Source organism: Pelobates fuscus, chromosome 13 (assembly GCF_036172605.1).
Source record: "Pelobates fuscus isolate aPelFus1 chromosome 13, aPelFus1.pri, whole genome shotgun sequence".
Classification (NCBI taxonomy): Eukaryota; Metazoa; Chordata; class Amphibia; order Anura; family Pelobatidae; genus Pelobates; species Pelobates fuscus.
This window is the reverse complement of record NC_086329.1, coordinates 103040614-103112702: the sequence shown is the minus strand read 5'-3', so window position 1 is coordinate 103112702 and position 72089 is coordinate 103040614. Positions and strand designations below refer to the sequence as shown.

At 40.3% G+C, this 72089-nt stretch overlaps 1 protein-coding gene across 1 annotated transcript; it reads right to left on the bottom strand.

Moving 5' to 3' along the window:
- Window positions 1-33477: 33477 nt before the first annotated feature.
- LOC134582867 (phospholipase A2 inhibitor and Ly6/PLAUR domain-containing protein-like) lies at window positions 33478-42730 on the bottom strand. The gene is made up of 5 exons (XM_063439540.1): window positions 42646-42730; window positions 41125-41238; window positions 39439-39573; window positions 37545-37679; window positions 33478-33803 (listed from the first exon to the last, which is right to left on the bottom strand). The coding sequence occupies exons 1-5, from the start codon at window positions 42695-42697 to the stop codon at window positions 33598-33600; spliced, it is 642 nt and encodes a 213-aa protein (XP_063295610.1). The 5' UTR covers window positions 42698-42730; the 3' UTR covers window positions 33478-33597.
- Between the last annotated feature and the right edge of the window lie 29359 nt (window positions 42731-72089).

Sequence of the window (72089 nt, the reverse complement as noted above, 5' to 3'; positions counted from 1 at the left end):
GGGGTGTGGAAGGCTAGGGTCACCCCTAGAGCAGTCCAAATTTCTTTAGTCACTGTTGCTGTGAAGGCTGGGCCTTGATCACTTTCAATGACTTCTGGGAGTCCGAACCTACATACTATCTCTGTAAGTAGGCGTCTTGCGGTTGTTTTTGCAGTGATATTGGCCACTGGGTAGGCCTCTGGCCATCCTGAGAACATGTCCACTATGACTAGTGCATATTCATGGGGCCCACTCTTGGGCATTTGGATGTGGTCAATTTGAATTCGCTGGAAGGGGTACATGGGCTTTGCCAGGTGTTTTGCAGGCACCTTGATTGGTCTTCCTGGATTGCATTTTGCACAAATGACACAGGCCTTACAGAAGCTGCTGATCAATGTTGTGATTCCGGGTGCTTCATAATACTTCTGTATGAGGGCGGCCATCAATTCCTTTGACAGGTGTGCAGGCCCATGTGCCCACTGGACAACTGCTGGATATAATTTTTTTGGAAGACAAAATTTGAAGTTGTTGTAATATACTCCGTCCTTTTTGACGGCTCCTTTCTTTTTCCATTTCTGGATTTCTTCAGGAGTGACTGCAGCTTGCTGTTCTCGCAAAATTCGCAAATCAGTAGGAAGAGTTTGCAGAGCAAAAATAGGGACTTCTTCTTCTTCTTCTTCTTGTCCGGACACTTCTTCATCCACTTCCTGCAGATCCCTGGCTGCTAGCTTAGCAGCCTGATCAGCCAAATGGTTGCCCTTTGCTTCATCTGTATCCAATTTCCCATGGGCCTTTACCTTCAGAACGGCCACTTCTTCAGGGAGTAGGAGGGCATCCATTAGCTCCTTGATTGCAGTACTATGTTTGACTGGTGTACCGGCGGTGGTAAGAAATCCTCTTGTCTTCCAAATTAGGCCGAAGTCATGTGCCACACCCAGAGCATATCTTGAATCTGTATAGATGTTGGCACGTTTTCCTTCGGAAATTTTGCATGCTGAAGTCAGAGCCTGTAATTCAGCTTCTTGCGCAGACATTGCTGGCGGTAAGGATGATGATTTGATAACTTCGTCTGTTGTGGTTACGGCATATCCTGTATGATATCTTCCTTCTTCATCAGCATATCTTGAGCCGTCCACAAACAGGGTAAAATCTGGATCTTGTAATGGATTCTCATGCACAGTTGGTAGGTGCACTGTCTCCATTTTCATCTGTTCAAAACAGTCATGAGGTGTTTCGGGGTCATAATCATTCACTATGACCAGATCTTGAAATTCTTTTTCTAGGAAGTGGCGTGGCCATGCTTCCAGAAGGTCAGTTGTTGGGTATTTGGCAATACCATTTTCCTGTAGCTGTTCTTCATCCATGGTGGCCCATAACTTTGCCATGGGCCCAAGATCATTCCATGACCTTGTCTTCAATTTGGTAACAGGAATATGTGGGATAGCAGTATCCCAATGGCGGTAGAGGTAGTTAAGTTGTTGAGGTAGTTGGACCAAGACTATGCTATTGCCTTCAGAGTCACAATAGAAATCTTGAGCAGTGAGCTTCACATCAGTCCAGTGGTAAAGCTCATCTTCATAGCAAGGTTCGGGAGTAATGTTTGGTTTGTACCACATGGTACAGAAGGCGTAATCTGGGCCTTCACAGAGAGGCTTCTCATCTTCATAAAATGTCAAATGTGGATGCATGACTTTCTTGATACATCCACAAAGCAGGTAAATGTAGGTTTCATCTGTGATAAATCCATAATAGATACCCCCCTCAGGGAGTGGAAGAAGAGTGGATGGGTTAAGAACTTGACATCTTTGGATGGAAATGTTGTCAGGTAGAAGAAGATGGCACTGGAGGCGCAGGTGTCTGGCTGGAGACACGTGCTTGAGCTGGACTTGGTTGATGATGGCAGAAATGTCATGAGGGGCCAAAACAACCAGAGGGTGGCCAAGGACCAGGTCTGAGGTTCTTTCTATGAGCTCTCTTGCAGCAAAAACAGCCCTGAGACAGGAAGGAGTCCCTCTGGCCACAATGTCCAGTTGACATGAGAAATATCCAATAGGCCTCTGGCGGCCTCTTAAGTCATTAGTTTGGGTGAGAACTCCTGTTGCGTGGCCTTGTCTTTCAGAGACAAATAATTTGAAAGGTTTGGAGTAGTCAGGTAGGCCCAAGGCAGGAGCAGAAGCAATGGCACGTTTGAGAGCATTGAAATTGTCCAGAGCTTCATTAGTCAAACAGAAAGGGTCAGACTTAAGTGCGTCATAGAGAGGTTGCATGAGCAGGGAGGCTTCTGGGATCCATGCTCTGCAGTAGGAAATGAGGCCTAGGAAGGCATGGAGAGATTTTGAAGTCCTTGGAGTTGGAATATCCAGTACAGCTCTCACCCGGTCCCGGGTAAGATGTCTGGTACCTTGAGATAGGCAATGTCCAAGGAAAATTACTGAGGGTTGGCAGAACTGTAGCTTAATGAGCGAAGCTTTGCATCCTTGTTCTGCCAAATAACAAAGCAGACTAATTGAGCACTTTTCAGTAGTGGGTATATCATCTCCACAGAGCAGCAAATCATCCACATACTGGAGTAGAACAACTTCTGGGTGCTCAGCTTGCCATGGGTCAAGGATGGTGGCCATGGCCTTTGCAAATTGACTCGGTGAATTTTGTGCCCCTTGGGGCATGACAGTCCAGGTATACTGTTGCATCTCATGGGTGAAGGCAAACAGGAATTGGCAGGATGGGTCCAGTGGGACACTGAAAAACGCATTTGCTAGGTCAATGACTGTGAAAAATTTTGCAGATGGTGGGACTCCAGAGAGCAGAGTATGGGGATTTGGTACAAGAGGGGTGTCCAGGACGGTAGCTTCATTGACAGCACGGAGATCCTGAACCATCCTGTACTTCTCTGGCTCACCTTTTGGAGTTTTCTTCTTCACAGGGAATAGTGGGGTGTTGCATTCAGATTTACATTTCACCAGGGCACCCTTCTCCAAGAGTGCCTTGATGTGGGTAGAAATGGCAGCGGCCTGTGCTGGTTTTAATGGATATTGTGGTTTTCTTGGTAATTTAGCTCCTGGAATAAGCTTTACCACCACAGGGGGAACATTTAGGTGACCTATGTCCTCTGGGCCTGAGGACCATAACTTGGCGGGCACCTGTGTTTTTAATGCCTCTGGGAAATTGGACCTTAATTCTGCTGCTTTCTCACGGGGCTTTTCTAAATGCAGCATTAGAGGCAAGGAGCACAAGGCTGAGGTGTCCGATTCAGATAGAGGTGTGGACATTTCTACCTGCCCATCCGGGGTGAAGGTAATGGATGCTTGCAGGCGTGAGAGAACATCAGCACCTAACAGGTTAATTGGGCATGTGGAGGATACCACAAAGCGAGCAAGCAGGCTAGAGCCAACTCGTAATGGAGTTGTTAAAGGGCTATGTCTTGGCTGGCCATCTACCCCAACACAAGAGACATCAATATTTGACAGAAAGGATGGGTCTGGCAGGTCTTGTTCTCGCAGAACACTACGGGCTGCACCTGTGTCAACTAGAAATGTGGTAGGGTGGCCTTCAATGGGCAAAGTCACTGTGGCAAGTGGCCCCCCCTTATCCCCTGTAGACACTGCCATTACAGGGGTTACAGACACAGGCTTGCCAATTTCCTAATCATCCGGTTCCTCAATTATCGGAACCTGTTTGGTGGCTTTGGGAGCCGGGGCAGGTTTGGAGGGCTTTCTGGGCTCCCGTGGCTCCTTCTTAGGTTCTGGACAGTCACTTCTAAAGTGCCCCTTGGCTCCACAATTAAAACAATGTCCCCCCTCCTCCGGTCTAGTACCTTTTGGGACTGGGGTGGAGCGGGATACCATGAGAGGAGCTGAAGTGGGTCTTCTTGGGGTCTGAGCAGATTCCAAACCTCTAGCAACTAAAAGTAGGGTGTCCAGGGGAACAACCTTATATTCAGGGCGTGCAGCAATGATTCCCTTGCGTATAGAGTCTTTAACACCTTGGACAAACGCACCTGACAGCATTTGTGAATGAATCTTGTCAGTAAGATCAAAACCTAAATCTGTAAACATTTGATACAGTCTTGCATGAAACCTTTCCACTGATTCTCCTTTATCTTGAATAACATCAGTAAGGCCAGCAGCCTGATCTGCAAGTTTGTCCTTAGCCCATTCTCTTAATTGGGTGCAAAAAGTTACTCCAGAGGGGTAGTCAACATCACTGTGGAGCAGATCTGTACTGAGGTGTCGGGCCATGCTTGGCCAATATGCATCCCCTGCTTTAATAGCACAAATGCTCAGTAGATCACGCCATGCGGCTGAATAAGTCTTTTGAATTTGAACTATCCCTCGGTAGAAGGGCATAGGCTGTTTTTCTGGGTCAGGGAGTGATTTCATCAGAGCACTAGCTTGAGTAGGGTTAAAAGCAACATACTTAGGAGGGGCCCGTTCTCCCCGACCCTTGTGGCCGAAGGGATCATCGATAGAACGATGAGATGGGGCTCCCGCAGCAAGCTCCGATGAGACATGGGACACCCTGTCCACCTCGTCATCATCGAATTCTATGATATTGACTCTTCTACGCGGTGCAGAGCCCGCGTGAGGTGAAAGGATCGGTGGTTGGGAATGAGCCCCAGATGCAGGGGTGGCTAGCGAGTCATAACCTGGGGATAGGTAGTCACCGGGGATTACCGGCATCAGGGCTGAACTGGGGGCCGCCATATTGGAGGCGGGGAAAGGAGTTGCTTCAGGATTAAGGGAAGAAGCGGCGGCCATATTTGATATGGGCACTTCCGGGGCAGACTGGGCCGGATTGGGCATGACCGGAACCTGGGGAGTGGTTTGGGGAAAGGGAGGGTAACCGGGGTAGGGCAGGGCCATGGGATATGGGAAGGGGTAGGGCCAGGCAGTGGAGGGCAGAAGAGTAGGGTGGGCAGGTACGGTTAAGGAGGTAGGATATTGGACTGGGGTGGAGCTGGTTATGGGAGGAGACAGGACGGGATTAGTAGGGATGGATGCGGAAAGAGGTATCGTAGCAAGGGAGGGAGGGGAAGTTAGTTGAGCAGGTGCTGATGGAAGGGGATTAACCATAGAGAGGGATTGCAGGGAGGAGGTGGCAGATGAGATGTTAGGATTAGGCATGGAAGGGAGCGTGGGGATGGCTGAGGATGATGGGACTGTTAGAGAAGGGGAAGGGGTAAAGAAAGATCCGTCCGAATTCAGGACCGGGCAGACAGGGGAGGTGGTGGGATAGGATTTGGGAGGGTCGAGAGTGGGGAACATAGTCAGCTGGCTATCACCTATTGCTGACTGAACCTTGGGGATAGACATCCCCTGGGCGCCATTTTGGGGCGCTGGCTGAGGGTAAACCCCAGCAACACAATTTTTATGATACACAAAAATTTCACACCTTTGTGATTTACTTCTTCCTCAACCCAACCTTCTAACTGAATAGCCTTCGCTACTCTGTACCATGCTTCAGCAGTCTTTAATAAATCATTATCTGTAAGCTTGCCTTTCATTTCTGCCAGTAACTTGCGCCAGCTTTCTGGTTGCAATCTTCCACAAGTCGGTACAGCAATTTTACATACTTTTGCAATCTTTTCAACACCTTTAACCATCTCTTCACCCTCTCTGTTCTCTACTAAATCACATGCTAACCAGCCCTTGCTGGGCTTATCTAAATCCTGTCCCATAGTCCCCTTACCCCTATACCAGCGTCCTAGATATAGAGAGAGAGAGAGAAGGAAAATTGAACAGGAACGTCTACAATGCTCGACTGCCACCCGAGAATCGTGGGACTTTCTCAGGTGCGTCTTCCCAAAACGTAGACTAGTCACTGAATCCGCCTACCCGGGGTGGTAGACACGGATTGGAGCGAGGTGAGAAGTGTGTGACCAATCACTTCTCTTTTAAGAGGAATGGGAGTGGATAGTATAATAATATAGAAAGTGTAGAAAAGATGAAAGGCAAGGAAAAAATCCTTAGAGACAGACACAGGAGTACATGAGACTCCTCATTAAACAAACAAGACAACAATACAGTTGAAATACAGTGCATGCATCACAGTTCAGATAAAATCAACAGTAATTCCTTTCCTTTACTCGTGTGCTTACTCCAAAGTCACCTCCCTCAACCCCGTAGTGTCTCCGCTCGGAGAATGACTTTCATAAGTCTCACTACCACGTGATGCGGAAAACAAGCAATGCCTACTTGAATCCCCCCAGGAAACAGAGTCCCCTGCCACAAGACTAAGTCCCCTACCACAAATAAACAGAAAACTGGAATTCCACCAGCCCCAGCGCTCAGGGTTGTGGTTACCAAAAGAAAACTGGAATCCCCCCAGCCGAAGCTGAGGTTTACCAAAACTGGAATCCCCCCAGCCTCAGCACTCGGGACAGTGGTTACCAAACTTGGAATTCCACTAGCCCCAGTACTCGAAACTGTGGGTTACCACGTGCACAATGAGGCTAGCTGGGCTCTCAAAGTGTCACCAGAAGGATCACAGGAGATTATGAGTCTACACAAAATCCACAGTTCCAACAATCCTCTTTTTCCTTACAGCCACAGCCACGAGGCTCCTAAAAGAGGTAAACAGGCAAAGATGACCCCCAGGAACACATCCACAGGCCAACCCCCCTTTTTCCCTACAACCACAGCACCGTGGTTCCTAAAAGGAGTAAAACAGGCAACAGAAGACCTAGGCAAGTCCCCTCAGGTCCACCCCCCTTTATCCCAAAAGGGGCAAAATACAAACAGATAGACAGATATACTGAAGACCCAGGCAAGTCCCCTCAGGTCCACCCCCCTTTATCCCAAAAAGGGGAAAACAAGCAAGACAGAACCCCAGGCAAATCCCCTGCAGGTCCACCCCCCCTTTATCTCAAAATGGGGAAACAGGCAAACAATCCAAACACACCCAGGCAACAGATAGACTAAAAATGCAGGTAAACAAGTGAGTAACGAGGCACCGGGCAAGATATTACCTGTCTTTGATGTCCTCCCGGGAAGCAGTCACAGACACGTGGACGGGTCAATCAAAGGGGCCGGAACATACCGGTGGCTCTGCAGAAGTCTCTACCGTGTACCTGGAGGTGATCAGTCTCCTTTCCTTCCCCCTGGATTCCTCCGTCCACCCTCGTCTTCCTTAGGACGGCTCACCGGCCGGACATAGCCCGATGCCCCACGTTGGGCGCCAAGTTGTTATGGTACTTTTTAGCAGTAAACCAAAATGTTTAAATGTCTATCTGTTCCTGTCCAAATCAATAAAATAAATTGCGTATATACGCTGAAGTAATTAAGTCTGACACACAAGGTTCAGGTTAAAATAACTTCGAGAAAATTTATTGGCAAGTGATTAAAAAGCGGACGCGCAGGTCCTTTTAAGAGACATTTTACGTCATCATTGATTATTAGAATATCAGCAAATAAACATCATTAATTGGATTAATTGTTAAGTGTCGGGATTAGTGTCCTCCTATCAATATTATTAATTGGTTCAAAACCTTAAGTGGTTAGTCCCGTGTCCACCCACCAAGAGGTGGGATTGTTCTGGACACGGGTGGGGGACAAGGGGTCTTGAGCGTCATTTTACACGGTCGGTGATCTCAGGCCTCGTGGCCAGGTGCAAGGTCTCTTATGAATAGAACATTTCATTACTACTGTATTCTCATGGCCTTCAAACTATACTATGTTGCAAATCTAAGGAAAAGTCAGCAATTCCTGTGTTAATCATGTCTTTATAGAAAATACAGTCTTTGTCTATTGTATTAGATGTGCTGGGAAATTCTGTCATGTAAGGTAGTTTTAAAATGAACAAGTTAGGTTATGAGGACAAAATGGAGGATTGAAGAAGTCAGATTAGGAGGACAAAATGGAGGATTGTCACAGTATAAAGTTAAAATGGAGTTAGTGCAATAATTGAATAATTGAATACACATACAATAAGGATTTTTAAATAATCCCACATCAACTGTATAATAAACACAGGTTACTGGCTATGGGGGGATAATGTATAATAAACACAGGTTACTGGCTATGGGGGAGGATAATGTATAATAAACACAGGTTACTGGCTATGGGGGAGGATAATGTATAATAAACACAGGTTACTGGCTATGGGGGGATAATGTATAATAAACACAGGTTACTGGCTATGGGGGGATAATGTATAATAAACACAGGTTACTGGCTATGGGGGATAATGTATAATAAACACAGGTTAATGGCTATGGGGGATAATGTATAATAAACACAGGTTAATGGCTATGGGGGATAATGTATAATAAACACAGGTTACTGGCTATGGGGGATAATGTATAATAAACACAGGTTACTGGCTATGGGGGGATAATGTATAATAAACACAGGTTACTGGCTATGGGAGGGATACTGTATAATAAACACAGGTTACTGGCTATGGGGGGATAATGTATAATAAACACAGGTTACTGGCTATGGGAGGATAATGTATAATAAACACAGGTTACTGGCTATGGGGGGATAATGTATAATAAACACAGGTTACTGGCTATGGGGGGATAATGTATAATAAACACAGGTTACTGGCTATGGAGGGATAATGTATAATAAACACAGGTTACTGGCTATGGGGGAGGATAATGTATAATAAACACAGGTTACTGGCTATAGGGGAGGATAATGTATAATAAACACAGGTTACTGGCTATGGGGGGATAATGTATAATAAACACAGGTTACTGGCTATGGGGGGATAATGTATAATAAACACAGGTTACTGGCTATGGGAGGGATAATGTATAATAAACACAGGTTACTGGCTATGGGAGGGATAATGTATAATAAACACAGGTTACTGGCTATGGGAGGATAATGTATAATAAACACAGGTTACTGGCTATGGGGGATAATGTATAATAAACACAGGTTACTGGCTATGGGAGGATAATGTATAATAAACACAGGTTACTGGCTATGGGGAGGATAATGTATAATAAACACAGGTTACTGGCTATGGAGGGATAATGTATAATTAACACAGGTTACTGGCTATGGGGGGATAATGTATAATAAACACAGGTTACTGGCTATGGGAGGGATAATGTATAATAAACACAGGTTACTGGCTATGGGGGATAATGTATATTAAACACAGGTTACTGGCTATGGGAGGATAATGTATAATAAACACAGGTTACTTGCTATGGGAGGATAATGTATAATAAACACAGGTTACTGGATATGGGAGGATAATGTATAATAAACACAGGTTACTGGCTATGGGGGGGATAATGTATAATAAACACAGGTTACTGGCTATGGGGGGATAATGTATATTAAACACAGGTTACTGGCTATGGGAGGGATAATGTATAATAAACACAGGTTACTGGCTATGGGGGGATAATGTATAATAAACACAGGTTACTGGCTATGGGAGGATAATGTATAATAAACACAGGTTACTGGCTATGGGGGATAAACTATATTAAACACAGGTTACTGGCTATGGGAGGATAATGTATAATAAACACAGGTTACTGGCTATGGGGGATAATGTATAATAAACACAGGTTACTGGCTATGGGAGGGATAATGTATAATAAACACAGGTTACTGGCTATGGGGGGATAATGTATATTAAACACAGGTTACTGGCTATGGGGGATAATGTATATTAAACACAGGTTACTGGCTATGGGGGGATAATGTATAATAAACACAGGTTACTGGCTATGGGGGATAATGTATAATAAACACAGGTTACTGGCTATGGGAGGGATAATGTATAATAAACACAGGTTACTGGCTATGGGGGGATAATGTATAATAAACACAGGTTACTGGCTATGGGAGGATAATGTATAATAAACACAGGTTACTGGCTATGGGGGATAATGTATATTAAACACAGGTTACTGGCTATGGGAGGATAATGTATAATAAACACAGGTTACTGGCTATGGGGGGATAATGTATATTAAACACAGGTTACTGGCTATGGGAGCATAATGTATAATAAACACAGGTTACTGGCTATGGGAGAATAATGTATATTAAACACAGGTTACTGGCTATGGGGGATAATGTATAATAAACACAGGTTACTGGCTATGGGAGGATAATGTATATTAAACACCGGTTACTGGATATGGGAGGATAATGTATAATAAACACAGGTTACTGGCTATGGGAGGATAATGTATAATAAACACAGGTTACTGGCTATGGGGGGATAATGTATAATAAACACAGGTTACTGGCTATGGGAGGATACTGTATAATAAACACAGGTTACTGGCTATGGGGGGATAATGTATATTAAACACAGGGTACTGGCTATGGGGGGATAATGTATAATAAACACAGGTTACTGGCTATGGGGGGATAATGTATAATAAACACAGGTTACTGGCTATGGGAGGGATAATGTATAATAAACACAGGTTACTGGCTATGGGAGGGATAATGTATAATAAACACAGGTTACTGGCTATGGGAGGATAATGTATAATAAACACAGGTTACTGGCTATGGGGGATAATGTATATTAAACACAGGGTACTGGCTATGGGAGGATAATGTATAATAAACACAGGTTACTGGCTATGGGAGGGATAATGTATAATAAACACAGGGTACTGGCTATGGGGGGATAATGTATAATAAACACAGGTTACTGGCTATGGGAGGATAATGTATATTAAACACAGGTTACTGGCTATGGGGGATAATGTATATTAAACACAGGTTACTGGCTATGGGGGGATAATGTATAATAAACACAGGTTACTGGCTATGGGGGATAATGTATAATAAACACAGGTTACTGGCTATGGAGGATAATGTATAATAAACACAGGTTACTGGCTATGGGGGGATAATGTATGATAAACACAGGTTACTGGCTATGAGGGATAATGTATAATAAACACAGGTTACTGGCTATGGGGGGATAATGTATAATAAACACAGGTTACTGGCTATGGGGGGATAATGTATATTAAACACAGGTTACTGGCTATGGGAGGGATAATGTATAATAAACACAGGTTACTGGCTATGGGGGGATAATGTATAATAAACACAGGTTACTGGCTATGGGGGATAATGTATATTAAACACAGGGTACTGGCTATGGGAGGATAATGTATAATAAACACAGGTTACTGGCTATGGGAGGGATAATGTATAATAAACACAGGGTACTGGCTATGGGGGGATAATGTATAATAAACACAGGTTACTGGCTATGGGAGGATAATGTATATTAAACACAGGTTACTGGCTATGGGGGATAATGTATATTAAACACAGGTTACTGGCTATGGGGGGATAATGTATAATAAACACAGGTTACTGGCTATGGGGGATAATGTATAATAAACACAGGTTACTGGCTATGGAGGATAATGTATAATAAACACAGGTTACTGGCTATGGGGGGATAATGTATGATAAACACAGGTTACTGGCTATGAGGGATAATGTATAATAAACACAGGTTACTGGCTATGGGGTGGATAATGTATAATAAACACAGGTTACTGGCTATGGGGGGATAATGTATATTAAACACCGGTTACTGGATATGGGAGGATAATGTATAATAAACACAGGTTACTGGCTATGGGGGGATAATGTATAATAAACACAGGTTACTGGCTATGGGGGGATAATGTATATTAAACACAGGTTACTGGCTATGGGAGGGATAATGTATAATAAACACAGGTTACTGGCTATGGGGGGATAATGTATAATAAACACAGGTTACTGGCTATGGGAGGATAATGTATAATAAACACAGGTTACTGGCTATGGGAGGGATAATGTATAATAAACACAGGGTACTGGCTATGGGGCGATAATGTATAATAAACACAGGTTACTGGCTATGGGAGGATAATGTATATTAAACACAGGTTACTGGCTATGGGGGATAATGTATATTAAACACAGGTTACTGGCTATGGGGGGATAATGTATAATAAACACAGGTTACTGGCTATGGGGGATAATGTATAATAAACACAGGTTACTGGCTATGGGAGGGATCATGTATAATAAACACAGGTTACTGGCTATGGGGGGATAATGTATAATAAACACAGGTTACTGGCTATGGGAGGATAATGTATAATAAACACAGGTTACTGGCTATGGGGGATAATGTATATTAAACACAGGTTACTGGCTATGGGAGGATAATGTATAATAAACACAGGTTACTGGCTATGGGGGGATAATGTATATTAAACACAGGTTACTGGCTATGGGAGGATAATGTATAATAAACACAGGTTACTGGCTATGGGAGGATAATGTATATTAAACACAGGTTACTGGCTATGGGGGATAATGTATAATAAACACAGGTTACTGGCTATGGGAGGATAATGTATATTAAACACCGGTTACTGGATATGGGAGGATAATGTATAATAAACACAGGTTACTGGCTATGGGAGGATAATGTATAATAAACACAGGTTATTGGCTATGGGGGGATAATGTATAATAAACACAGGTTACTGGCTATGGGAGGATAATGTATAATAAACACAGGTTACTGGCTATGGGGGATAATGTATAATAAACACAGGTTACTGGCTATGGAGGATAATGTATAATAAACACAGGTTACTGGCTATGGGGGGATAATGTATGATAAACACAGGTTACTGGCTATGGGGGATAATGTATAATAAACACAGGTTACTGGCTATGGGGTGGATAATGTATAATAAACACAGGTTACTGGCTATGGGAGGATAATGTATAATAAACACAGGTTACTGGCTATGGGGGATAATGTATATTAAACACAGGATACTGACTATGGGAGGATAATGTATAATAAACACAGGTTACTGGCTATGGGAGGGATAATGTATAATAAACACATGTTACTGGCTATGAGGGATAATGTATAATAAACACAGGTTACTGGCTATGGGGGGATAATGTATATTAAACACAGGTTACTGGCTATGGGAGGGATAATGTATAATAAACACAGGTTACTGGCTATGGGGGATAATGTATAATAAACACAGGTTACTGGCTATGGGAGGGATAATGTATAATAAACACAGGTTACTGGCTATGGGGGGATAATGTATAATAAACACAGGTTACTGGCTATGGGAGGATAATGTATAATAAACACAGGTTACTGGCTATGGGGGATAATGTATATTAAACACAGGTTACTGGCTATGGAGGGATAATGTATAATAAACACAGGTTACTGGCTATGGGGGAGATAATGTATAATAAACACAGGTTACTGGCTATGGGGGATAATGTATAATAAACACAGGTTACTGGCTATGGGGGGATAATGTGTAATAAACACAGGTTACTGGCTATGGGGGGGGGATAATGTATAATAAACACAGGTTACTGGCTATGGGGGATAATGTATAATAAACACAGGTTACTGGCTATTGGGGATAATGTATAATAAACACAGGTTACTGGCTATGGAGGATAATGTATAATAAACACAGGTTACTGGCTATGGGAGGGATAATGTATAATAAACACAGGTTACTGGCTATTGGAGGATAATGTATAATAAACACAGGTTACTGGCTATGGGGGGATAATGTATAATAAACACAGGTTACTGGCTATGGGGGGATAATGTATAATAAGCACAGGTTACTGGCTATGGGAGGGATAATGCATAATAAACACAGGTTACTGGCTATGGGGTGGATAATGTATAATAAACACAGGTTACTGGCTATGGGAGGGATAATGTATAATAAACACAGGTTACTGGCTATGGGGGGGATAATGTATAATAAACACAGGTTACTGGCTATGGGGGATAATGTATAATAAACACAGGTTACTGGCTATGGAGGATAATGTATAATAAACACAAACAAATAAAAAATAATAATAAAAAAAAAGAATGCAGCTTCAGAATTAATCTAAATTGTATGCTGTCTAGGAGGTGGGAGGGTCTGGGAGGGAAAGGCTGCTGCTGATTGGCTGGAATGTGTCTGCTGACTGCGAGGTACAGGGTCAAAGTTTACTCAATGATGATGAATAGGGGGCGGACCGAACATCGCATATGTTCGCCATCCGTGGCGAACGCGAACACGCTATGTTCGCCAGGAACTATTCGCCAGCGAACCGTTTGGGACATCACTAGTCACATTATATGATCATACATTGCATAAGCCTGCCAACAACGCCAACGTACCCCATATCTGGCAGGTCCTACACTGCCTAATGTATGCTAAAACAACCAAAGAAGACATATATAGCACTTACCTGCAAGAAAGGGCAGAAGGCTTGAGCAGCTGCCAGCAGGACACTGAAACAAACAGGAATGAAGGAAAACAAACGGGTGTGGCAAATAAAACAAACATTTAAAGGAAACCTGGGAATTCCAGGGACGGAATAAAAGGAATGAACCCAGAAAAACCCAGCAGAAAGAAAACCAGACATAGAATAGAAAACCAAAAAAACAAGAAAAACTAAACAAGAATTGTAAAAAGGAGTACTGGATACCAGAAGCTAAGGCCAGACATCTCCACAGAACAGAGAAGATGTGACACCAATGCAGTCATTGGAAAAAATACTAAACTTGCAGTCGATGAGATAATAAGAACAGTTCTGGTATTTCTGTGAAGATGCTAAGAAAACAAATATATGGAAAACACACATAGTGTAATATTGTTTGGGAAACATCATTTTTAATGATAAATATAGGAATTAGTCACATTATTGATGAAGTGAACCAATGTTAAAATTAAATGAAGAACAGAATCACTCAATGTAGTTGGGATGAAATATTTATTGGATACCAAACATAACAAAAATACAGAAAAGCAGGTAATACAAAGTCCAAAGTGCAAGAGTAATATTGCAAGACGCGTTTCGCCCAATGTCTTTTCTTTATGAAACTCGTATCCATGTATGAGGTGGAATGCAATGGTCACCAGTATATATTAGAATTTATTTAATTACATCATTATTTGTGTACTTTTAATATTGTATCAAAAACAGTGCACTGTAGTTATAAGTGATTTAGGTATATAATACTTTATGGATGTTTCATGTCTATATCACTCTGCATGCCTTAATGATGCACTATCCAATAGGTGGAACGCAAGGAGCATTCCAAACATTAATAGGAAGATTTCCTCATTTTCAGATGCCCCAAGGTGGTCACAAGATGCGTTCCAAAGACCAACCAAATGCTGGAACGCAGAGATGAAGTGAGATGGATTGGTGCGTCCATGCAGGAAGTGACAAACTGGAATTCAGAAGCCGGAAGAATCTCTTTTTTATTTCCTTTTGGAGATCGTTTATTTTTAACGTGTTATATACTGTTACCTTCTGTTTGTTCTCTTTTTCTAACAGTGCTAGGGAAATGTATAAATCCTGTAGTGATTTACCCAGCTTTCTCTTTTGTTGAATCCCTATTTCGATTAAAACTCCTCTTATATAACATTTAAATGTGCACCATAAAATACCTGTATTTACTTCTCCATTATCATTATATTTAATAAATTCATCTATTTTGGTTTGCAAAAATTTAAGATTCTCTTCTGATTTCAAAATAGTTTCGTCTAGTCTCCATTGAGATGTATTTCCTCTTTTGTTTTCCTCTTTTATCTCAAGGGTTAATGGAGCGTGATCTGACCATGTGATCACTTCTATTTTATAATTTTAAAACTTTCCTAAGTTATAGGCATCTGTGATAAAAAAAAGTAAATTCTTGAATATACCTTATGAACCTTAGAAAAAAAAAAAGAATAATCTCTTTCTCTGGGATGTTGAACCCTCCATATGTCATAATAATTAAATTCCGACAAAAGAACTTGACATTTTTTTCTTTCCTCCTTTCCCCTTGATTATTCTTATTTATTATCTGATTTTTGGTTCTATCAATTTTATCATCTGGGGCCACGTTCATATCTCCCGCTATTAATAGTCTCCCTTTTTGTATTTTGAGAATATTTGAGAAAACCTTCCTACATTTTTTTTTGAGGATATACATTTGGGGCATAGATGTTAACTAGTGTATACAAAATATCATTGATCTTACAAATAATTATGCTGTATCTACCTTCGGTATCCTTTTGTTCTAGTATCAAATCAAATTTTAATCGTGCGGATATCAAAATGGCAACCCCTCTCTTCTTTTTATTACCTTCTCTGGATTCGAATATCAATGGAAATTTTGCATATCTCCATCTTTGTTTATCACTCTCCTTCCAATGTGTCTCTTGTGTAAAACAAATATCTATATTTCTATTTATTAAAGAATTATACAGGCAGCCCCTTTTCTGACATGAGCTTAAACCCTGGGAGTTTATTGAAAACATCTTAATCGTCATAATTGACGATAAGTGCTATATTATTATCAGAAGGTGACCCGATTCACCTCCCCTCCCAAACCGACAGTGCTCTTCCTTCATCCCAAACATACATCCAAAAACTTTCAATCCTATTGAATCTGTGCCTAGTCTAAGCTAAGCGTTTCCCTAGCAGAAAAAAGGATTAAAAAAAAAAAATTTAATAAAAATTGCTCAGCTAGGTTGCAGTTGCTGGCACAAGCCGGAGCTAAGGTGCGAGTGGGAGACCTTAATATAGCCACAAAATGTCCAAACCAAAAGGGATTCCTTACGTCTGATATATCTTAATATATGCCGAAATTTTCTTTTAAGATATCTTTATCTCTTCCTTTCTCTTTTCCTTTCCATTTTTTTTTCTTCTTCTTCTTCTTGGGATTCTATTCACCGAGTCAAATTTGTCTCTGTCTCTGTACTTGATTATTATTTAACTTTCCATTCTTCTCTATTTCTCTCTCCTTCTTTTGTTCTTCATCAATTACTTGTCAACTTCTCCATAATCTGATCCTCCTTTATAAAATTAATCAGGATTCCGTATATTTGTATTCCTTATTGTTCTTTCTTAAATCTAGAGTTATTTTTATATATTTACCCAAATTGTGATTATTTTATATATGTGTTAGTATGTATACAGCATTCTGTTGTGACTATTCCTATATCTTCTTAACAAACATTATCCTCCCATCTCGATCTTCGATATCTTCAATCTTATATACTTATTAGTGTGTCATATATTCAAACTTGAATACCTGTGTTTATATTTTCTCAATTTTAGAAAAATCATTTGTGTTGTGATTAATATCAATGGATTATATATATTAGCTCTTCTTTTTCTTTATTTTTTTCTTTATTTTTCTTTATTATTTTATTATATTTTTTAATTTTTTTCCTCCTTTTTCTTTTCTTTATATGTTTCTACAATATTGTGAATTAAATTTATTTAATTTCTGTGTATTTACTTTTTAACTCCATCTTCCAGTTTTATCCTATATATTGGTCTTTGAATATAAATTAACTGAAAAATTAATTCCCAATACGGATGCCCAATTTGTCTAACTCCTCTGTTGAATCTTTGGCCACAATCATTTTCTCGTTATATTGAATAAGAAGCTTGGTGGGAAACCCCCATCTATATGGGATATTATCATTTCTCAGTGTAGTAGTCATATCCCTAAATCTTTTACAATTATTCCTGGTGGCTTGTGACAAATCCGGAAAAATTACTATATCAGCATATTTTCCTTCTTGATGGACCTCTCTCATCAGGGAGTCTCTAAGTGCGCAATTCGGGAATCGTACTATGACGTCCCTTGGTTCTGTTGTTTTTATATTAGGAGGTTTCTGAATCCTATGTATTCGCTCAAATGGTGCTTCTCCAATCTCCTGAGTTTCCATATATTGAGCCATGTATTCTTTTAAATAATCCTCCAATTTATCTGATTTAATTTCTTCCGAGACTCCCCTGAATCTCAAATTATTCTTTCTTGATCTATCTTCCATTTCCGTGGTCCTGTTTTCCAATAAACTAACTTGGTCTTTTAATATATTGTTTTGTGTTTGAAGGAAATGTATTTCCTGACGTGTTTCTTTGATATATTCATCTTGTGCACTCACTTTCTGCTTTAATTCCGTCATCTCAGACTTTAGATCCACCATAAATGATTTAAAATCATTACTAATTTTTCCATAAAGTTTATCTAGTGCTTCCAACAAGCTTTCTTGCGAAACCATTTTGGATTTAGGGATAGTCTGTTTATCTGACTGTCCAGATTCTGAAGAAGTATTCAGTAACTCATGTTGTTCTGGGGATATTGATCTTCTTTGTTCCTTGTGAGGAGGTATAGTTATTTTTGGTGAGAAGAGGGTGTTTGTATTAATTAATATGGTTTTCTCTATTTCTTGAGTTTTCTCTTTTTTTGGACCCATTTTTTCCGAATAAAATGAGACTCAGAGAATTTTTTCCTTTTTTTTTTAATTATACCAGAGAAAGTGATAAACTAAAAACAAAAAATACAGCATAAAATATTCTGCCAGCGTTTCGGTCGGCCAGGGCCTTCAATATGTATTGTTTAAGATCCTTATAGTCCTAATATACTCAATTACTGTTTGTTCCAATGATTTCTGGGTCTATAACGGACCATTTTGTTCTAGCTAGTACTAACAGTACTAAACAGTACTAAACATTAAATAGGTGCTAATTAGGACATAGTAGAGATGTTAATGATACTGTTATACTAGCGGCCTCCTTTGTCATTCTCAATTATTCCAGGTATTACTGCCTGTTCCTCTGCTGGTACTGCCTGGTCCTCTACTGAAACGCTCTCAAACGGCTATTCGGCGTTCCGTGCTGCCGCCATTACCGACCTCTCCCCTGCTCCGAAGTCTCCCTCTCGCTCTCCCATTCTCCTACCCAGCTTAGCTAAATTAATCCCCTTATTAATTAATAATGATCAAGTGGGTTTTGTACAGGGCAGACAGGCACCAGATGGTACCAAAAATTGTATCAATTTGATCCAGCACATTAACTTGACCAAACACCTTAGTTACTTCTATCATTGGATGCAGAAAAAACGTTCGACAGGATACATTGGGGATACCTATGGCGAAAATTAAGCAGATTTAATATCCCATTATCCTTTGTTAATGCAATTAAGGAGCTATACTGTGCCCTTACAGCCCATATCCAACCGCCATTGGATTCTCAACATCCAGTAACATTGTAGCTCAAACGAACTTTGATTAGAGACCAAAGCTGATCAATTACAGGACCTGAAAAAAAAACATATTTGTAAAAAGTAAATAAATAAATGCCAGTAATTTTTGACAGGGCCGCACTGATACTAGGCGGCCGCCTAATTCGCCTCGTGGTCCCGCCATCACTGTGTGTCTGTATGTGTCTACACGGCTGGATGTATTTATATGTGTTTGTGTGTCTGGGCAGTGTGTTTGTAATTGGGTGTCAGTGTTTTGGAAGGGGTTAAAAGTAAAATAATAAACAACATAAATTGGGAAGAGGTGCTTGCATATGGCAGATAGCAATTACTGGATAAATGTAACATTCAAAACAGAGTATTATTATATATTTGCAAATTGACTAATTCATTGACCCAGGTATAAGTGTCATATTTCTCTGTCACCTTAACAGAACAGACTCCTTCTTTGATTCTCAACTGGAGAATGCAACGTTCAAAACACAGTACCTTTACTATATATTTATTGATTGATTTATTGGAAATAACCCAGGTATAAGTGTCACATCTCCCTGTCACCTTAACAGAGTAGGAATATCCTAATAACATTTCTTCCATGATTCTCAACTGGCCTGGGTAAAACTCAATGTTGGATGGGAATTGTGGGAGTTGGAATTCGTTTACCATTGGGGCTCTCAGATAACCCTTACATTTGTCTCCCTGCAGCTAAATCTGGGATGAGGTCATAGTTTCTCCATTACTGACAGGTTTATAGCTCCATATATGGTCAGGTGCAGTGACATCATAAAACACTGTGATATCATCTGATGGAACAATGAATGTCACAGTGACCTATACTCAGAGAGACTGGGCATCTTGCGAGGGGACAGTGGCTACTGCATTATCCAAGTGCTATTTTCTAAAATTATATCAGTTAGCTGAATGCATTGCAGGTAAGGTTAACATAAAAGCTTTACAGAGATTGGTCACTTTAGAAACATAAGAGATTTCATACACAATTGCTCATATTGTACATCCATTCACAGACTCACAGACTGTTTTATCATTATTTTCCACACTTTTTTTTGCCTTAAGGGCTTAGGTAATGCTATATTAAACTATAAAGTAAACTATAAAGTAATGGTATAAAGTAAACTATAAAGTAATGGTACAGACCAGATTTCATAGACTATAATAAATCTAGAATATTTATCCATCCATTCTCAAACTGCCAATAATATTAATGAGGAATATGTAATATATTTTTTAACACTAACTATTTATGTTGATTTGTTTCCTGAATTCCCTTTAGATATAATTAGTTACTTTCTATCTGTTTTATTTCAGATTTCAGCAATGCGGTCTATTTAACCACGTGCCCTGTATGTAACCTGCAATATGTAGGGGAAAGTGAACGGGATGTGAAGGATTGTATCAGAGAAGAATTCGTGGTTACCATGGTGATTCCTCATTTTCTGAAATGTCAGGATAGAAATGTAAGTAGTTTCTGTTTCCAGATTATTCAGAGAATAAAGCGACGGCTGAGGTGAGTGACCTACCGCACGTTCTCTCCAATGGGTACATGAATTGTATGTACCCCTTGGTTACTAGGGCCTCATATGGATTTAATGGAATTATTAGGGGGTATAGAGCCTCTAATTAAAGTGAGTGAGTAAGATATAGATTTGAGGAATGGCAGTTACCCTGTGAGTCCTTAGGCTAATCTTAAGAGGCTTTAAGGGACTTCTTAAAGGATTGCAGACTTGGGGATAGACTAGGTTAGTGGCATGGGTACAGGTCCCTTCTCTAAGGCTCATAAAGCAATTCAAAGAGATCCAGCTCCAGTCCACCACTCGGTAATTTCAGGTACAATGTGTGCTTTATTAAGCCATCCCAAATGACAGATAATGTTTACATAAGCCACGGCTAGATAAGGAAACACGTTGTGTCGAAACCTTGCCTGTCATTTGGGATGGCTGAATAAAACACACACTGAAATTACAGAGAGTGGCTGGAGCTTTATTTCTTTAATTTAAAGGACCACTATAGGCACCCAGACCACTTCAGCTTAATGAAATGGTCTGGGTACCAGGCCCATCTAGGGTTAACCCTGCCTGCTCTAAACATAGCAGTTTCAGAGAAACTGCTATGTTTACATATGGGTTAATCCAGTCTCTGGTGGCTGTCTCATTGACAGCCGCTAGAGGCGCTTCCGCGCTTCTCACTGTGATTTTCACAGTGAGAAGACGCCAGCGTCCATAGGAAAGCATTGAGAATGCTTTCCTATGGGCTGACTGAATGCGTGTGCGCATTCAGTCGAAGAGGGAGGAGAGTCCCAAGCGCCGAGGGAGCCCGACGCTGGAGAAAGGTAAGTGTTTAACCCCTTCCTCCAACTTCAGCCCCGCGGGAGGGGGACCCTGAGGGTGGGGGCACCCTCAGGGGAAAACGAGTTTGTTTTCCTTGCACTATAGTGGTCCTTTAAGGTGGAATTGGCTGACTTTGGCGACAGACTGGGCAAAGGTGAGGTCACAATAAAAGATGCAGATAAAAAACGCAGTTAGCTTGAAAGGTTGGAATGATGCACAGGGGGAGTGACAAAGAATGATCATTAATTAAGGTGGGAGGTTCAGGAGCTCAGTTTTAGACAGATTGAGTTTTATAAAGCAGGAAGACATCCAATCAGAGATGTCTCTGTCTCAGTCGGTTTTCAACCTAGATTACTGTAACGGACCGTTTTGCACACACGCGGTTAAAAACCGTTTAGGTGATATTCCCCCGGCTTTTATGCAGGTCTCCCACCTGGTGGACACTCCCCTAGGGGACCAGATGGGAACTGGGAAACATATTGGACATTAACCAATCACAAGCTTACAATCCCACAATGCATCACAATCCCTCCTCTCTGTCCTGGAGATAATTTGGAAGTAATCCAATTATGTCCAAGGACAGAGGCAAAACTCCATTAGCCACATGGCAGACAAAGGACAATAAAATACATAAAATTACATACTGTTACATTTATCACATAGAACATACACATTCTACCTATCCCCAGATAGCTTAGATCTGAGCGCACATTATTACCGGATGGCGCTCAGATCACATACATACAGTTCAATCGCCATGGAGCCAAAGTCTTTCATACAGTCTTTCAGTATACGGCTGGGCTCCATGGCATAGCTATCTAGGGTAGCATGGCTTTAACAGTCCGCAGAAAGGCACGAACCAGCCTTTCTGCAGGGAAAAAGAACAGGGGCCATAGTCCAGCGGCAGGAGGCGGGCGACCAGGCTCCTCCAGTGGACAGTGGCGAGGCTGGTTTCGCCACAATTACTATGTAACTATGGCAAAGGACAGAACCTTGGGTGACTGCAATAAGGATAGGATGAGAGAAGTGGAACTACAAAGAAAAGTAGACACTGAAAAATTGTAGGAAAATAGGAACATTAAAAGAACAGTGTCATGAAAGACAATAGTTTGAAGAGTTTAGGAGGAGGAAAAAAACGATACTTGGACCCCATCGAAGAGGAGCAGGAGATCGTAGGAGCAGTCCCCCAAGCACAGCTACACTAGCGAGAGCTGACCTCTGCTTCACCAAGGAGGAGCGCATTCGGGCCCAGCTGCACTAGTGAGAGCAGCACTTTCACAGGCTTGGGCTCCACCGAGGAGCAGAACATCGGGCCCAGCCACACTAGTGAGAGCCGCACTCTCCCAGGCTCGGGTTGCACCGAGGAGCAACATAATAGGCAAAGCCCCACTAGTGAGAGGATAGAATATATTAAATTCAGGGACGTTATTGGCAATAATTTCCAAATTACATAATTTAAAGGCTAAGCATCTTTAATTGACCCCCCCCCCCCAATTATTAGAATGCCTGGAGGAGGGGCAGTGCAGCAGCCATGGTTCCTCACAGGTTTCCTCCACCGGGGGTTTTTCCTGTCCTGAGTGCTGCTGTACAGACCCAAAAAATGATTTTTAAAAATTCCATAAATATTTACATTATATTAATAGTATTATTTATAAATTACCATTATTAATGTTTAGCCTTTTAATCTATATAAATACCAATGTCTATTGACATGCAATATGTATGTTATATTCTATTTATAAAAATACACCAGTATAAACTAATAATAAATTAATCCAATTATATAAAACCATCTCCTAATGCCTTTTGTGTTACATTCTTCATCTGTTTATTTGACAAATGTTCGGTATTTAGTATCAGTTAGGAGTTTTTGATTGGTGGATAGAGTACAGTGAATTGCAACAGAATTTCACATAAATCACATCAAGGGGTTTTATACCTGTACAGGCACGCATCACGAGTCATCAATTATAGTTAGAATTGTCGGAAATTGAAAGTAAATTTAAAATTTAAGGCCAAAAATAAAAAAAATATTCTCTCAATTAGCAATGTTTCCAGTTCAGCTCTTTTGGTCAAAAATTTGAAATTCACTTTACTTTTTTTTATTTTTTAATTCCCAGCAATTCTGATTTCAGGAAATAACTTTGTTAGAACAAATATAAAACTCTCTGAATGAAACACAGACATTGATAAACACTCACGACAAACACATTTAATAATCTTAACTTGGAATTCTTAATCACATTCTAAAATATATTAGTGTCCTGGAGGAATAGTCTTAAAAGATAAATATAAGCACCTCGTCGGTACCTAAAGGAATTCTTCTGATTGGTGAATTATGGCTGCCGTGTTACACAATAAATTGTATCCGCTTTTCACACGCATCACATCAGAGCTTATATACATGGAAGGTTTTATTAAGATTAGTGTTATAAGAACTGGGTTAAACGATAAAGGGACTCTAAATAAACAACGTTCAATGACATTTGTGAGAGATCAGTAGCAACGTACTGGATACCCCACTCACCAAATAACCCAGGTGCTTTGAAGCCAGGACTGGCCAGGCCTCTCTTCCAAGATATGCCGAATGAATGACGGTTTAGGCATTCGGGGATAACAAAAATAGCAGCTTTATTGGGGCAAAAGCAGCAACGTTTCGACCCTACCCGGCCTTTATCAAGCTACCACATCAATGAAGTGATATACCTACACATCTAAGCTAATTGCTGCTTTATGACGTCAAGTTTTATAATGAATAAATAAATAAGTAGTATTTCAGATGGAATCTCTCGTATGCCAGGACAAACCTCTGGGAAAGCGGCCGCAATGGTCTTGTAAGTGTCTTGTTAGTTTGAGGATTTAAGTTGCATAGAGTCTACAAGTTATATGTCTGGGATATGTTATATGTTGAGTGACCAGCAGTTTTCTATATGAAGCTGGGACAGCACATATATAAACTGCTGGTCACTCAAAACCTGGTTAACCTGGCTCCATCAGCAATTAAAGTCTGATTTTGACTTATCCAGGAAATACACAGATAAGCCACAACATTAAAACCACCTACTTAGTATCATGTAGCCCCCCCCCCCCCCCCCCCCCCCCCGGTGCTGCCACAACAACTCTGAAGTATCAAGGCGTGGACTCCACAAGACCTCTCAATGTGTCCTGTAGTATGTGGGATCAAGACATTGGCAGCAGATGCTTTAAGTCTCCATAGATTGTATTTATTGTTCCAGCACATCCCACAGATGCTCAATAGGATTAACCCCGTAAGGACCAAACTTCTGGAATAAAAGGGAATCATGCATTGTCATGCCATGTGTCCTTAAGGGGTTAAAGGAGCACCATAGGGACAGGGACACAAACTTGTATTCCTGACCCTACAGTGTTAAAACCACCATCCCTCTGCCCGCTCTTGCCTCCCTAAATATAGTAAAATCGTACTTGTATTTAAGTCTGAAACTGTTGCTTCTGCCTGTGAACTGTCTGCTGACATCATCAGAGGTGGTGGTCTGAGCCAATCAAAATGCTTTCACATAGGATTGGCTGAGACTGTCAAGGAGGCAGATCAGGGGCAGAGCCAGCACAAGTCAAACACAGCCCTGGCCAATCAGCATCTCCTCATAGAGATTAATTTAATCAATGCATCTCTATGAGGAAAGTTCAGTGTCTACATGCAGAGGGTGGAGACACTGAATGGCAGTGCTGTTTACTCTGCAGCACTGCCCCAGGAAGCACCTCTAGCAGCCATCTAAGGAGTGGCTAGTGAAGTTATCACTAGGCTAAATGTAAACACTGCATTTTCTCTGAAAAGGCAGTGTTTACTACAAAAAGCCTGAAGGGAATGATTCTACTCATCAGAACAAATAAGCAATAAGCTGTAGTCGTTCTGGACACTATAGTGTCCCTTTAAGATCTGGGGAATTTAGAGGTAAAGGCAACACCTTAAACTCTTTGCCATGTTCTTCAAACAATTCCTGAATATTTTTTGGATTGTGGCATTGTCTGAAAGAGGCCACTATGATCAAGGAAGACCAGTGACATGAAGGGGTGTACGTGTGTGCAACATTCTCTCGGTAGGTGGTATGTGTCAAAGTAATATCCACATGAATGCCAGAACCCAAGGTTTTCCACAGAACATTGCCCAGATCATAACACTGCCTCTACTGGCCTGCTTCCCACAGTGCACCCTGCTGCCATCTGTTGCCCAGGTAAACGGCGCACATGCAAACATCCATCCACCTGATCTAAAAGAAAATGTAATTTGTCAGACAAGGCAACCTTCTTCTATTTCTCCATGGTCCAGTTATGGTGTTAACGTCTTTATAAAAGGTGTTTTAAGTGGTGAACAGCTGTCATCATGGTCACTCTGACTGGTCTGCAGCTATGCAGCAAAGTGTGATGAACTGTGTATTCTGATACCTTTCTATCATGGCCAGTATTACGTTTTCCAGAAATTTGAGCTACAGTAGCTCTTCTGCGTGATTGGACCAGTTTGGCTAGCCTTTGCTCCCCATGTGCACCTATGAGCCTTGGGCATCCATGACTCTGGGGCAGATTCACCGGTTAATCTTCCTTGCATCACTTTTGGTAGGTAATGCTACTGCATAATGGGAACACCCCACAAGACTTATTGTAGTGTGACAGCATATAAAGAAATCACCAGATCATGTACATAATGATGATTTTATAAACATGTTCAGATGTTGTTTTACTACAAACCTATTGACATTGTATGTGATGTATCTCCCAATAAGCGGACTTCACAATTAAATGAATTTTGGTTGTAAACGTAAGAGGATAACCACAGGTGTGTAAACAGTTCCAGGCTGAATTTCAAGAATCCTGTATACTCATAGTAGGACAGAGCATTCAGAGTGCTACAATTTCCAGGGTCCAATCTAAATTATAATTAATAGAATGGCAGCTGAATCCCAAATGCTGCAAGGTCAAAAACCATGGGGGGGTTGAAGACACCTGAATAATTACTCTCTCTGTCAGTCCATGGTTTTTGCAGCAGGTAGCTCAAATTTGTTTCTCACCCCAATGTTCCAATGCTGAGTTGGAATCGAATGTGGAAGAGGAAAGAAGAAACTGCATTAACTGAAATTACCGTATATACTCGAGTATAAGCCGAGTTTTTCAGCACATTTTTTGTGCTGAAAACCCCCAACTCGGCTTATACTCGAGTCACTGTCTGTATTATGGCAATTTATATTGCCATAATACAGACTGGGGGCTGTGGGGGCTGCAGAGAGCGCTTACTTACCTCTCCTGCAGCTCCTGTCAGCTCCCTCCTCCTCCGCGCCGGTCCGTTCAGCACCTCTGCCAGCTCCCAGTGTAAGTCTCGCGAGAGCCGCGGGGTCATAGTGCGGCCCTCGCGAGACTTACACTGTGAGCTGACAGAGGTGCTGAACGGACCGGCGCGGAGGAGAAGGGAGCTGACAGGAGCTGCAGGAGAGGTAAGTTCTCTCTGCCAGCCCCCCTCACCCCCCACTGAACTGCCAATGCCACTGGAACACCAGGGAAGGAGAGCCCCCCTCCCTGCCATGTATCAAGCAGGGAGGGGGGACGAACAAAAAATAATAAAATAAAATATTAAAAATAATAATTAAATAATATAAAAATAATAATAATAATAAAAAAATTATATAACAGAAAAAATATTACTATTATAATAATTAAAAAATAATAATAAAAATGCCCACCCCCCACCAAGGCTCTGCATCACACTCTGCACTCATCACACACACACACTGCACTCATACACTCTGCACACGCGCACACTGCACGCATCACACTCTGTACACATACACACACACTGCACTCATACACACACACACTGCACTCATACACACACACTGCACTCATACACACACTGCATTCATTATATACACACACTGTAAATAAATATTCAATTAATATCATTTTTTTAGGATCTAATTTTATTTAGAAATTTACCAGTAGCTGCTGCATTTCCCACCCTAGTCTTATACTCGAGTCAATACGTTTTCCCAGTTTTTTGGGGTAAAATTAGGGACCTCGGCTTATATTCGGGTCGGCTTATACTTGGGTATATACGGTAATTTCGAGTGGCATATTGCTGACTCTGAAGATTGTGAGTGCAATACTACATTGTGTAAAACTTTGTTTATATATACATGTTATGCTATTCATTTTGCTTTTATTTCTCTTTTATATTTATCCATGCCATTTTGTACCTGAAGGGTAACAATATTATTTGAGGTTGTGTATACTTACACTTTATTTATTTACTTTTGCCCACATATTTTCTCCAGTGTCTCATGTCTGTGTAGTAGTGAAGCCATTTTAGACTAACTTACATGGGGTCCTGTTATGAGCTTTCATTAACTCTTATGAGCTAAGTCCTGGAGTGTAAAGCCATCTCATTGGCTTAGATATCATCTGATCACTCTCACCCAGTGAGCCAAGCTCCTCAACGCTGGGCTTATCTGACGCAGAGAGATGGCTTGACAAAAACTGCATCTCCCCTGGCATCTGATGATCGGACCTTCTTCTGTTGCTTGGACAAGTTGAATTTCCTCATAATGTATAGGTAATGATAGTCTGAGAGTGCTAGAATTGGTTAGCCCCGTGCACAGACATACCTTGCTTTGGATAGATATTTAGATAGGTATTTCACAAACTGGGATATAGGTATCATAAGATATTACCAAATCCCTTAAAACCGGATATATCAATTTTGTATGCTAGGAAACCATATTTAAAATTATGCCACTTCAAGTACATACAAATATAATAATATAGTAAAAACCAAAGAAAAAGTTACCTGCGCTCTCTTCTAAATCCCTATGTATTTAAACAAATGGAGATTATTTAGTTACCTCAATGGCCATTGGAGGGAAAGCCCGCCTGCCACGTCAAGACAAACCTCTCAGGTGGGTCCTACACCTAAGCAAGGTGTAAGGTCAGTGTAGGACCCACCTGAGAGGTTTGCCTCCCATGAGTATTGTACGCAGTGCTGGAGACCGTATCTTCAGAAGGATATTGATACTTTAGAGAGAGTTTAGAGAAGGGCTACTAAACTGGTTCATGGATTAACATGTATAGCTTGGAGGAAAGACGAGACAGGGGGGATATGATAGAAACATTTAAATACATAAAGGGAATCAACACAGTAAAGGAGGAGACTATATTTAAAAGAAGAAAAACTACCACAACAAGAGGACATAGTCTTAAATTAGAGGGGCAAAGGTTTAAAAATAATATCAGGACGTAATACTTTACTGAGAGAGTAGTGGATGCATGGAATAGCCTTCCAGCTGAAGTGGTAGAGGTTAACACAGTAAAGGAGTTTAAGCATGCGTGGGATAGGCATAAGGCTATCCTAACTATAAGATAGGGCCAGGGACTAATGAACGTATTTAGAAAATTGGGCAGACTAGATGGGCCGAATGGTTCTTATCTGCCGTCACATTTTATGTTTCTATGTCTATAATGAATACTGTGATGAGGCTCATTTACTTGGCCTCCTTCATGTCTAGTGCCTCCCCATACATTAGCTTCCTGTAATGTATTGAGCTCAATATAAAATTCTGGTCCTCATTTTCAAATCTCTTTATAGCAATGCTCCTATCCACCTCAGCACCATCTGCTCCTGTACGTTCAACTGGTCTTGAGCTAAAATATTGTTTGTTAGTCTACATACTGTGAGAATTATATTAGTGTTTTATAAATGATTCTAAATCTGTAGGACAAGATGCAATGCATTTAGTAATATCAAAGTAGCAAATGGTATATGGCCGGAGCACCACAAACTGGACTTTTCAACAGACCCTTAATAATTAGGGTTACTCCATGTAATTCAATAATTTTATATAGTTTTATAATTTTATAAATTCATTTGGGTGTTAGAGAAGGCCAGTAAGTCTCACATCGGTACTGAGAAAATTAAGGCATTGCGGATAAAAATAATATAACGTCAAGAGAATATCTATATATATATATAAATTTTACTAAGGTTTGGATGGATGGTAAATATCCAAATGTTAATAAAACAGTTATAATAACTTACTCATAATATCTAGGCATGGATTTGAAACATTTATATAGTAATCAGTTAGGTGAATACATATTGTAGGCAAAAGAGCCAAGATTGGAAATCAACTACGTTTGAGTTTAAAAGATATGGTATAAAATATACACCAACTAGTGGAGTGCTTATACAAATATAAAGTGATAGAGGGGTCCACTTAACCCATCAATTTAGTGTGATCTCACACTTAAGAGTATGCTTTAAAACATATATAAAAGGGAAAACAAAAACCATATAATGAGATGGTCTTTAGCAGTGATGAGTGATATAAGTGAATAACTATAACCACTCACATGGTCTGGAGCCTATATGGTAATGGCTCCATGAAATCAACACACCACTTCCTCTATGATGTACCTCCAAAAAGACACAGGAAAGAGGAGAAACAGACCAAATACATAGTACTGTGCAAACTGGCAATACTTATGCTGGTAGTAAGTATTATGCTCACCTTGTTGAGAGCCTTAAGTCCCTGGCTCTGAGGGTGTCCAGCAGTGTGCCAATATATAGGGATGGCACTTCCTAACAGAAATATAACAGAGATACACATGTCCCCCCTTAAATAAGCTCAGGAACAATGAATGGTTATATCATGCTATTTGCACAAGCTCCCCCTAGACTCCCCTTTACTGTGTGCTGCTATATAATAAACATCAGACGTTCTCTGAATCAGCTCCTTTGTATGGTTTACGTCACTGAGGGACCACAAGTGCATGGGGCGTGTGACGATCTGGAGAGAACATGTCAGAAGAGGCCCGGGAATCACCTAGGAGCAGTTCCAACATTATACATGGTCAATAGAGTGTTTGGTGAATGCGACATTTTGAGGGAAAAAGATGAAGCATTGTTAAACTGTCATCAGGGTCTATTTTTGGTCCTGCCCTAGTTGATATATTGACACCCCCCCCATCTATTGCCCATTATTGCTTAGTTCCAATTCTTGGAGGACTAGCCCCTAAGCCGTTGCCAAAAAATGTTACTAAATTAGGAAGTTGGACTTTAATATAAAACCTTTTTAAAAACACAGCATCCAGGTGCCCTAACAGGTCGGTCGGGCTTGTCTTTAATATCTTCTCTGAGGGGATGTGGTGATAGGGATGAAGATGGGGTAGGAGATGCCCGATATACAGATTTATTATGTGACAAGAAATTACCAAGGTTGTTCAATAAAGTAAAGGTGGATAAAGTGCAAATACACATCAAAATATTGCTTTAAGATAAAGTGCAAAATATATATAAAGTGCAAATACTCTCGATCATAGTGTTGCTAAAAGTACATGTAAGTAAATGTTACCGTTAAAGTGAGAAATCAATTAATGTGCACATTACCTAGTTAATCTGCAGATTAACTGATTTGGTCAGTTAAAGTGAGGAATTGAGAGTTTTCCGCACTTTACCTAGGTAATGTGCACATTAACTGCTTCCGTCTAGTTAAAGTGCAAAATGTTTGTTTCTTTCCCCTCGGTAAAAGAGGAAATTATTTATTACAAAACGTCCTTGCAGAAACCTGTTCCACCCTCTTTAGGTGCAAAAGTTTGTTTCTTTCCCTCGGTAAAGAGGAAATTATTTATTACAAAACGTCCTCGCAGCAGAACCTGTTTCACCCTTTCAGTGCAGTCTCTGCAGAGTCGTTCACTTCTCGTCTGAAAGCAGAAAGATTCTGTGTGAACCTGTCTTGATTATTTTGTGAGCAAGTTCCTTTTCAATGCCCTCCATTCGAATTCTCAAAGCGTAGATGCATGGCTTGTTGCTTGTCGGAGGGGGCTGGCTACTAACAACAATGCTGCTCCGTAAGTCAGAGAAATACTTCTCATTGAGGAGAATGATACCAAGGAGAGGTCTGCTCATGGACCACTGATTCCTTCAAATATGATGATGATGATGATATTGAGAACAGTGGAGAGCATCTGCTGGCACATTTCAGTGTGGTTGCTGCAAAATGTGCAGGAAGGCGCCCGCTCTCTTGTGGTAGTGGGGGGCTCCTCGTTTCTTACCAGTTCGGGATAACTGTTTTGAAGAGGAGGTATGTGACTCTGTGGTTTAGAAAGGTTTAGAAAAGCAAGCAAAGAAAATGTTAGCTGTTTCTAATGCAAAGCAGCCAAATGTCGATGAAGGTGTCACTGTGAGAATTAAAGTACCTGAAGTGGACAGAGCAAAAACTGATGCCTGCTCGATTTTAAGCTGTGGTTCTGAGTAAAACAGAGGATGGCTTTTATAAACTTGGTACTAAAACGGGTATTTTGAATAACAATTGTATGCCAAATCGGAATTCAGTGTTTGCAAAGAGAGATTTTTAACGAAAGAAGATGTCCCTGCTGTAGAAATATCTTTACGTCAGACAGCAATCAAACAATCCCTTGGTACTGGGCAGGGTTACCGAAAATGTGACTGCAAATCGAAAATGTACCACAAATAGGTGTGCTTGTCGCAAAAAACGATTGCTATGTAATTCAAAGTGTCGCCAATTGCACTAATAACTAAGCATAGTTTTATAATATGTTTGTTTAGCAAATTCATTTCCTTAATCGTTTGATTCTTTCTATTGCAGTTTTTTAACAGAAACTTGCTTCTTTGCTGCTAAATAAATAACATTATGTTAACTTGATTCTCGTTTGATTGTACTAACTTGCTTCTTAAACGTTGCTATTGTTCCAGCAAAAGATCTTATTTTGCACTTTAACTAGTGCCTAGTAGGTAATGTGCAGATTAACTAGGTAATGTGAGAAATCTTTGAGAAATGAAACAATTTTCTGCACTGTAACGGACCGTTTCAGCACACAAGGGGGTTAAAATCGTTTTAGGCGATAATCCCCTTTTCAGAGACAGGCACAGCTACTGTAGAACACCAAAACTCATGAATTGGATATAAGCCCAGTATTTATGCAGGTCTCCCACCTGGTGGACACTCCCCTAGGGGACCAGATGGGAGACTGTGACAAAGGACAGACAAGTATCATTTTAGGACATACAGTCACGATACTTTCCCACAATGCATCCTGGCTACCTCTCCTCTGCCCTGGAGATAAATGAGAATAATTCAATTATCTCCCAGGACAAAGGCAAATCGCCATTATACACGTGGGGATACAAAGACAGCAAAACACCTTAAAATGCATAAAGACACATTTTGTGTAAAGACACAAATGGTCACCAGCCTACATTAGAATTTATTTAATTAAATAATAATTTTTATACTTTTAATGTGGTATCAAATACAGTGCACTGCAGTTATAAGTGATTTAGGTATATAATACTTTATGGGTGTTTCATGTCTATATACCTCTGCATGCCTTAATGATGCACTATCCATCAGAATTTTAATAGGGGGAACGCAAGGAGCATTCCAAACACCATTAATAGGAAGATTTCCTCATTTCTCGGATGCCCCAAGGTGGTCACAAGATGCGTTCCAAAGACCAACCAAATGCTGGAACGCAGAGATGAAGTGAGATGGATTGGTGCGTCCATGCAGGAAGTGACAGAATCTGGAATTCAGAAGCCGGAAGAAGAATTGGTGGAATATTTCATGTATTTTGTAGGTTTTGGTTCCATTGTAGGTTAAAGGCTTGATACACATAGCAAGGAGCTTCTTCAAATTTTGGAGTTGTAAAAAAATTTGAGCAATAAAGTTGACAATTTAGAAACGTAAAAATAACTGCTTGAAACTTCACCTAAATCACTTATTAAAATATGATATTGGAAGCTGTGCTTGATGTAGTTTTAATATTTGTATCCGTTTACCCACAGGAGGTGATATGGTCAACCTTTTAATTGGACAACTGAAGCACCTTTCTAGCTAGACTTGTTTGTATCCTCTGATCAAATTAATAACATTGTCAGGGTTATTTACCAATGTGAGAATTCAAAGTGAATTCAGAGTGAACTTTAAATTTAAGAAATGAAATCACAGCTGACAGTTTTGCTTCTTTGACCCTAAATTTGAACGTTGAATTTTCCTTTTATTAAATAATTCTGATGATTTTTTTTGTGTTGGAAGTTCCAGTACCAGTACAATCACAATTTAAGTATTTATGAAGTGGTGTAAATATTGGCCACGGATTAGATTCTACAGCTTTATTTTTTGTTTCAATCAAACAAAGTTCGATTATATTTATTCCGTAAGTGCTATAAAGCTGATTACTAGGCCGAAATTAATTTTATTAAAGCCGCAGTGAGTGCCAACAAAAATGGGCACCACTGGAACTCAGCGCTGAGTGAACTTTGAGATTCGGAACAAGAAATTCTTAAATCTAATTTTTGTCCATTAAAGTCGAAAGTCTGATCACCGAGTGTGCAGATGGATTCGGTGGCACATCCGAGTAGCTTCCGATTTGTTAATAAGTCCCCTGAAAAATGAAGGAAAGAAAATGGTAACATAATTTAATCATATTTACTCACGTAACACATTAACTCAGAGCTTGGGAGCAGTGGCAATGAGTGCGAAGGCTATACCTGGATGGTCGGTCTTGGGTACAACTTGACCTAATACTCTACTATCCAAGAAATATGATGAGATAAGAGATAATGATAAAAATAATGAACGGAACCAGTTGTAATCAACATTACAGTGACTGTACTAAAAGGCAAGTGAAGAAAGGATAAAGAGCAGACAGAGAGGGGTCTGTAACAGGCAGAGCTGACAAAAGTGGAGATATTTGAACAAAGTTAAACTAAAAGAGGAAAGAGGGCAGCATAGAGGAGACACAGCTAAGCAATATAAAGGAGAAAAAAGAAATCAAGTTTAACTCTATATGAGTCAGTGAGAAGAAAATGAATGAAAATATTACAAACTGAGAGATCAGATAAATGGGGACAGACATAAATTACAACAAACAGCAGAGAAAAGGGAATCAGGTGTAATGGGAGCAAAGATAACGGGGGAAAATAAGGAATAAATATCAGGCACTATATGATAGATAATGGAAAAAAACTTGTAGAGCATATTAATATTAATGATAAGACGCTGTCTTAGATATCTGTAAAAAGGTCAGGTGGAGACACTATACACACTATATACACACTATATAAACACTTTATACACAGTGTATATTATAACTATATATTATACACTATATAAACTCTATACACACTATCTAAACACTATATACACTTTATACAATATAACTACTATATACACTATATACAATATAACTACTATATACACTATGTAGACTATATACATTATATACACACTCTGTACACACTATATAAACAATGTATACACAATCTAACCACTATATATACATTATATACACTAAATATACACACTATATACACTCTATACACAATACAACCACTATAAATAATATATACACACTATGTAAACTATATATATACACTATATATACACACTATATCCACTCTATACACAATACAATCACTATAAATACTATATACACACTATGTAAACTCTATACACACTAAATAAACACTATATACACTATATATAAACATTATATACACTATATATACACACTATATACACTCTATACACAATACAACCACTATAAATACTATATATGCACACTTATACACTCTATACACACTATATAAACACTATATACACTATATATACACATTATATACACTCTATATACACTATATAAACACTATACGAACTGTATAAACACTATATACACAATACACATTATATATACAATATATACTATATACACTATATATACACACTATATAAACACTATACGAACTGTATAAACACTATATACACAATACACATTATATATACAATATATACTATATACACTATATATACACACTATATAAACACTATACGAACTGTATAAACACTATATACACAATACACATTATATATACAATATATACTATATACACTATATATACACACTATATAAACTCTATACACACAATATAAACACTATATACACAATACACATTATATATACAATATATACTATATACACTATATATACACACTATATAAACTCTATACACACAATATAAACACTATATACACAATACATACATTATATACACTATGTTCATTATATACACTATATACTTTATATACACACAATACATACATTTTATACACTATGTACATTATATACACTATATAAACACTACATACACACTATATACACTACAAAAGTGCAAGTGCTTGATATAAAAAAGAGCTGCTATAAAACCAAGCGTAATCTCTCCAAACACACAACTTAAAATTTCCAATACAAAGTATGGTGTCGCGCTAATATATATTGAGTGGATGAAGGTGGCAGATAAGAAACTTCACAAATTCCTTAAATGGATAACAGTATGCAGCTTCCCTAAAATGATAAAGCATACAGTAGTGTAAAACCTTACAACCAAATAAAGTGCAACAATGTGTCAAGGGAACACTCACATATTAATGAGCTTAAAACCTAGCTCGGGTAGATCTAGGTTTATCCATTTAAGGTATTTGTGAAGTTTCAGATCTACCCGAGCTAGGTTTATAGCTCATTAATATGTGTTCTCTTTACCCCCCCCGTGTTCTCTTTACTTCCCCCCTGTGTATTCTCCTTATCCCCCCCCTGTATTCTCCCCCTCTGCATTCTTATTCCCCCCCTCTCTGTATTCTCCTTATCCCCCCTCTCTGTATTCTTATTCCCCCGCTCTGTATTCTCCTTATTCCCCCGCTCTGTATTCTCCTTATTCCCCCTCTCTGTATTCTCTTATTCCCCCCCTCTCTGTATTCTCCTTATCCCCCCTCTCTGTATTCTTATTCCCCCCCCTCTGTATTCTCCTTATTCCCCCCCTCTGTATTCTCCTTATTCCCCCCTCTGTATTCTCCTTATCCCCCCTCTCTGTATTCTCTTTATTCCCCTCCTCTCTGTATTCTCCTTATTCTCCCCGTTTGTTCTCCTCACCTCCCCTGTAGCGTGGCCGAGCTCCTCTCCGGTGCGCGTTACAGGAGCTTTGGTTTCCTGTACCTGGCCGGACTGACAGGAAGTGTACACTAAGTGTGCACTTCCTGTCAGTCTGGCTGAGCACCATGGATAGGAGAGGAGCTTGGCCACGCTACAGGGGAGGTGAGGAGAGAGGCAGTGCTGCAGCCACCTGAGGCTCTCTATAGGCGGCTGCAGCATTAGAAGGGCCGGTGATGGGGCCCGCCCTATAAGACGACACCCGGCGTATAAGGCGACCCCCGACTTTTGAAAAGATTTTCCTGGGTTAAAAGTCGTCTTATACGCCGGAAAATACGGTATATTAGCGCTACACCATACTTTGTGTTGGAAATTTAAAGTTGTGTGTTTGGAGAGATTGCACTTGGTGTTATAGCAGCTCTTTTTTAATATCAGGCACTTGTAATATTGGAGTAGATTACCGCTGGTGCACTGTTTCCTTTTTCTTATATTATATGGGTGGGGGCCCTAAATTAGAATAGGGGGGGACCTAATGTCCTCCCCCTGGCCCCCACCCCTGCGCAGCGGGTGGGGGCCCTAAATAAAACATGAACCCCCTTCCCCAGGTGACTAGGGGTCCTCAAACCCCTAGTCACCCCCCTCCCCAAAAATACTAACCCCTACCTACCCCCCTCACCCTAAAAATAATTAGGGGGGGGACCATTAACTAAGTACCTGTAAAGAAAAATAAACTTGTGGGGGCCCTAAATTATAATAAGAGGGGGGACCTAATGTCCTCCCCCCTGCCCGCCACCCCTGAGCGGTGGGTATGGACCGTAAATACCAATTATGGGGGGGGACCTAATGTCCTCCCCCCTGACCCCCACCTCTGAGCGGTGGGTGGGGGCCCTAAATAATATACACTATATATAAACAATATACATTATACTTGTATAGAAACTATCTAAGCCTGACTATATTATTACTGTGTTGGCATTCATATAAAACCAATGTATTGCACGTTGCTTTACCATTAAGCAATGTGGATATGTTACAACAAGTGATCAACAGACAAAATAATGCTAACATAGGAGGAGAGGGCCTTGCCTAATAGAGCTTACAATCTATGAGTTATCACATATTAATTGCCTTCGATAGAGTTAATCCCAGGGAGCAGTTGTTATGTGATGAAGGGATTATTTTTAGGATGTGACATCGTCTTACCAGACATCTCTAGTGTGGCACAGCGGTTCTCATTACCGGTGCATTCCATGGTCTGACGTAGGTTACACTGAGTATCAAATGAGAAAGCACAAGAAGGGCAGGTCACTCCATTCCTGTTGGTTATGATGGCCGGCACTGAAAGTAGACCAAGATACGTGGGCTGAGTTTATAAAAGAAACATTAAGATGAGCGGGAGACAAAGTGACAGAGCCAATATGAAACCTAAGTTTAGTAGATGACCAATCCGTGTTACTTGGTCCCTCTCTGAATAGTACTTCTTGTCCCTGTTCCATCAGCTCATCTATTGGTTACCTGGATGGGGAGGTAATCGCTGAAACTATGTCACAGGGGATTTCCCAATGTTTGGTCCCCAAATCCTCTGAAACACTTACTGTCCACCTGAATAGTTCATTGAAATGGAAACCTCGGGTTCTTTCACCCACCACAGACTTGTCTATGTAGTTTGTGGAAAGAGAGAATTGAAATCCCTGGGCTACCTACGGTATAAAAAATACCCCTTCTCTATCACAATGCCCATGCTAATAGAATATTCAAAGACACGCCTGGCTGGCCTTCTCGCTTATTATTATATTATCTTACTCTGTCACAAGAGACTCTTGAATCCTCCAATCCTCCTCAAAATTAAGCTCCTGAATTTAGTAAATCTTTAATGATCCTGATGAGTTTTGTAAAGGCAAAAAGAATGTCTGGTTTAACCCCTTTAGGACAGAGGCAATCGTACAATTTCTGGCCAAACCAAAACCTAGAATTTGATGTGATGTCCACTGAGTACAATGATGCCTCCTATGTACAGGTATCATGGTGTTCTGTAAAGTTACAAGTTAAAATAAAGAGCTTGCCCATTTCAGTTTTTACACATTGGAATTTACCAGATTGGTTTGCAGGGCCTATGTCTGAGCTCAGGAATGAAAATGACTCCATCATGGCATACCTTTTGCAAATACAGACAACCCAGGATATTCAAAATAGGGGAAGGTCCAGTGGTTTCAGTAACAACTTTAGTAGCAACTTAGTCACAAATCCTGGACAAAGTTGGTATTCATATTTTGTTTTTAATGTTTCACACAACAACGTACCTTTCACTGATGATATCATTGTCATTATATTTTTTGTGCTTTGTGTTCAGCGAGGTTTCAGGATCACAACAGTACAGGTTTTATGGTGCTTTTTAAAGTAAACGCATTGAAATCCGGTTGGTTTGGTGGGCCATGTTGCAATTGAGACTTTATGACAGCCCAGGAATGAGAATTATCCCCATCCTGGCATACCATTGGCAAAAGTGAACAAACCCAGGGTATTCAAAATGGGTATGTCCAGTATTTTTCAATAGTCACTAAGTCACAAACTAATTTTGAGAACGGTTTAACCCCTTGAGATAAGAGTGTGTCCATGGGCATCCTGGCACCATAACAACTTAATGTATATGAAGTTATAATAGTGCATAAACCGTCTTTTTAATATAATAATAATTAAATATTTCCTGCCATTTGGTTCACAGAGAAAACAAAATACAAATAATGAATGAACATAAATAAACAGAGGGAACTGGAGGAGTAGTAGTACAAATTGTTAATTAAATATATGTTATAAATTGATATGGTAAAGGCGTGATTGGCTTTCAAATTTCTCGCTATCATTATCTTTGCAACAATTAAACTGGGAATATTAGTGCAAGCTCGTTTTTATTTAGTTTAGGCCAAGCTGTAGCAACATGACTTTTGGTCTCTTTATCAATTTATTGTTACAAAGTTTAAATATGACATTTTGTGCCTATAGCCACCATGGGGCGTATATTACTATGTAGATTGATATCAGATTAATGCCATTACAATGTATAAGGCTGTAAAATTAAACCCATTAGTAAATTACTTACTGTTGGGTGATGGGGAGAAACATTTGTCACTGTGACAGCAAGAGGTAGCCAACTGGACCGACCCTTGAAGAAGGCTCCCAGACATGTTACATGAAGACATATCCCCACATGATCTGAGAAACAGCTTATACGAGTCTGTATTACGATACAAATAGAATATGATGGTATCCACATTAATACTACAGCAGTGATCTGTGACACTAAGCTAGTACTAAGATTAATACTACAGCAGTGATCTGTGACACTAAGCTAGTACTAGGATTAATACTACAGCAGTGATCTGTGACACTAACATAGTACTAGGATTAATACTACAGCAGTGATCTGTGACACTAAGCTAGTACTAGGATTAATACTACAGCAGCGATCTGTGACACTAAGCTAGTACTAAGATTAATACTACAGCAGTGATCTGTGACACTAAGCTAGTACTAGGATTAATACTACAGCAGCGATCTGTGACACTAAGCTAGTACTAAGATTAATACTACAGCAGTGATCTGTGACACTAACCTAGTACTAGGATTAATACTACAGCAGTGATCTGTGACACTAACCTAGTACTATGATTAATACTACAGCCGTGATCTGTGACACTGAGCTAGTATTATGATTAATACTACAGCAGAGATCTGTTGAACTCAGTTATTATTAGGATTAATACTACAGCGGTGATCTGTTACACTAACCTAGTACTAGGATTAATACTACAGCAGTGATCTGTGACACTTACCTAGTACTAGGATTAATACTACAGCAATGATTTATGGAACTAAGCTAGTACTAAGATTAATACTACAGCAGTGATCTGTGACACTAAGCTAGTACTGTGATTAATACTTCAGCAGTGATCTGTGACTCTAACCTAGTACTAGGATAAATACTACAGCAGTTATCTGTGACACTGAGCTAGTATTAGGATTAATGCTACAGCAGTGATCTGTGACACTGAGCTAGTATTATGATTAATACTACAGCAGTGCTCTGTGACACTAACCTAGTACTAGGATAAATACTACAGCAGTGATCTGTGACACTGAGCCAGTATGAGGATTAATACTACAGTAGAGATCTGTGACACTAACCTAGTACTAGGATTAATACTACAGCAGTGATCTGTGACACTTACCTAGTACTAGGATTAATACTACAGCAGTGATCTGTGACACTGAACTAGTACTAGGATTAATATTACAGCAGTTATCTGTGACACTGAGCTAGTATTAGGATTAATACTACAGCAGTGCTCTGTGACATGGGGCTTGTATTAGTATTGATTATACAGATTTCTGTAATCTGTTGTGTTATTACCAATGAAACGTCACTCACCCTTGGTATCTAGTGAACGTTTAAATTACAATCTCAGCCTTACAGATTGAGAGATTCTTACAGAATTTTTCAATTCAGCTCTTCAGCGTTTATTGAATAAACTTGATAGGGTTTCAAGCTATTAAACCTCTCTTTACTTTTCCGAAAATCAAAAATTCCTTAAATATGTCTTTATCAATATTTGCACAAACGTCACTTTGCACGCTGTTTTATTAATCTCATGTCTCATTTACACGCAATGCACATCATGAGACATTGTCTTTTTCAGGTGTGAAAATGGGGAATCTAACACAAGTCCTACCTGAGTATTACCATTAACGATGATGACCTTTCTTAAAGGGAGCAATGAAGACTTACCTTGTTTGAATATTCCCGACACACAGGCTGCGTCATTAGACTGACAAACTTTTGGGCAGCCTGTACAGAAATTTTGATTTACACTGTGACATTCAATACACGACAGTGAATCACCTGAATAATAAAACAAAGCAAATAGGCAAGCTACGATTACTTCTAATACTACATTCTAAACTTGTGTGTCTGAAATCAGTGAGTTAAAGTGTGTCCCAGTATAATATGAAAGAATTACCGGTATATATTTATTCATTGGCAGACTCATCGCTTGGGTGCTATAGTTGGTCAGCACTAATAATAATTATGGGGTCACATCTTACGAATGGCTCCACGTTTTAATTTACACCAACTCTAACACTGTTAACCAATGGATCCATAATCAGTCACTTTAGCAAAGGAGCGAGTGCTGTGTATCTCATCGTATCTCTAAACTAGAGAAGAGTCTGTGTGAAAAGAGAAGGAGGGGGTCCACTAACATCACATCCAGCCATACACAGCAGGAGTTTAGGGCAAGGATCAATATAGAAAGAAAGGATGACTCATGTAGGGGAATAGAATTATAGAAAGAGAAAAAATAATGAGGACAGAGGCTAGTTGGGAGGTAGAGAAAAGAGGGGGATCGGGAGAATTGAGAAGCAGTGGAGTGGGCAGGGGGAATAAAGAGAGACAGTGATGTCCATTTAACTATACAGTTGAATTTACACACAGTGACATGCATTAGACATACACCACACTCGCATACACTCACTCCACATATTACCTGCTCAATAACACCGGTGGCAGTTACAAATACACTGACATTTCACAAAAATACATGTTTATATTCACAAATTCACTCTATACATATACTTACCTGCATTCACACACAAAAACAGCGCATTCAAACACATAGACGCAATGCATAGATACACACCTGTATTCTCACAACAACACTATACACAAATACATACTTGAATTAATACCAAAACTACACACATACTCAGTTGAATTGATACACCAAAACTGCACACAAATAAACACCTACGTTTATACACGCATTGACTGCTATCATATCTGATCCTGCACACACACACACACGGACATTTCATGTTAACTTCTGAATATGCTTTGTTGCACACACTAGCACTATGCACAAATGCATTTTTGCATTCTGATATTGCAATACAACCATTCGTTCCTGGTAATACACACCAATAGGCATATACATTCAGACACACATTATGAAGCTATTCACAAATACACACGCATTTGCAAATTTTTGCTGCTCAATATTACTAAACTATTACCTGCAGTGAAAAAAAATCAGATTCACACAATTCCAGTTGACATTTGAAAAACTGCGGCAATGTCATAATTTTCCCAGATTAGATTCAATTCAATAAAATGAAGCGATTAGTGAAAAAAACAAAACTGTATTTGTATGTGTGTATACTAGACTGAAAAGGGGTACAGGGCCTGAGTTTATCCTTGAGGTCTAGAGTCAATCCGTCCCTGTATATCTTCCCCAAAACCAGATGCACTTACCTGGGCTCCCGAGAGCCAGCAATATGCAAAGTACAGGCAGGTAGGAATCCATATCTGATAATGTCTTATGGAGAAAAAAATGCAATATATTCTAGAATGGCTCTGCGATAATTCAGGGACAGGTCTGTAATTCATTTACTGCTTCAAAACAACTTGTCACTTCATAAAATAGAGGCAAGTTAAATACGCAATAAAAATGTGCACAGAAAACAGCACTAGCAAGAAACAACATGTAACAAGTAAATAATGGATCAGATGTGACCGAAGGGTAGATCTCACACTGTGCAGAACTACAACTCCCATGATGCTTTGCCAGCCTTAAATGTAAGAAAAGTAAATCTTTGCTAATGTATATATTTTTCCATGATTTATTGGTTCACTTGCCTACATGTGAAGAAATGTCCTATTGCTTTGATGACTGTAATTTATGTAGCACCCTGTCCCAGTATATAAGTTTTTCTTTGATTAGTGTATCCTACATCATACCAAAAAGATTCTGAAAGCTTCATAAACACATAAAAGCACTTGCTGTATGTTACATAGTTACAGAGTAATTTAGGCTGAAAAAGAGTCCATTGAGTTCAACCTTGTGGGGATATGGGGAATTATGAATTCTTATTTCATAATGAAAATGTATAAACAACATATAGGAAAATATGTGGGACTCCGACATGTGTATCCTATGCAAAAGATAATAAAAAATAAAAGGAATGGAAAATATCAGCTATGAAGAAAGGTTAACAAGTTTAAACCTATTTAGTTTAGAAAAACGTCGCCTGAGAGGGGATATGATAAAATTATACACATATATTCGGGGCCAATACAAACCATTGTGTGGAAATCTATTCACAAACCGGACTTTACATAGGACACGAGGCCATGCGTTTAGACTGGAAGAAAGAAGATTTCGTCTAAGGCAAAGGAAAGGTTTTTTTTACTGTAAGAACAATAAGGATGTGGAATTCTCTGCCTGGAGAAGTGGTTTTATCAGAGTCCGTACAGATGTTCAAACAGCTACTAGATGCATACTTGCAAAAACAGAATATTCAAGGATATAATATTTCAATGTAGGGTAATAACTGCTTGATCCAAGGATAAATCTGACTGCCATTCTGGGGTCAAGAAGGATTTTTTTTCCTAGCTTGTTGCAAAATTGTGCTTCAAACTGGGTTTTTTGCCTTCTTTTGGATCAACAGCAAAAAAACTAATATGAGGAAGGCTGAACTTGTAACTTGTACACAATGTAACTATGTAACGATAACACATTATTTATAAAAAATATATGTACGTGCAAGTTATTAAAATAATGATTAATCACGGTAAGCAAAAATAGTATGAAAACAAAACACAGTATCCAAATAGATTGGAGAAAATCCTAATTCAAAGATATGTTTTCTATGTCAAATGCAAGACTATGAAACAATATGGCTGATTTATATTGGATAATTTGCTGTGCAGTTACACTTTTAACCACAAGATGGCAGCATGAATTGTACTAAGACCTTGTATGGGATAATAGATTAACACGATCAAATTGGTAATTCAAGAAAATTAGCAATAATACACAAATTAAGTCTGAATATACGCAACGTCTCGATACTTAGATTACGGTAATTTCAATCAATAAGTAAATCCAGTGTAGTTATATATTTCCTCTGTAATATAATCACACGTATATCCCTAATCTGGTAATAATTATATTATGCAATTTTATAACCAGGGTTAATTATACCTTGTGGGTTTATTATATATTTATTAAATATAAAAAGAACAAGACAACACATATTCTGTCAAAAACACGTATAAAAAACCCTAAATGAATAATAAAAAGATGGAACAAAAGAGACGAAGCTTAATTTGTAGGTATCATTTTCCAGACATTAGCTGTTTGTCTTGTCTCTGTATAGTGCATGTAGTGACATATAAAACTGCTTATAAAATCAAGAAAAGAAACATAAAAACACGTAAAGCACTGTAACAGAGTCTGAATATTTATCTGGAAGGATATTCTTAAAGTTCTCAATTCAAGATTTCATCGCAAGGCCAAGAAGTTAAGTTCTCAAAGGTATTTATCCGCGTATGTCAATTGGTTTCGTTTCTTCGCCACAATGGTTGTATAGTACATACAATACATGGTGTTTCTCCAAGGTTAACTGGAAAACAATTTGCTGTTTAAAATGTTCCCAAGTTGGAACTATCGATAATTTTTCAGAGCGATCAGTGTTTTTATAGCTATCTAACAATGTCCTCCATGGTAAATATCAATATTCTAATAGCAGGCCAGTTTAAATGTTGTAAAGATATTTTAGGAGCAAAAGGGAGTGGTCCTATTCCTAAATATGACAAGCATAAAAACATCTATCTCCAGATCTGGTTAATCTTAGAGCAAGACCACCAGACGAGTAGATATGAGTCCTCTGATGAGTGGCATCTTCAACAGATAATTTTATAAAGTGGAAACATTTTGTGTAGTCTTTCTAGCAAATAATACAATGTATTAATTATCTTGTAGTGGGTTTCTACACAGTTTAAACAGTGAATACTTTGGAGGTAAAAGAAAAAGCTTGACACAATTCTTCCTTATCAATTTGATATTTAAATACGTTTTCCCATTTGGCCACTATAGATTATATGTTGTAGATGGAATAAAGTGCCATTACATTGGGTGATAGTAACAACCCTTGGATGTTGGGCTAAGGTAACATCCCCAGGACATACTTGAAAACCAGAGTAATCTGAATGTGCCTTTCCTGGTTAAATACTTTGTTATAATTATTATAATAATAATTATTATTATTATTATTTTTATTATTATTATTTCCAGTGCCCTTGATAATGGGTTATCTATTTTATCATAGTCTTGCCAACAATTAGATATTATTGTAATGTCTTTTGATAATGTTTGTTTATGGTTATAAACACATTGTGATAGAGCACACCTGCCTTCCCCCATTCGCTCCCATTTACTACAGCTCATTGAAAGTATTGGAAAGCCTGGTCCGTGTTGTGTGTTGTGGAAAGTGGTGGATATCAGAAGGGACAATGTGGGCAGGGTGCAATGTTATAGATGCAATTAACTTCAAATCCATCGTCCATTGAGCAAAACAAGAGGTTTCCTGCAATGTTGACATACAGCATGGTATAGAAATCATTGATCACTCACATAACATCTGCATTGCGTTCTTTCAGAGTGAAGGAAGACTTTCAGTCCTGGTTGTTGTCAGTATGAAGAGCAGAAGACATATAAAGACATGTCCTACATTTACCAACAATTGAAGAAAGATGACTGGGGCCATTATAACAAGATGTTTTATTATTAAGTTAAATATTTGATCATGGTTAACCATGATCAAGCTTGGACTTAGATCTATTAATACAATGACCACCTGTGCCCAAGGTGGAACTTTCCTTCAACACCAGTGGGGAGGCTGGGGAATTGTAGCTAAATACATTGGATAATGCAGAAGAGACCACCGTTACTTATCATGGAATCTAGTCACTCATTCTGAGACCTTCTACATGGGACCTTCAATGTTTTTATTGAGTCATCAGTATTTTAACTCCTGGTCAAGTGTGGTCTCAAGAACATTAAGGTGGAAGTCTTTGAGGCACCCTCTTGACAAATAATGGGTTTCATATGACATATCTGTTAAAGTATATCACAATACACAGCAAAGTTATTCTCATTCATTCTGTAGTTTGTATAATGAATAAATGAATTTTTTCTAAGTCTGGAAATTGTTACAATTATTATGAAATGGTCAGTTGCAATGGGTCAAAACAAAAAAATAAGGGAATTATAAATATACTGAGTACTGTGTCCAAATGGAAAATACCAGATTTTTGTATTTATTGTAAAAAAAAACACTAAATACTTTTTGGAGTGTCTATCTCTTACTATGTACTAGGTTCTGTTACTGGTATGCCTTCAAATACTCAATTTATCATCACACAACTGGTCACACTTTTGAAATTGTTCTCGCCATCCATAGAAACTTTAGTTTAGAATCTCAAAATTATATTGTTTATTTCTCAGTATGCACCTGACTTGCTATTAACTTGTATACCATTAAATATGTTTTCAATTATTTTTAAGTGTCCAGGATAATCACTCCAGACATGTTAACTGTCCAGACTACCATCATAATAAGGAGTTTGAGACCACAAGTGGTGTGTGGTCAAATATATTGTAATAAATAACTATTGTCTCCATGATCAAATATTTATATCATCTATAGATTAATATACAATTTCCTATTAGGTGTTCTAAAGGTGACAGGCCCTCTTGACAAAGAAATACCTGATTATATTCAAGTTCTTCCAGTGTAAAAAATTAAAAAAATTTTTTTAAAGAGTACTGTATTTTTCCATGTATAAGACTGTTTTTTTAAAAAATATTTTTTGTCTAAAATTGGGGGTCGTCTTATACACGGAATGTCACTGCAGGGACAGCCAACCAAGCAAGTCATATGTGCCTGGAGCTCCTTCAAAAATCTAATTAGTAAGCCAAATGCTTACAGCACATACTCAGCGCAATTTAGGCACACAACTTGGCTACTCGCTGACTGAACACTCAGCTGACTGTTGGGTTCGCTACTGTCAGGTTCTTGCGGGCATAGGCTGTGTTGCACACCTCTGCGATCTGCTGACATACCTGCATTTGATCTTTTGTGTTTGCGGGTCTGGGCGATCTTGCGTAACCGCATTCTTCCTCGCATCACTCTCGACCATGCCAAGACCTCATGGCTCCAGTCTACATCTAGACGCCGCAGGGTGAGGCCTTACCCAGACACCCCCCATAAGACAGAGGGCATCATTGCCACCAACAGCAGGACGGCAGTCCAGCAAACCAGTGTCCGGATGTGGGATCTGAGACTGGTGGGGGATCCTGATCAGCCAAACTGGTCTTCAGTGCTATAGATGTTTAAAATATGTATTTCTTAATTTGAGGTTCCAAAAATATGGGTTGTCTTATACGTGGAGGCGTCTGATACATGGAAACATATGGTAATTACATTTTTGCTGCCATCTAGTGTTTAGTTTTGGCATTTCAACCCATAATATGAAAATAAGGTGAGCAACTGCAATTACAATCTCTGCTTAGATGGAGACAGTGCTATATTTATTGTTGTGATAAAAAGGCATGAAGCAAAGATGGCAGCATGGATGGGATTGTAGGATACCCTTTTCTTTTCTACAATAGTCAGTTGCTTCTTAAGGAATGTGTGTGTCCCATTATATAGTTCAGTGATTTAAAGTGTAATTTAGAAATTAGAGATTGTTATACAAGATAAGTATACATATTTATTTTATGCTGTAAGCTTTTCTTTTTGAAAGATATTTGTTCTGTTTGATTGGAATTACAGATAAGGTGGCACTGACACTAGTTTATGTGGTTGAGGGAAGTCATCACACTGATTTATGGATGGATGGACTAGTAGACATCCCTGTGCCGACCTTAAAACAGACTCTGATCCCATCTCTATCTTTCGTAATTAAACATACAGTTGCTAAAATTAAATAGAAAGTAAAAGGTTGAAATACCAAAATTAAACACTAGGTGGCCCCACAAATACAGTAGATTTGTACACTAGATGAACTTGCACATAGGTTGTCAGAAATAATTAAAGGTGCATCTATGTTGCCAATATAAGAAGTTTACTACAACATTTCCTTAGTGAAACAGTAATTAGATTACAGGAAGTGCAAAACCATTGTTTCAGAATCCCACAGTACTTGTGAATTGGAAATGTAAGATATTTAGTAACAAAATGAAAGGAATGTGTGGTGTTTTCTGTAACAGCGTAATATTGTGACAACTTGACAAAGACCCAATTCTGGGTCGAAACGTTGCAATGTTCTCTGGGTTCTAATAAATGTGCCTAAGCTATTGGAGTGTCTGGACCTCCTCCCTGTTATTGTTGGTAATTCTGTTGGGCTGGTGCTGGCCCATGGTCTAATTTAGCACCTCTTGGCATCTGTGGACGGAGGGCAGCTCCTATTTTGATATTGTGAATAGACTTGGTAATTGATGCAACATATGTTTGCACAGTACATACTTTTATAGTGATTTGTAGACAATTTTTGTTGCTATACAACAGGCATTTTAATCTGTGTTAAAGGGGCAATCTAATCTAATATAATATATAAAATATTTAATATAGGCAATATACATTTAATTTCTTTAAAAAAAGCAAAGTCAGTAAAGATTGCAAATATATGTATACAAATAATAAAATTATTGTGCCATGATGTCTGAATTTTATAGAAGGAGGGGACAGCCATTTGCATTTTATCTGTACGTGACCTTGTCTCTGACCAAGATTTGTCTGCCTGCTTTACTCTGACATTATGCACCGTATCTGAACACAGATTTACAGGGTTATTACCTGACGTGAGAATTCAAAGTGAATTTAAAATCTCAGGTTAAAATAGCCAAACCAGAAAAATTCTCCAATTTAGCTGTGCTTCCAATTCAACCACTTTGGCCTTACATTTAAATATCCCATTGAATTCCCATATTAGTAAATATCCCTGATAGTTTCAAATGAGACACTAATGTTTCTCTTTGCCTTTTCTCCTGTCTCCCATCTCGTTACTTGCTTTATATAAAATGCAATAACATTAACAAACAGGCAAGTCCTATAAGTTTTATATAGATTCATATTTTTCGATAAGCTTTGCCAAAACAAAAAGGTAAGCAAATGATGACTTCAAATCAAAATTGTATTTTCATCACACACAGTCCAATTATATGCATATCATGTGTCTCAAAAATGAGTTTCTATGCCATGATTTTTATGATGAGAGTGGTAGCCAGGAATGGGGGCAGTAACCAGTGGAGATCAGAACTGACGATACGGTCAGATGTGGAAGGTGGTGGGCTGCTTGTTAGATGTATTGCACTAGAACAGGAAATTCTCAAACGTGTGTCTGAACCCATGAAGTTGAAACTCTCATTACTAAAGGTGCAAATGGATTCTGTGGCGCAACCATCTATATAAAAACGAAATGATGGTGCAACTGAAAGAAAAAAAAAAGCAAAGTTATAAAACCATTGTTAAAAAAAAATGCGTTGCTCTTTTTTCCCCCTACTATTAATTATGACATTTGGGGTTCACTAGACCCTCCAAACACAAGAAGGAAGCATCAAGGTCCTAATTCCCTGTCATGTTAAAGAAAACACTAAACCCTGCCAGTGATGTCCCCGTAACTAACCATTTAGTACCAGGACATGCCCAGTCCATCACTGTCCCCATAACTAACCCTATAGTTCCAGGACATGCCCATTCAATTACTGTTCCCATAACTAACCCAATGGTGCCAGGACATGCCCATTCAATTACTGTTCCCATAACTAACCCAATGGTGCCAGGACATGCCCATTCAATTACTGTTCCCATAACTAACCCTATAGTTCCAGGACATGCCCAGACCACTACTGTTTCCATAACTAACCCTTTAGTGCCAGGACATGCCCAGTCCATTACTGTTCCCGTAACTAACCCTATAGTGCCAGGACATGCCCAGTCCATTACTGTTCCCATAACTAACCCTATAGTGCCAGGACATGCCCAGTCCATTACTGTTCCCATAACTAAACCAATGGTGCCAGGACATGCCCAGTCCATTACTGTTCCCATAACTAACCCAATGGTGCCAGGACATGCCCATTCAATTACTGTTCCCATAACTAACCCTATGGTGCCAGGACATGCCCAGTCCACTACTGTTTCCATAACTAACCCAATGGTGCCAGGACATGCCCAGTCCATTACTGTTCCCATAACTAACCCAATGGTGCCAGGACATGCCCATTCAATTACTGTACGTTTGACATCAACATGCTCAAGGCTTATAAAGAAAGGGCAGAGGAAGTGACGGCCATATTTGCCCCAGCAGGTGAGGACACAGAGGCCTTAACCTTACCAGACCTGTTAGGGGGTGATGGGGAGACGAGGAAAATAGAGTTGGTTCAGTTGGGGAAACAGCTAGGGCCCCAGGAGCGGGCCCAGGCCAACCTCCTGCTGGAAGCCAAACAGGCCACGTTCTCCCAGGAGCCCGGGTATACCCAGTTAGCGATCCACAAGGTGGACACTCCAGGGCAGGCTCCGTTGAGACAACCCCCATTCCGCATTCCTGAAGCTGTTAGGGACGGGATGCGTAAAGAGATAGAAGAGATGCTTCGATTAAGAGTGATAGAACACTCCGAAATTCCTTGGACCTCACCTGTGGTCTTGGTACCAAAGCGGGACGGCATGACCCGCTTTTGTGTCGATTACAGGCGGCTCAACGACAAGACGGTTACAGACGCCTATCATTGCCCCGTTCGGCCTATACCAATTTCGGGTTATGCGGTTCGGGATGAAGAACGCTCCCGCCACCTTTCATTGGATGGTGGACCGCCTATTAGATGGTCTCCAGGATTATGCGTGTGCCTACCTGGATGACATCGCTATCTATAGCGATACCTGGGAGGCTCACCTGGAACACGTAGGGTCAGTGTTAGATAGGATTAGGGGGGCCAGCTTGACCTTGAAGCCTGACAAGTGCCACATTGGTATGGTGGAAGTACAATATTTGGGCCACCGGGTTGGATGTGGTAAGCAACGGCCAGAGCCTGCTAAGATCGAGGCCGTTGCTAATTGGCCCACCCCCCCATACCAAGACACAAGTCATGGCCTTCTTAGGGACAGCTGGCTATTACATGCGTTTTGTACCCGACTATAGCGCCCTGGCCAAACTCCTGACCGACTTGACCAAAAATAAATTACCCCGACAGGTCCTGTGGTCCCCGGAGTGTGAGGTGGCTTTCCAAGCTCTAAAACAAGCTCTTGTCAATGCCCTGTGTTAGCTTCCCCAGATCCTAACAAACGCTTTATCGACTATACAGATGCTTCAATGTTTGGACTGGGAGCAGTTTTGAGCCAGGTCAGAGCACCCAGTAGCCTATCTGAGCTGGAAACTTTTACCTAGGGAGGTCAGCTACGCGGCCATTGAAAAGGAGTGCCTGGCCTTGGTCTGGGCCCTTAAGAAACTGACTCCTTATCTGTATGGCCGTGCCTTCACTCTCATCAATTCACTCTAATCAGCTTGAAAAAGACCTTTGTTGGTCGAAACGTTGCGTTGCATTACGGCTTAACATTTGGAGTGCCTGTGATCTTTTCTTCTTTTACTCTCATCAATGACCACAACCCCTAGCCTGGCTCAACCGGGTGTCTGGTTGGGACTTGGGGGTGGGACTTGGTCGTCAAGTACCTGTAACTGTTTTGGGCATGGCACTCGCACGAGCACCCGGTCTCTATGGAAGTCCCATACGTACTACTTCCCCATACGGTAGACGAACGGCGTTCGGGAGTTTCAAACAGACGAACAAGAGGAGCATTTTACACGAATCATCTTTACTCTATGGCGGTTTTCGTATAAATACATGCGAACAGAGACCAGCTCTTGCTGCCAATTCTATGGAACTCTTTGTCGGATACAACCTCGTGGCAGGCCGGTCAATCTTCCACACAGTGCCATTCGAAAAGTACCGAACGGATTTGCTTGAATTTTTAATATGTTACTCCCATCAAGTTCAGCTACCCAGGGATATGTTTTTTTGTGGGGTTTTATGTATATAAAGTATATTTCTGAAAAATGGGAAATTGTTAACTTTTTCTGGCCAGTAGATAATTGAGTTTAGTATATTTCCAAAACTCAATTATCTCGCTGACTCAGAGGAGGAGTTTGATGCTGTATAAATTGAATGCCCTTGCTTCCATTAAACCAGTCTTGTTCCAGCATTAAGCTTTGGCTCATGTGTGGATTATTATTCGATACCAGCGATATTTTACCCTGTGGATTACTGGCGATATTGTTTTATGGGAATAAGGGAATGACAGACGGTAATACATATTCAGACCGTCACAGTGCCTTATGTACTATAGGTGGAGGTACTTTAGGCAGAGGTGACATAGTTGGAGAAACCTCAGGCTGTAGATGCGCTGTTCAAGTAAGGAGCGTACGGAAAGCCTGGGCAAACTGATCCATACGGTGATCATTCTCTTGCAAGCTGCTATGTGTTGACACAGTTCTGCAGGATCTATGGCCATGTCGTAATGTCAGGATTACTAGTTGATCCGGGTCAACGTACCAGAGAACAGCCAGAATGCTTGCAGAGGTCGGGTACACAGAATGAGACACAACGATAAGGGAAAGCCAAAAGTCAAGGATATCAGAATACAGGGAAGTCAAAAGGAAGCCAAAGTCAATAACCAGAAATAAATGCTCAGGAACAGACTCTCGAACCACCACTAAGCGAAACCACAACAGGGCAATGAGGGAAGGCAAGAAAGGAGTTTAAATAAGTGTCCTTTAAATCCGATTGGTCGTACCCAGCCTATGACCCCAGAACGTGCGTGCACGTCCTTTGTGTGACATCACACGCACGTTGATGTCGTCAATATCGTGGTCGGACGTGGGGCTACAAATTGGTATGGATTCGCAGCGGACGGCGTCTTTAACCCGTTAAGGACACATGACATGTGTGACATGTCATGATTCCCTTTTATTCCAGAAGTTTGGTCCTTAAGGGGTTAAGCATGCCTGAGGAGCCAGATACACACTCACAGGACTGCCGACCAGCATCTCCACCAATGTCAGGAAGGTAGTTATCCTCACAGACACCACAAGGTGAGGACGAACATGTGACATTTACATGCAAGCGGGAGTGGGGTAAAGTAAGGATAGCATTAGACTAATGACAGTTGCAAGAGAGGAATCAGTTGGGAGCTACTAACAGTTTAATTGATACGCTTTTATGAAGAAGTGGGTTTTTAATGATTTTTTTAAGGAGTGCAGATTGAGTGAGCATCTAACAGAGGAGGGAAGTGAGTTCTTTTTTTGTGAAATAGTCATTTGGGTTCACAGGAGAGTGTGAGTGTGCAGAGGAAAGAGCCAAGCTGTATGAGCGCAGCATAAATTTATAGTGGAGAAAGTCAGACGCACAGTGAGACTTTCTCCAACAGCGATCAGCAGTTCTGGAGCACTTTTGGAGGTATCAAGTCATCTTGGTGTGCCAAGGTTGTTGTTGGAGTCCATGGGTGACCGCAGGGGAGATGGGTTGGGGGGCACTCCCCCCCCCCCCCTCCTGGATTTTTCAGTTTGTGCTGGTATTTTTCTTTTGAGATTGATAATACACTGCAATACCGGCGCCGGCACTTAGTTGGTGCTGTGTGTGGAGAGAGGCAGGGATAGGAAGCTACATCTTATCCCTGCGTCTCTCTCGTGACTGTATCTGCAGGGGAGCAGCACATGCAGCCAGCAACTCCAAGACTGCAGAGACAGCCTACAGATCAGGTTAGTGTGGGATTGGGGGGCAGCCTACAGATTAGGTAAGTGAGGCATCAGGGGGCAGTCTACAAATCAGGTAAGGGAGGCATGGGGGGGCAACCTACAGATCAGGTAAGTGGGGGATGGGGGGAAGCCTGCTGATTAGGTAAGTGAGGCGTGGGGGGGCAGTCTACAGATCTGGTAAGTGAGGGATGGGGGCAGGGTACAGATTTGGTAAGTGAGGCATGGGGGGAGCATACAGGAAGGGTCGGCAAGGCAAGGAGCAGGAAAGTAAAGTAGGAGAAGGAGCAGAAAGGAGAAGGAACTGAAATGAGCATGAAGGGATATCAAGGAGCAGAAAGGGTCATCAATGGGCTGGAAGGGACAGATGGAGCAGAAAGGTAAAGTAGGAGAAGGAGCAGAAAGGAACAGAAATGAGCAGGAAGGGGCATCAAGGAGTAGGAGGGGTCTGCAAGAAGCAGAAAGAGCCTGCAAGGAGCAGGAAGGGTCTGCAAGGAGCAAGAAGGGTCTGCAATGAGCAGAAAGGGTCTGCAAGGAAGCAGAAAGAGTTAGCAAGGAGCATGAAGAGGCTGCAAGGAGCAGGACAGGGCAGCAAGGAGCAGAAAGAGTCAGCAAGGAGCAGAAAGAGTCAGCAAGGAACAGGAAGGGGCTGCAGGAGCAGAAAGGGTCTGCAAGGCGAAGGAAGGGTCTGAAGGTAGCAGAAAGAGTCAGGAAGGAACAGAAGGAGCACAAAGGTAAAGGAGCAGAAAGAATCAGAAGAAGCATAAAGGTAAAGTGGGAGAAGGAGCAAAAAGGGGGCAGCAAGGAGCTTGAAAGGGCAGCAAAGAGCAGAAATTGGCAGCAAGGAGCTGGGAAGGGCAAAAAGAGGACACAGGTAAAGTTGGAGTAGAAAGGAATAGAAATAAGCAATAAGCAGGAAGGGGCGGCAAGGAGCAGGAAGGGACAGATGGAGCAGAAAGGTAAAGTAGGAGTCAGAGCAGAAAGGAACAGAAATTAGCAGGAAGGGGCAGCAAGGAGCAGGACGGGGCTGCAAGGAGCAGGAAGGGTCTGCAAGAAGCAGGAAGGGGCAGCAAGAAGCAGGAAGGGTCTGCAAGGTGAAGGAAGGGTCTACAAGGAGCAGAAAGAGTCAGCAAGGAACAGAAAGTGGCAGCAAAGGAGCAGTAAGGGTCTGCAAGGGGCAGGGATGGACAATAAGAGCACAAAGGTAAAGGAGCAGAAAGAATCAGAAGGAGCACAAAGTAAAGTAGAAGAAGGAGCAGAAAGTGCCAGCAAAGAACTAGAAAGGGCAGCAAGAAGAAGGAAGGGGCAGCAAAGAGCAGGAAGGGTTAGCAAGCAGCAGGAAGGGTCTGCAAGGAGCAAGAAGGGCCTGCAAGCAGCAGAAAGCATTTGCAAGGGGCAGCAAGAGTTAGCAAGGAGCAGGAAGAGGCAGCAAGGAACAGAAAGAGTCAACAAGGAGAAGGAAGGGTCTGAAAGGGTCAAAAAGAGTCAGAAAGGGACAGAAGGAGCACAAAGGTAAAGGAGCAGAAATTATCAGAAGGAGCATAAAGGTAAAGTAGGAGAAGGAGCAGAAAGGGACAGCAAGGAGCTTGAAAGGGCAGCATAGAGCAGAAATTGGCAGCAAAGAGCTGGGGAGGCAAAAGGAGCCCAAAGGTAAAGTAGGAGTTGGAGTAGAAAGGAATAGAAATACGCAGGAAGGGGCAGCAAGGAGCAGGAAGGGACGGATGGAGCAGAATAGTAAAGTAGGAGTCGGAGCAGAAAGGAACAGAAATGAGCAGGAAGGGGCAGAATGGAGCAGAAAAGGGCTGCAAGGAGCAGGAAAGGTCAGCAATAAGCAGGAAGGGTCTGCAAGAAGCAGGAAGGGTCTACAAGAAGCAGGAAGGGGCAGCAAGAAGCAGGAATGGGAAGCAAGAAGCAGGAAGGGTCTGCAAGGAGCAGAACGAGTCAGCAAGGAGCAGGAAGTGGCAGCAAGGAGCAGTAAGGGTCTGCAAATGGGCAGGAAGGGACAAAAAGAGCACAAAGGTAAAGGAGCAGAAAGAATCAGAAGGAGCACAAAGTAAAGTAGAAGAAGGAGCAGAAAGGGCCAGCAAAGATCTGGAAAGGGCAGCATATAGTAGAAAGGGGCAGGAAGGAGCTGGAAGGGGCAGAAGGAGTGCAAAGTAGGAAAAGGAGCAAAAATTTTATAGAAATGAACAGGAAGGGGCAGCAATGATCAGGAAGGGGCAGCAAGAAGCAGGAAGGGGTGGCAAAGAGCAGTAAGGGAACAGAAAGGGTCTGCAAGGAGCAGAAAGAGTTAGCAAGGAGCAGGAAGGGGCTGCAAGGAACAGAAAGCAAGGAGCAGTTAGCAAGGAGCAGGAAGGATCTGCAAGGAGAAGGAAGGGTCTGAAAGGATCAGAAAGAGTCAGGAAGGAACAGAAGAAGCACAAAGGTAAAGGAGCAGAAAGAATCAGAAGGAGCATAAAGGTAAAGTAGGAGAAGGAGCAGAATGGGGCAGCAAGGAGCTTGAAAGGGCAGCAAAGAGCAGAAATTGGCAGCAAGGAACTGGGAGGGGCAGCAAGAAGCAGGAAGGGGCTGCAAGGAGCAGGAAAGGTCAGCAATGAGCAGGAAGGGTCTGCAAGAAGCAGGAAGGGGCAGCATGAAGCAGGGAAGGGCAGCAATGAGCAGGAAGGGTCTGCATGGAGAAGGAAGGGTCTGCAAGGAGCAGGAAGTGGCAGCAAGGAGAAGTAAGGATCTGCAAAGGGAAGGAAGTGACAAAAGGAGCACAAAGGTAAAGTAGAAGAAGGAGCAGAAAGGGCCAGCAAGGAGCTGGAAAGGGCAGCATGGAGTAGAAAGGGGCAGGAAGGAGCTGGGAGGGGCAGAAGGAGCACAAAGGTAAAGTAGGAGAAGGAGCAAAAATTTATAGAAATGAACAGGAAGGGGCAGCAAGAAGCAGGAAGGGGCAGCAAGAAGCAGGAAGGGGCAGCAAGGAACAAGAAGGGGCAGCAAGCAGCAGAAAGGGTCTGCAAGGAGAGGAAAGAGGCAGGAAGGGACAGAAGGAGCACAAAGGTAAAGGAGAAGAAAGAATCAAAATGAGCACAAAGGTAAAGTAGAAGAAGGAGCAGAAAGGGCCAGCAAGGAGCTGGATAGGTGAGCCAGGACTAGAAATGAGCTGACAGGGGCAGAAGGAGCACAAAAGTAAAGTAGGAAAAGGAGCATAAAGGAATAGAAATGAGCAGAAAGGGGCAGAAGGAGCAGAAAGGTAAAGGAGCAGAAATAATCAGAAGGAGCACAAAGGTAAAGTAGGAGAAGGAGCAGAATTTGTCTAGTATTGGGTCTCAAAAGCAATTTTACAGGGGTTTTTCCCAAGAGTCTCTGGGTCTGAGAGATAATTGAGCTGAGAAACATGATAACTCAATTATCTCTCAGTTACAAGGAATAACACAAAATATCACAAATCACCTGAAAAACATAATAAAATATTACAGGAACCCCACAATTCTTGTATCCCTGAAAAGCCTGTGTCCGAGCATCCAACATATCCTAAAAGCACTCAGATCGGTTCGGTGAAACGTGATCGCTATTCGGGAGAAGTTTGACTGGCCGGCCACGAGCTGATGCCTCAAAAGAGTTCCATATAATGCAGGGCAGCGGGCGCTTTCTGTTCGGGAGTTCCTGTACGAACACTGACCAACGCTCCCCCTGGCTCTTAGGTAGCGAATGCTCCCCCCAGTCGGTAGATCCTATCTCCCGAACTTGATTAGTCTAGTTGGTCGTAAAAGTGTACGGGCAGCAGTATCATCCTTGCTGGGGTTCGCAAGTGTGTGTAGCCGAAATTAGTTTTATGCGCTCGATGACCAAGTACCGCTGCCCATGTTCGGAAGACGAAATGGTCACCATACACTGGACCACGTGCATTCGGTTATACGAATGGCAGTCACCCAGGGAAAGCACTCAAGTTCATTCTTTCTGCGGTTAGCAGCCAGGGGTGGTCGGTGTTCTGAGTCAATTAAAGAGAAGGACCACACAAGTTCTGTTCGGTCCATGAACAGGGGAATACGGGATTGTACAGGAAAAATACGGGTTTGTGCAACCCAGGAATGATGGCAGGCCCACCACAGAGTGGACTTTTACAGGATCAGAGTAAAGGATGAGATGGGAAAGGGATTTGTCATATATTTATTTGCATGCAGTGCTTAACTCTCTGCCAATAATGATACAATATTACCTGTGAACTCTAAGGTGGCACAAGTAGTCTCATTATCAGTACATTCAATGGATCCAGAAGGGTTACATCCTGGCTGCGTGCACCAGGGGCACTGAAATCCATTCTTCACAGAGTGGATGGCGGGCACTGTAGGTTATCAAAGATCAACATGTTAATTCAAGCCTAGACATGTCACATATGTTAATACAAGACTAAGGAGCAGAGGTAGACAAACCAGTGCATCAGCTGTTGAGTGTGAACTACTTAATTCAGCTTTTCCAGGAATACACTGCACATAGAGACTCCAGGCTCAATGACCACTTCAAGTTTATTTTAATGTAATTATTACTGCACATTTATTCACAGAGGTAATTTTACAAATGAACAATAGTTGCCAAGCTAACGGCATGCATGTTAGATGGGTCCCTCACAAAATGTTAAAGAGCTCTGAATATTTTTCAGGGCTAGAGCCAACACGTAGGGAACCAGCTAGTTAATCTAGACACACAGTTACATATTTATGTACAAATAGAAATGAGTCCCATACATACACACACATGCAGCTAATAGTGGAAATATACAGGTACAATAATAAATCACATTACTTACACTGCGCTGGGCCAGGATCACACTCATCACTGGATCTGCATGAGGTCACAAATCGAGCTGTTCCTCTTATATCAGTAATTCTTGCAGATACATTACACCATTTTTGTTGGCCACATGATAGTGTAATAACATTCTTATTTCCAGCTACATTTACCAACAAAAAAAAACCCATTATAAACAATGATTTATTCACAGCACAAAATACTACAGCAGAGGTATATGACGCTAACCTAGTACTATGATTAATACTACAGCAGTGATCTGTGACTCTAACCTAGTACTAGGATTAATACTACAGCAGTGATCTGTGACACTAACCTAGTACTAGGATTAATACTACAGCAGTGATCTGTGACACTAACCTAGTACTAGGATTAATACTACAGCAGTGATCTGTAACATTAAACTAGTACTAGGATTAATACTACGGCAGTGATCTGTAACACTAACCTAATACTGGGATTAATACTACAGCAGTGATCTGTACCACTAAACTAGTACTAGGATTAATACTACAGAAGTGATCTGTGACTCTAACCTAGTGCTAGGGTTAATACTACAGCAGTGATCTGTGACACTAACCTAGTGCTAGGATTAATACTACAGAAGTGATCTGTGACTCTAACCTAGTGCTAGGGTTAATACTACAGCAGTGATCTGTGACACTAACCTAGTACTAGGATTAATACTACAGCAGTGATCTGTGACTCTAGCCTAGTACTAGGATTAATACTACAGCAGTGATCTGTGACGCTAACCTAGTACTAGGATTAATACTACAGCAGTGATCTGTGACTCTAACCTAGTACTAGGATTAATACTACAGCAGTGATCTGTGACTCTAACCTAGTACTGGGATTAATACTACAGCAGTGATCTGTGACACTAACCTAGTACTAGGATTAATACTACAGCAGTGATCTGTGACTCTAACCTAGTACTGGGATTAATACTACAGCAGTGATCTGTGACACTAACCTAGTACTAGGATTGATACTACAGCAGTGATCTGTAAAACCAAACTAGTACTAGGATTAATACTACAGCAGTGATCTGTGACTCTAACCTAGTACTAGGATTAATACTACAGCAGTGATCTGTGACTCTAACCTAGTGCTAGGATTAATACTACAGAAGTGATCTGTGACTCTAACCTAGTGCTAGGATTAATACTACAGCAGTGATCTGTGACTCTAACCTAGTACTAGGATTAATACTACAGCAGTGATCTGTGACTCTAACCTAGTACTAGGATTAATACTACAGCAGTGATCTGTGACACTAACCTAGTACGAGGATTAATACTACAGCAGTGATCTGTGACACTAACCTAGTACTAGGATTAATACTACAGCAGTGATCTGTGACATTTACCTAGTACGAGGATTAATACTACATCAGTGATCTGTGACTCTAACCTAGTACTAGGATTAATACTACAGCAGTGATCTGTGACTCTAACCTAGTACTAGGATTAATACTACAGCAGTGATCTGTGACTCTAACCTAGTACGAGGATTAATACTACAGCAGTGATCTGTGACTCTAACCTAGTACGAGGATTAATACTACAGCAGTGATCTGTGACTCTAACCTAGTACTAGGATTAATATTACAGCAGTGATCTGTGACACTAACCTAGTACGAGGATTAATACTACAGCAGTGATCTGTGACTCTAACCTAGTACTAGGATTAATACTACAGCAGTGATCTGTGACTCTAACCTAGTGCTAGGATTAATACTACAGCAGTGATCTGTGACTCTAACCTAGTACTAGGATTAATACTACAGCAGTGATCTGTGACTCTAACCTAGTACTAGGATTAATACTACAGCAGTGATCTGTGACACTAACCTAGTACGAGGATTAATACTACAGCAGTGATCTGTGACTCTAACCTAGTACGAGGATTAATACTACAGCAGTGATCTGTGACACTAACCTAGTACTAGGATTAATACTACAGCAGAGATCTGTGACGCTAACCTAGTACTAGGATCAATACTACAGCAGTGATCTGTGACTCTAACCTAGTACTAGGATTAATACTACAGCAGTGATCTGTGACACTAACCTAGTACTAGGATTAATACTACAGCAGTGATCTGTGACACTAACCTAGTACTAGGATTAATACTACAGCAGTGATCTGTGACACTAACCTAGTACTAGGATTAATACTACAGCAGTGATCTGTGACACTGAGCTAGTACTAGGATAAATACTACAGCAGAGATCTGTGACACTAACCTAGTACTAGGATCAATACTACAGCAGTGATCTGTGACACTAACCTAGTACTAGGATTAATACTACAGCAGTGATCTGTGAAACTAACCTAGTACTGGGATTAATACTACAGCAGAGATCTGTGACACTAACCTAGTACTGGGATTAATACTACAGCAGTGATCTGTGATACTAACCTAGTACTAGGATTCATACTACAGCAGTGACCTGTGACTCTAACCTAGTACTAGGATTAATACTACAGCAGAGATCTGTGACACTAACCTAGTACTAGGATCAATACTACAGCAGTAATCTGTGACACTAACCTAGTACTGGGATTAATACTACAGCAGAGATCTGTGACACTAACGTAGTACTAGGATCAATACTACAGCAGTGATCTGTGACACTAACCTAGTACTAGGATTAATACTACAGCAGTGATCTGTGACACTAACCTAGTACTATGATTAATACTACAGCAGTGATATGTGACTCTAACCTAGTGCTAGGATTAATACTACAGCAGTGATCTGTGACTCTAACCTAGTACTAGGATTAATACTACAGCAGTGATCTGTGACTCTAACCTAGTGCTAGGATTAATACTACAGCAGTGATCTGTGACTCTAACCTAGTACTAGGATTAATACTACAGCAGTGATCTGTGACTCTAACCTAGTACTGGGATTAATACTACAGCAGTGATCTGTGACACTAACCTAGTACTAGGATTAATACTACAGCAGTGATCTGTAAAACTAAACTAGTACTAGGATTAATACTACAGCAGTGATCTGTGACTCTAACCTAGTGCTAGGATTAATACTACAGCAGTGATCTGTGACTCTAACCTAGTGCTAGGATTAATACTACAGCAGTGATCTGTGACTCTAACCTAGTACTGGGATTAATACTACAGCAGAGATCTGTGACGCTAACCTAGTACTAGGATTAATACTACAGCAGTGATCTGTGACACTTACCTAGTACTAGGATTAATACTAAAGCAGAGATCTGTGACACTAACCTAGTACTAGGATCAATACTACAGCAGTGCTCTGTGACACTAACCTAGTACTAGGATTAATACTATGGCAGTGATCTGTGACACTAACCTTGTACTGGGATTAATACTACAGCAGTGATCTGTGACACTAACCTAGTACTGGGATTAATACTACAGCAGTGATCTGTGACACTAACCTAGTACTAGGATTAATACTACAGCAGTGATCTGTGACTCTAACCTAGTACTAGGATTAATACTACAGCAGAGATCTGTGACACTAACCTAGTACTAGGATCAATACTACAGCAGTAATCTGTGACACTAACCTAGTACTGGGATTAATACTACAGCAGAGATCTGTGACACTAACGTAGTACTTGGATTAATACTACAGCAGTGATCTGTGACACCAACCTAGTACTAGGATTAATACTACATCAGTGATCTGTGACACAATACTACTACTACTAGGATTAATACTACAGCAGTGATTTGTGACTCTATCCTAGTATTTCTATTAATACCACAGCAGTGATCATTGCCACTAAACTAGTACTAGGATTAATACTACAGCATAGATCTGTGACGCTAACCTAGTACTAGGATTAATACTACAGCAGTGATCTGTGACACTTACCTAGTACTAGGATTAATACTACAGCAGAGATCTGTTACACTAACCTAGTACTAGGATAAATACTACAGCAGTGATCTGTGACACTAACCTAGTACTAGGATTAATACTACAGCAGTGATCTGTGACACTAACCTAGTACTGGGATTAATACTACAGCAGAGATCTGTGACACTAACCTAGTACTGGGATTAATACTACAGCAGTGATCTGTGACACTAACCTAGTACTGGGATTAATACTACAGCAGTGATCTGTGACACTAACCTAGTACTAGGATTAATACTACAGCAGTGATCTGTGACTCTAACCTAGTACTAGGATTAATACTACAGCAGAGATCTGTGACACTAACCTAGTACTAGGATCAATACTACAGCAGTAATCTGTGACACTAACCTAGTACTGGGATTAATACTACAGCAGAGATCTGTGACACTAACGTAGTACTTGGATTAATACTACAGCAGTGATCTGTGACACCAACCTAGTACTAGGATTAATACTACATCAGTGATCTGTGACACAATACTACTACTACTAGGATTAATACTACAGCAGTGATTTGTGACTCTATCCTAGTATTTCTATTAATACCACAGCAGTGATCATTGCCACTAAACTAGTACTAGGATTAATACTACAGCATAGATCTGTGACGCTAACCTAGTACTAGGATTAATACTACAGCAGTGATCTGTGACACTTACCTAGTACTAGGATTAATACTACAGCAGAGATCTGTTACACTAACCTAGTACTAGGATAAATACTACAGCAGTGATCTGTGACACTAACCTAGTACTAGGATTAATACTACAGCAGTGATCTGTGACACTAACCTAGTACTGGGATTAATACTACAGCAGAGATCTGTGACACTAACCTAGTACTGGGATTAATACTACAGCAGTGATCTGTGACACTAACCTAGTACTAGGATTAATACTACAGCAGTGATCTGTGACTCTAACCTAGTACTAGGATTAATACTACAGCAGAGATCTGTGACACTAACCTAGTACTAGGATCAATACTACAGCAGTAATCTGTGACACTAACCTAGTACTGGGATTAATACTACAGCAGAGATCTGTGACACTAACCTAGTACTAGGATCAATACTACAGCAGTAATATGTGAAACCAACCTAGTACTAGGATTAATACTACATCAGTGATCTGTGACACAATACTACTACTACTACTAGGATTAATACTACAGCAGTGATTTGTGACTCTATCCTAGTATTTCTATTAATACCACAGCAGTGATCATTGCCACTAAACTAGTACTAGGATTACTACTATATCAGTGATCTTTGACTCCAAACTAGTACTAGGATTAATACTACAGCAGAGATCTGTGAACCTAAACTAGTACACAGATTAATACCACAGCAGTGATCTGTGACTCTAAATTAGTGCTAGGATTAATACTACAGCAGTGATCTGTGACACTAACCTAGTAATAGGATTAATACTACAGGAATGATCTGTGACAATAGCCCAGTACTAGGATTAATACTACAGCAGTGATCTGTGACACTAACCTAGTAATAGGATTAATACTACAGCAGTGATCTGTAACACAAAACTAGTACTAGGATTAATACTACAGCAGTGATCTGCGACACTGAGCTAGTACTAGGATCAATACTACAGCAGTGATCTGTGAATCTAACCTAGTAATAGGATTAATACTACAGCAGTGATCTGTAACACAAAACTAGTACTAGGATTAATACTACAGCAGTGATCTGTGCCACTGAGCTTGTACTAGGATCGATACTACAGCAGTGATCTGTGACTCTAACCTAGTAATAGGATTAATACTACAGCAGTGATCTGTAACACAAAACTAGTACTAGGATTAATACTACAGCAGTGATCTGTGCCACTGAGCTTGTACTAGGATCGATACTACTGCAGTGATCTGTGACTCTAACCTAGTGCTAGGATTACTACAGCAGTGATCTGTGACACTAAACTAGTACTAGGATTAATACTACAGCAGTGATCTGTGACTCTAACCCAGTACTAGGATTAATACTACAGCAGTGATCTGTGACTCTAACCTAGTACTAGGATTAACACTACAGCAATGATCTGTGACTCTAACCTAGTACCAGGATTAATACTACAACAGTAATTTGTGACACTAACCTAGTACTAGGATTAATACTACAGCAGTGATCTGTGACACTAACCTAGTACTAGGATTAATACTACAGCAGTGATCTGTGACACTAACCTCGTACAAGGATTAATACTACAGCAGTGATCTGTGACACTAACCTAGTACTAGGATTAATACTACAGCAGTGATCTGTGACACTAACCTAGTAGTAGGATTAATACTACAGCAGTGATCTGTGACACTGAGCTAGTATTAGGATTAATACTACAGCAGTGATCTGTGACTCTAACCTAGTACTAGGATTACTACTACAACAGTGATCTGTGACACTAACCTAGTACTAGGATTAATACTACAGCAGTGATCTGTGACACTTACCTAGTACTAGGATTAATACTACAGCATAGATCTGTGACACTAACCTAGTACTAGGATCAATACTACAGCAGTGATCTGTGACACTAACCTAGTACTAGGATTAATACTACAGCAGTGATCTGTGACACTAACCTAGTACTGGGATCAATACTACAGCAGTGATCTGTGACACTAACCTAGTACTAGGATTAATACTACAGCAGTGATCTGTGACACTAACCTAGTACTGGGATTACTACTACAGCAGAGATCTGTGACACTAACCTAGTACTGAGATTAATACTACAGCAGTGATCTGTGACACTAACCTAGTACTAGGATTAATACTACAGCAGTGATCTGTGACACTAACCTAGTACTAGGATTAATACTACAGCAGTGATCTGTGACTCTAACCTAGTACTAGGATTACTACTACAACAGTGATCTGTGACACTAACCTAGTACTAGGATTAAAACTACAGCAGTGATATGTGACACTTACCTAGTACTAGGATTAAAACTACAGCAGAGATCTGTGACACTAACCTAGTACTAGGATCAATACTACAGCAGTGATCTGTGACACTAACCTAGTACTGGGATTAATACTACAGCAGAGATCTGTGACACTAACCTAGTACTAGGATCAATACTACTGCAGTGATCTGTGACACTAACCTAGTACGAGGATTAATACTAAAGCAGTGATCTGTGACACCAACCTAGTACTAGGATTAATACTACATCAGTGATCTGTGACACAATACTACTACTACTAGGATTAATACTACAGCAGTGATTTGTGACTCTATCCTAGTATTTCTATTAATACCACAGCAGTGATCTGTGACTCTAACCTAGTACTAGGATTAACACTACAGCAATGATCTGTGACTCTAACCTAGTACCAGGATTAATACTACAACAGTAATTTGTGACACTAACCTAGTACTAGGATTAATACTACAGCAGTGATCTGTGACACTAACCTAGTACTAGGATTAATACTACAGCAGTGATCTGTGACACTAACCTCGTACAAGGATTAATACTACAGCAGTGATCTGTGACACTAACCTAGTACTAGGATTAATACTACAGCAGTGATCTGTGACACTAACCTAGTAGTAGGATTAATACTACAGCAGTGATCTGTGACACTGAGCTAGTATTAGGATTAATACTACAGCAGTGATCTGTGACTCTAACCTAGTACTAGGATTACTACTACAACAGTGATCTGTGACACTAACCTAGTACTAGGATTAATACTACAGCAGTGATCTGTGACACTTACCTAGTACTAGGATTAATACTACAGCATAGATCTGTGACACTAACCTAGTACTAGGATCAATACTACAGCAGTGATCTGTGACACTAACCTAGTACTAGGATTAATACTACAGCAGTGATCTGTGACACTAACCTAGTACTGGGATCAATACTACAGCAGTGATCTGTGACACTAACCTAGTACTAGGATTAATACTACAGCAGTGATCTGTGACACTAACCTAGTACTGGGATTACTACTACAGCAGAGATCTGTGACACTAACCTAGTACTGAGATTAATACTACAGCAGTGATCTGTGACACTAACCTAGTACTAGGATTAATACTACAGCAGTGATCTGTGACACTAACCTAGTACTAGGATTAATACTACAGCAGTGATCTGTGACTCTAACCTAGTACTAGGATTACTACTACAACAGTGATCTGTGACACTAACCTAGTACTAGGATTAATACTACAGCAGTGATATGTGACACTTACCTAGTACTAGGATTAAAACTACAGCAGAGATCTGTGACACTAACCTAGTACTAGGATCAATACTACAGCAGTGATCTGTGACACTAACCTAGTACTGGGATTAATACTACAGCAGAGATCTGTGACACTAACCTAGTACTAGGATCAATACTACTGCAGTGATCTGTGACACTAACCTAGTACGAGGATTAATACTAAAGCAGTGATCTGTGACACCAACCTAGTACTAGGATTAATACTACATCAGTGATCTGTGACACAATACTACTACTACTAGGATTAATACTACAGCAGTGATTTGTGACTCTATCCTAGTATTTCTATTAATACCACAGCAGTGATCATTGCCACTAAACTAGTACTAGGATTAATACTACAGCATAGATCTGTGACGCTAACCTAGTACTAGGATTAATACTACAGCAGTGATCTGTGACACTTACCTAGTACTAGGATTAATACTACAGCAGAGATCTGTGACACTAACCTAGTACTAGGATAAATACTACAGCAGTGATCTGTGACACTAACCTAGTACTAGGATTAATACTACAGCAGTGATCTGTGACACTTACCTAGTACTAGGATTAAAATTACAGTAGAGATCTGTGACACTTACCTAGTAATAGGATAAATACTACAGCAGTGATATGTGACACTTACCTAGTACTAGGATTAATATTACAGCAGTGATATGTGACACTAACCTAGTACTGGGATTAATACTACAGCAGGGATCTGTGACTCTAACCTAGTACTAGGATTAATACTACAGCAGGGATCTGTGACTCTAACCTAGTACTAGGATTAATACTACAGCAGTGATCTGTGACACTAACCTAGTACTAGGATTAATACTACAGCAGTGATCTGTGACACTAACCTAGTACTAGGATTAATACTACAGCAGGGATCTGTGACTCTAACCTAGTACTAGGATTAATACTACAGCAGTGATCTGTGACACTTACCTAGTACTAGGATTAATACTACAGCAGTGATCTGTGACACTAACATAGTACTAGGATTAATACTACAGCAGTGATCTGTGACACTAACCTAGTATTAGGATTAATACTACAGCAGAGATCTGTGACGCTAACCTAGTACTAGGATTAATACTACAGCAGTGATCTGTGACACTAACCTAGTATTAGGATTAATACTACAGCAGAGATCTGTGACGCTAACCTAGTACTAGGATTAATACTACAGCAGAGATCTGTGACTCTAACCTAGTACTAGGATTAATACTACAGCAGTGATCTGTGACACTTACCTAGTACTAGGATTAATACTACAGCAGTGATCTGTGACACTAACCTAGTACTAGGATTAATACTACAGCAGTGATCTGTGACACTAACCTAGTACTGGTATTAATACTACAGCAGTGATCTGTGACTCTAACCTAGTACTAGGATTAATACTACAGCAGTGATCTGTGACTCTAACCTAGTACTAGAATTAATACTACAGCCGTGATCTGTGACACTAACCTAGTACTAGGATGAATACTACAGCAGGGATTTGTGTCTCTAACCTAGTACTAGGATTAATACTACAGCAGTGATCTGTGACACTAACCTAGTACTAGGATTAATACTACAGCAGGGATCTGTGACTCTAACCTAGTACTAGGATTAATACTACAGCAGTGATCTGTGATTCTAACCTAGTACTAGGATTAATACTACATCAGTGATCTGTGACACTAAACTAGTACTAGGATTAATACTACAGCAGTGATCTGTGACTCTAACCTAGTACTAGGATTAATACTACAGCAGGGATCTGTTACTCTAACCTAGTACTAAGATTAGTACTACAGCAGTGATCTGTGACTCTAACCTAGTACTAGGATTAATACTACAGCAGTGATCTGTGACACTAACCTAGTACTAGGATTAATACTACAGCAGGGATCTGTGACTCTAACCTAGTACTAAGATTAATACTACAGCAGTGATCTGTGACTGTAACCTAGTATTAGGATTAATACTACAGCAGAGATCTGTGACGCTAACCTAGTACTAGGATTAATACTACAGCAGTGATCTGTGACACTAACCTAGTATTAGGATTAATACTACAGCAGAGATCTGTGACGCTAACCTAGTACTAGGATTAATACTACAGCAGAGATCTGTGACTCTAACCTAGTACTAGGATTAATACTACAGCAGTGATCTGTGACACTTACCTAGTACTAGGATTAATACTACAGCAGTGATCTGTGACACTAACCTAGTACTGGGATTAATACTACAGCAGTGATCTGTGACACTAACCTAGTACTGGTATTAATACTACAGCAGTGATCTGTGACTCTAACCTAGTACTAGGATTAATACTACAGCAGTGATCTGTGACTCTAACCTAGTACTAGAATTAATACTACAGCAGTGATCTGTGACACTAACCTAGTACTAGGATGAATACTACAGCAGGGATTTGTGTCTCTAACCTAGTACTAGGATTAATACTACAGCAGTGATCTGTGACACTAACCTAGTACTAGGATTAATACTACAGCAGGGATCTGTGACTCTAACCTAGTACTAGGATTAATACTACAGCAGAGATCTGTGACTCTAACCTAGTACTAGGATTAATACTACAGCAGTGATCTGTGACACTTACCTAGTACTAGGATTAATACTACAGCAGTGATCTGTGACACTAACCTAGTACTGGGATTAATACTACAGCAGTGATCTGTGACACTAACCTAGTACTGGTATTAATACTACAGCAGTGATCTGTGACTCTAACCTAGTACTAGGATTAATACTACAGCAGTGATCTGTGACTCTAACCTAGTACTAGAATTAATACTACAGCAGTGATCTGTGACACTAACCTAGTACTAGGATGAATACTACAGCAGGGATTTGTGTCTCTAACCTAGTACTAGGATTAATACTACAGCAGTGATCTGTAACACAAAACTAGTACTAGGATTAATACTACAGCAGTGATCTGTGCCACTGAGCTTGTACTAGGATCGATACTACTGCAGTGATCTGTGACTCTAACCTAGTGCTAGGATTACTACAGCAGTGATCTGTGATTCTAACCTAGTACTAGGATTAATACTACAGCAGTGATCTGTGACACTAAACTAGTACTAGGATTAATACTACAGCAGTGATCTGTGACTCTAACCTAGTACTAGGATTAATACTACAGCAGAGATCTGTTACACTAACCTAGTACTAGGATTAATACTACAGCAGTGATCTGTGACACTAACCTAGTACTAGGATTAATACTACAGCAGAGATCTGTGACACTAACCTAGTATTAGGATTAATACTACAGCAGTGATCTGTGACACTAAACTAGTACTAGGATTAATACTACAGCAGTGATCTGTGACACTAACCTAGTACTAGGATTAATACTACAGCAGAGATCTGTGACACTAACCTAGTACTAGGATTAATACTACAGCAGGGATCTGTGACTCTAACCTAGTACTAGGATTAATACTACAGCAGTGATCTGTGACACTAACCTAGTACTAGGATTAATACTACAGCAGTGATCTGTGACACTAACCTAGTACTAGGATTAATACTACAGCAGTGATCTGTGACACTAACATAGTACTAGGATTAATACTACAGCAGTGATCTGTGACACTAACCTAGTACTAGGATTAATACTACAGCAGAGATCTGTGACACTAACCTAGTACTAGGATTAATACTACAGCAGTGATCTGTGACACTAACCTAGTACTAGGATTAATACTACAGCAGAGATCTGTGACACTAACCTAGTACTAGGATTAATACTACAGCAGTGATCTGTGACTCTAACCTAGTACTGGTATTAATACTACAGCAGTGATCTGTGACACTAACCTAGTACTAGGATTAATACTACAGCAGTGATCTGTGACTCTAACCTAGTACTAGGATTAATACTACAGCAGTGATCTGTGACACTAACCTAGTACTAGGATTAATACTACAGCAGTGATCTGTGACACTAACCTAGTACTAGGATTAATACTACAGCAGTGATCTGTGACTCTAACCTAGTACTAGGATTAATACTACAGCAGTGATCTGTGACACTAACCTAGTACTGGTATTAATACTACAGCAGTGATCTGTGACACTAACCTAGTACTAGGATTAATACTACAGCAGTGATCTGTGACTCTAACCTAGTACTAGGATTAATACTACAGCAGTGATCTGTGACACTAACCTAGTACTGGTATTAATACTACAGCAGTGATCTGTGACACTAACCTAGTACTAGGATTAATACTACAGCGGGATCTGTGACTCTAACCTAGTACTAGGATTAATACTACAGCAGTGATCTGTGACACTAACCTAGTACTGGTATTAATACTACAGCAGTGATCTGTGACACTAACCTAGTACTAGGATTAATACTACAGCAGTGATCTGTGACTCTAACCTAGTACTAGGATTAATACTACAGCAGTGATCTGTGACACTAACCTAGTACTGGTATTAATACTACAGCAGTGATCTGTGACACTAACCTAGTACTAGGATTAATACTACAGCAGGGATCTGTGACTCTAACCTAGTACTAGGATTAATACTACAGCAGTGATCTGTGACACTAACCTAGTACTGGTATTAATACTACAGCAGTGATCTGTGACACTAACCTAGTACTAGGATTAATACTACAGCAGTGATCTGTGACTCTAACCTAGTACTAGGATTACTACTACAACAGTGATCTGTGACACTAACCTAGTACTAGGATTAATACTACAGCAGTGATATGTGACACTTACCTAGTACTAGGATTAAAACTACAGCAGAGATCTGTGACACTAACCTAGTACTAGGATCAATACTACAGCAGTGATCTGTGACACTAACCTGGTACTGGGATTAATACTACAGCAGAGATCTGTGACACTAACCTAGTACTAGGATCAATACTACAGCAGTGATCTGTGACACTAACCTAGTACGAGGATTAATACTAAAGCAGTGATCTGTGACACTAACCTAGTACGAGGATTAATACTAAAGCAGTGATCTGTGACACCAACCTAGTACTAGGATTAATACTACATCAGTGATCTGTGACACAATACTACTACTACTAGGATTAATATGACAGCAGTGATTTGTGACTCTATCCTAGTA

Bases quoted from the DNA above. Each gene is read 5' to 3' on its own strand.
- LOC134582867 (XM_063439540.1), bottom strand. From the start codon at position 42,697: ATGGATTCCTACCTGCCTGTACTTTGCATATTGCTGGCTCTCGGGAGC. The intron at 39,574-41,124 runs GTAAGTCTTCAT...ATCGTAATACAG, and splicing joins GTCGGGAATATTCAAACAAG to ACTCGTATAAGCTGTTTCTC. The intron at 33,804-37,544 runs GTAAGACGATGT...TTCATTTTTCAG, and splicing joins TGCCACACTAGAGATGTCTG to GGGACTTATTAACAAATCGG.